General features: G+C 36.7%; 3 protein-coding genes and 1 pseudogene across 3 annotated transcripts; 3 read left to right on the top strand and 1 right to left on the bottom strand.

Moving 5' to 3' along the window:
* Nucleotides 1-6005: 6005 nt before the first annotated feature.
* LOC107630395 (DNA repair protein recA homolog 3, mitochondrial) lies at nt 6006-10752 on the top strand. The gene is made up of 8 exons (XM_016333503.3): nt 6006-6367; nt 6492-6546; nt 7290-7507; nt 7768-7855; nt 8382-8554; nt 8760-8906; nt 9536-9670; nt 10103-10752. Exons 1-8 carry the CDS (start codon nt 6269-6271, stop codon nt 10466-10468), a joined length of 1281 nt encoding a protein of 426 aa, XP_016188989.1. The 5' UTR covers nt 6006-6268; the 3' UTR covers nt 10469-10752.
* Nucleotides 10753-57205: 46453 nt separating this feature from the next.
* LOC107634413 (uncharacterized) lies at nt 57206-59199 on the bottom strand. The gene is made up of 2 exons (XM_016337923.3): nt 58667-59199; nt 57206-58481 (listed from the first exon to the last, which is right to left on the bottom strand). The coding sequence occupies exons 1-2, from the start codon at nt 58886-58888 to the stop codon at nt 57249-57251; spliced, it is 1455 nt and encodes a 484-aa protein (XP_016193409.1). The 5' UTR covers nt 58889-59199; the 3' UTR covers nt 57206-57248.
* Nucleotides 59200-61153: 1954 nt separating this feature from the next.
* Nucleotides 61154-61802, top strand: LOC148570512 (ylmG homolog protein 1-1, chloroplastic-like; annotated as a pseudogene).
* Nucleotides 61803-64543: 2741 nt separating this feature from the next.
* On the top strand, nt 64544-65773 carry LOC110269456 (uncharacterized). The gene has a single exon (XM_021117286.1). It carries the CDS (start codon nt 64544-64546, stop codon nt 65771-65773), a length of 1230 nt encoding a protein of 409 aa, XP_020972945.1.
* Nucleotides 65774-72089: the final 6316 nt, after the last annotated feature.

Raw genomic sequence — 72089 nt, 5'->3', positions numbered from 1 at the left:
ATTTTGATCTCTAGCTTCTTAAAAGCTTCTAAGAATTTGGCAAATTGCCTATCCTTTTCTGCTTTCTGGAGTCTTTGAGGGTATGGTAACTTAGCTTTGTACTCATCAATCTTGATTGATGAAGGCCGAGTACCTTGTGTATTGGAAGGGGGGTTACTAGCTTGCTTAGGAGGGTTGTTATCAGTATGTGACTGGCTTCCCTTGCATGGGCGTTCAATGCCCATATTGCTGCCCCTTTCCTGGTGTTCAACGCCAGGAATACTATTCCCTTTTGGGCGTTCAACGCCCTTGTTGTTTTCCTCAATTGGGCATTCAACACCAGGGATGGATACCCCTTCTTGGCGTTGAACGCCAATGACATTCCTCTTTGGGCATTCAATGCCCTCAGAGACGTCTTGGACATCAGTCTGATATTCCTCTGTTAGCTTTTCTTTCTTGTTGTACTGAGGTTGGGTGTTTAAGAATTTTTCACTCCTCAATTGAATAGCCTGGTATTCCTCTGTTATCTGCTTAGATAACTGCTGCCTTGTTTGACTTAGCTGGGCTTCTGCATTCCTATTAGAAGCCTGAGTTTCTTGCAAAGCCTCTTGCAATTCTAGTAGTTACTGGGCAAGGGCGTGTAGTTGCTGAGTTAATGGACCATCCTGTTCTGGAGGGTTAGGTTTAGGAGAAACTGCCTTAACCTCTCCTTTTATAGAGGTCTCAGCGGATGAATACAGATGCTGATTAGTGGCAACTGTCTCAATAAGCTCTTGAGCCTCTCTAATGGTCCTTCTCATGTGTATGGAACCCCAGCAGAGTGGTCCAAAGATATTCTAGCCATGTCTGAAAGTCCATAGTAGAAGATGTCTAACTGTACCCATTCTGAAAACATTTTAGTGGGACATTTTCTTAGCATCCTCCTATACCTCTCCCAGGCATCATAAAGAGATTCACTGTCTCCTTGTTTGAAGCCTTGGATGTCTAGTCTCAGCTGGGTCATCTTTCTTGGAGGGAGGTATTGATTTAAAAACTTGTCTACTAACTGTTTCCAAGTTTTCAAGCTAGTTTTAGGTTGGTCATCCAACCACCTCTTTGCTTGGTCCTTTACAGCAAAAGGAAAGAGCAGTAGTCTGTAGACATCTTGGTCTACTCCCTCATTGTGTACTGTGTCGGCAATCTTTAAGATATTTGCCTGGAATGCTGTAGGTTCTTCCTGAGAAAGCCCAGAATACTGGTAGTTTTGCTACACTAGAGTAATAAGTTGAGGGTTGAGTTCAAAGCTACTTGCTCTGATGTGAGGTATGCTAATACTTCTTCCATAGAAGTCAGCAGTGGGATTTGTATAAGATCCTAGAGTTCTTCTGAACTCTTCATTCCCATTTGGGTGCTTGATAAAGAAAGGTAGAAGAAGAGAAAGAAGAATGAAGATAGAAGGAATAGAAGAAGAAATAGAAGTAGAGAGGATGAACAAGAATTAAAATATTTTTGTTTTTATTTTATTTATTAATTATTTTCAAAAATAAAGTTAATAATTTAAAAAGAATTGAAAATTTAATTATGAAATTTGAAAATAGAAGAGAGAGAAGAAGAATAGAATTTTCGAAAATAAGAAGAGAAGAGTTAGTTAGAAAGTTTTGAAAAAGAAAAGAGAGAAGATAAGTATTTAATTAAGAAAAGATTTGAAAATAAGAAAAGATAGAAGATATTTGAATTTAAAATTTGAAATTTGAAAATTAAATTTTAAAATTTGAATTTTGAAATTGAAATTTGATTTTTGAAATTTGAATTTTAAATTTTAAAATTTTAAATTTTGAATTTTGAAAAAGTCAACAAGATAATATAAAGATTTGATTTTTTTTTATTTTTAAAACTAAGATAAGATAAGATAAAAAATTTTGAAATTAAAATCTGAATTTTTAATTATGATTTTCAAAAATATGATTAAAATAAATAGAAAAGATATATTTTTTATTTTTGAATTTAATAAGGAGAGAGAAAAACAAGTAAAAGACACAAAATTTAAAATTTTTAGATCTAAGACACCCTATTATGCGAAAATTTAAAGAAAAAAAAAACACCAAGAGACACCAAACTTAAAAATTTTTAAGATCAAAACAACAAGAAACACAAGAACACTTTGAAGATTAACAAGAACATTAAGAACAAGACTCAAGAAATTTAAAGAACACAAGAAGGAAAGGAGGGAGAGAGGACTGTGCTGTGGTGCAGTCCGGATCGCCGCTGCTGGGAGAGGCTGGGAGGGGTGGGTTCAGCGCTCAACTGGGAGAGGTTGGGAGAGGTGGATTCAGCGCTCAGCTGGGAGGGGATGGGAGGGCTGGGTTCGGCTATGTGCTAGGAGGGGTTCCTTTGAGTTTGAACACGTTAGGTTAGGCTGTTAAGGTTAGGGAAATCTGATTTAGGGGTGGGCCGGTGGGGTAACGGAATTGGGCTAATGGGATAATGGGGTAATGGGATAATGGGTTTTTTAGGTGATTGGTTCGGTTCGGTTTGGTTAAGGTTTTCAGTGTCAGAACCGAAAACCAAACCGAACCGCAGGAAAAACAGCAAAATATAATTTTTTCGATTTATTCGGTTTTCGGTTTATTCAGTTTTCAATTTGTTTGGTTCGGTTCATCGGTTTTGTTCGGTCTGGATCGGTTTTGAACACCCCTAAGAATATGTAAAGAACACCAAACTTAAACTTTTTAAAAAACCAAACATAAATTTTCGAAAAATTAAAAGAAAAACAGAAGAAGACACCAAACTTAAAAATTGACACAAAATTTAACCAAAGAAAATATTTTTGAAAAATTTTTAGAAAGAAAGACTCGAAGTTTTTGAAAATTTTAACCAAGAACATAAAAAAAAAGACTCAAACCAAAAACAAAAATTAAACAAAGAAAAGAAAAATATTTTTTTTGAAAAAGTTTTTAATTAAAATTTTTTTCGAAAATAAAAAAATAAAATAAAATACTCTTGCAAAAATCAGAGACAATACCTGATCTAGGGAATAAGATAATCCGTCAGTTTGTCCAAACTCGAACAATCCCCGGCAACGGCACTAAAAAACTTAGTGCACGAATCCCCACACCTTCGTACAGCTGTACTAGCAAGTGCACTGGGTCGTCCAAGTAATACCTGAGCGAGTCAGGATCGATTCCACAAGGATTGTGGTTTGAAGCAAGCTATGGTTACCTTGCAGGTCTTAGTCAGGTGGAATCAAGAAGTCATTGGTTTGAAGTTGTAAGTGGAATAATGTATAAATTAGTTTTTATATTAAATGGAATCAGTAATAGGAATATAGTTGAGGATTGGAGTTGCTTAGCCTTTCTGAATTAACTCTGGTATTACTGTCTCCTTTGCTTGTAAGTGATTTCTTCTATGGCAGACTGTATGTGATTGACGCTGGTTTGAGTAGCCGCCAATACTCCTCCAGATCTGAACCCCAGGGTTAGTGTGGATCTATTCTGATTGAGGGTGAAGCTCGTACAGTCCATTCTCCTTAATGATCCTACTCAAAACGCCACAGACAAGGTCGGATCTTCTGGATCAGAGAATGCTACACCTTTGGGTTCTAGCCTCTACCACAGAGACCCTAATCTCCCCGTAAATCGGCTGAACTGGTGTCTCGAGAAGTCCCTAACGAAGTCGTGGATTAGCCGTCTGAGAGATGTATAATCAAGCTGGTGGTTCAATGCTTTCCATTGAAATATTTGCACGAACCCAAGTAGACACGGGTGGTTGTCAGGCACGCGGTCCTAGTATGATGAACAGAGCTGATTGTCACTGGTCATCCTATTCACCATGTTGAAGAACGAATATACATCTTAGAATTAATCACACACGGATCAAAGAGAAACAGTAATAATTTTATTAATTCATAGGACTCAGCAGGGCTCCTCCCCTTAACTTAGGAGGTTTAGAAACTCATACCGAAAGGAAATACAATGGTATATGGTGTAAAGTGGCTGAAGATCCTTAACAAAGAGTGATCTTCTACTATAAATACTAAACTAATGACTAGTAAGGGTAAAACAGTCTTTTTAGTACTAAAATCTACTTCCGGGGCCCACTTGGTGAGTGTTTAGGCTGAGCTTTGATGAGATCCACGTGCTAGAAGGCCTCTAGAGCGTTGAACGCTGGCTAGGGGGTCCTCTTTGGGCGTTTGGACGCTGGTCTCTTCTCCTTGGGCGTTGGACGCCTAAAAGGGGGCAGGAGGCTGGCGTTAGATGCCAGTTTTGGACCTTCTAATCTGAAGCAAAGTATAAACTATTACACATTGCTGGAAAGCTCTGGAAGTCAGCTTTCTATATCCATTAAAAACGTGCCATTTGGACTTCTTTAGCTCTAGAAAAGCTCTTCCGAATGCAAGGAGGTCAGATCCGAACAGCATCTGCATTGTTTTCTTTGTCTCTGAATCAAACTTTTGCTCCAGCTCCTCAATTTCAGTCAGAAAATACCTGAAATTATACAAAAACACAGAAACTCATAGTAGAATACAAAAAATGTGAATTTAACACTAAAACCTATAAAAACTTAATAAAAACTAAACAAAACATACTAAAAACTATATGAAAATGATGCCAAAAAGCGTATAAAATATCCGCTCATCAGATAACATACATAAGCACGTTGGAGAGCAGATGAATTAAAATCTTAAGGAAAGAATAAGTGTAATGAGACATATATGAGTATATATAAATATCTACTAGTCTCGGCCTACGAAGATTAAGCCGGCTAGAGTTATACATAACCTATCTCTCCAAGAATACATCATAAGCCTCTATAGGCAAGTCTTTAAAATAAATACATCATATACATTTTTTCAAAAGAAGGAGAGATTCTAAAACCAAAACAGGAACAAAAGTCTTCTTCGCCATCTCTCAGATAAGACTCCCGCTCACTGAGGAGCGCTGGAACCTCCACCTGAAAAACAAAAATAATATATGGGTGAGAACCCAAACCATCGGGTTCTCAGTAGGGTAAAAGTGCCAAATCGATGAAATATAAGGAATCTTAATCTTCCACATCTCATTTGATCCAAGCCTAGGGTTCCCATTAAACCAGAAAATGGCAACTTACCTAAGGATTCTAAAGTATCCATTTATTCTCAACTTTTCACAAACCTCCAATCATCACATTAGGAACAACCCTTAGCGTCACCACCGCCAGTATAAGAAATTTTTTAGTTGTTCAAACACACAAAACAATATAAAGAATACACAAATAGAGAGAACAGATAAAGCAATTAGCTTAAGTAGTATATAGATACAATTATTTAATAAGACAAACTAAATACAAGATGCACACTCAATCACACACAAATACAAATGATGCATGTGTGCCCTATGGCCAATGAAGATGATAAAGGTTAGGGTTTGGCTCTCACCTTTCTCTTCACTCCATCTCAACTGCTCTCTCACCAAATAGGAAGGGGTTGCTGAATTGCTAAAGGGTTTGGGGGTATATATGTGTGGGCTTGGCCTAACGTAGGCCCGTTTGTGAATTTTGGTTTATTTGGCCGAACCTTGGGTCAAAACTTTTAAGATAAGTGTTCGGGTTCTATTCTAAATATTTTTTTTATTATTTTCATATTTTCAATTTTTTTCACTCGTAGTACCGGATAGATTTAAGTCGGTACCAAAAATTTTAACGCTAGTACGCGTTTTCCCCAAAATAGTTATATTTTCGCGCTCAATTTAATTTTCACAATTTAAATTTTACCGTTAAATTTTTAAATTATAAATTCTAATATTTTTAAATATTTCGGGCGTCTTAATCCCAATTAACGTAGCTTTAATTAATCAATTTACTAGTTAATTTTTTTGGGTCTTACAATATTAGTATGGTGATCATGGTAATTTCATCGCGACACTAATGTGATAAAAGTTGCGAAATTATACATGTATAGCCCAAGTGAGAGATTGTTAAGAAATTATTAATATCCTAATCTATTTATCACTTTTTAATTTGGTCAGGGTTGTTTATCACTTTTAAAATCTAACGTTGGTCAGGCCCAATGTGTTTTTTTAAGTGGGTTTCCCATTTTCGACCCTTTTCAGAGTTAAGGACACACTGGTGGGAACTGAGAACTTGAAAATGGAGGGAAAATTAAACCCTAAAATCACAGCAAAATGACAAAAAAGTGTTCATGCACTACACCAGTTATAAAATCAGAAATCATAATCACACTCCATTTTCCTTAAACCCCCCTTTCATGTCACGTTTCTGATTTCTTCATCCAAAGAAAGAAAGAAACATTCCGTTTGTTTGTGCTTCTGTTTCTATGGCAAGGCTGCTCCGTAACACTTCACTTATCAGACGCTCTTTCTTACAACCCGATACAGTGGATGCATTTCTTGTTTCTGAAGAAGCTCTTGCTTATGTATGTTCTGCGGAAACTTTTTTTTTTTCCTTTTTTTTTTCTCCACACATTTTTGGTTATGTGTTGGTGGTCTTAAATGAATGGTTAGTGGTTCATTTGCCCTTTTGTTTGCTCTTACTTGCAGAGACTTAAACGAGGAATTTTCGGCATGTCTCAATCTTTGAGCTTTTCAAGTAAAGGTGCTTGTCTCAACCATTTATTCGTCTTCCTTTCTTTCTCTAATCATTTGAAAAGAGAAAATGAAAATTTGGTGTCATTAAGTTTACACTGCAGTGAAAGTTTGAAAGCCTAAATTTTCTTTCAGCTAGTCCTCATTTTAAAATGATAAAAAATGGAGGATTGTTAAAGTGGAGGATTGCTTTAGTTTTGTATGCGACAAAAATGTAACTTTAAAATTTAACAAGAAATTTTTATTACAATGCCATTCGACCAGCAATGTTCTATTGAAATAAATGTATGTCATTAGATAGGTGGGCAAGAGGGATCTAAGCATTAATGGACTCGGTCATTTAGTGCAGATATGATACATGATAGGGTATAATTGCATTGTTTGATCCATGTAGCCAACCTTACCTGTAAAATAAGGCTTTGTGTTTTGTTGTTGTTGTTGTTGTTGAAATGGGATTATCAATGCTCTGATGTCTATTCATTGTGTTTTCCACTAGGATCTTGACATTTGTCCTTGTTGTACTATTGTCTGAACCCATTAAGGAACTTGGAAAAACATAATTTCTACTTATTTGAATGATTATTGTATGTTTGAGTCATAGTAAGCAGTCATTGGCTTAAGCTAGGAGATTCTGCTTTTGCTTTCTCTGTGGTTTGTCAATTTTTTTCCCAGCATTTGGGTTTTTCTTATAGTTTGCGCAGCTTCTAAGCTGTTTTACTTCTTTTTTTTGTTGGAAAAAAAATGTACCGGTAGGTAGAAGGCGCTCTAAGTCAGATGGAAGTGACTCTTGTGAAGAGAACATGTCTAAGAAAGATTTGGCCTTACAACATGCCATGGATCAGATCACTTCTGCTTTTGGAAAGGGATCTATCATGTGGCTTGGTCGTACTATCTCACCAAAAGATGTACCTGTGGTCTCAACCGGTTCATTTGCTCTAGATATAGCGCTCGGTGTTGGTGGTCTTCCAAAGGTGCTGTTGGATCCTTTTGGCTTGTATATTGCCACTAAATATTTCATCTGAACTGTTGGAAAAAAAATGTGTCTATTTTGTACATTATCACTTGCTAAACTTCATGACTGATTTATTTGGTTTGACACTTCATACATTGCAAAAAATTGAAATGTTTCTGGTTAATTTATACAGCTAGGTAGAGAGATAGATAAATAAATGCCATTGGCTCCATCTTGTACTAGTATGCTTCTTATCTTATGTAACTTTAATATCTGCAGGGACGTGTTGTGGAAATATTTGGACCTGAGGCTTCTGGGAAAACAACTCTTGCTTTACATGTGATTGCTGAGGCACAGAAGCTAGGAGGTGATATTTATATGATGCTTTCACTGTGATGATTGTAATATCTTTTGCATTTGATTTTGTTAGATCTAGGACTAATAGTAATAGTATTGTAGTTTGTTATTTGATTGTAATAGTACTAGTAGTGTAATTGGTTATGGCAGTCACAATTGCTCTAATACTTTCTGCCTTTATTTGTCTGTGGCTGAGGCAATACGCTGGGTGCTTTCTAATTTTTTTAATCATATTTTATTTGATGAATGGTAATTCCTTTTCCAGAAGAGTTTTCTGAGTGATGTTATTTGGAAGTGGGAATTTGTTGTTTGAGTTCTATAAAAAGGTTTTGCATTTTATCAACCTTTGTGTTCTGTCTCCCAACTAATTTTCTTTAAAATTTGAATTTATGATGACAATGATCTTTTGGGACTATTATAGTTTTTTGGGCTTATATATATTCCCATTACTATGATTAGTTTGTTAAGACTTCAGAGTATGTGTTAGGAATTTTGTGGTTGGTTTATGCTGATGTAAACTGGTTTATTTCATGCAGGGTATTGTGCCTTTGTTGATGCTGAGCATGCACTTGATAAGTCACTTGCAGAGTCTATTGGTGTTAATACCGAGAACTTGCTTTTATCACAACCAGATTGTGGTGAACAGGCACTTAGTCTTGTAGATACCCTAATTCGGAGTGGTTCACTTGATGTAATTGTTGTCGATAGTGTAAGTTCATCGAAGCCTGAAAAGGTGCTGTCCTGGAGTTGGCTTGTTTTTCCATAATAGACATTGGGCCTAATTTTAGAAATTCTCAAAGAAAAATCCTTTTTCTTTTCAATTCTAGTTTGATTATATCATTGACATCTTGTTTCATTGGATTGATATCATTACATGCTGAGTCAATGAATAGTTTTGATGTTTCCATTTATAGGTGGCTGCCCTTGTTCCTAAAGGTGAACTTGATGGTGAGATGGGTGATGCTCACATGGCCATGCAGGCTAGGTTGATGAGCCAGGCACTTCGGAAGTTGTGCCACTCCTTGTCACTCTCACAGTGTATATTGATTTTTATAAACCAGGTATCAGCTATAGTTGTTGATTTCACTGTCACCAATGTTCCTATGGGCTATGGCCGATTGTGAATATTATTTATTTTATCTTGAGCTGTTTAGCTGTTGTAGGAGTCTGTCCGAAATCTGTTAGTTTCATATTGGTCTACGAATATATCTTTTTCTTGACTTAATGAACCAAAAGTTGTTCACTTCTCATGTAATGTTTGGGCTTCGGCTTTGTTATTGTTGTTTTCAGCCATCTGCATGTCTGCTTTTGATTCATTATGATTATGATGATTTCAGAGTTCTGCTACTGTAACTAATTAATAGGTTTTATCTGATCTACTAGATGTGTCGATATTAAACTTTCCCCCTCACTATCTCTGGTGAAAGTGTTCTCTTGTATTTATTTTCATTACCTGGCTACGAAGGGAATGTGCGTTATGTTTGCCAGGCCTTAATTATTGGTTTTGGTTGAAACTGCTGTTTGATCCTAGGGAATTTTATGGATGTGGATGTGTTCCTCTTTTACTTGTTGCTTAAATGTTGCATAAGAATATTTGTATCTTTCCTTTTCGCCATCATCTGTTCAAATTAATTGAGGGAAGTGTTTATCTCTAAAGTATGGGATCGTGTGTGTGTGTCTGCTTCTCCAGGTGAGGTCAAAGCTTTCAACTTTTGGGGGGTTTGGTGGGCCGACTGAAGTTACTTGCGGCGGTAATGCACTGAAATTCTATGCTTCTGTTCGGCTAAATATCAAAAGAGTAGGGCTTGTGAAGAAAGGTGAAGAGGTACAAATCATCCTTAATTCTTCACTTGTTTTCTGCTGTAGTGTTTGCCATGCCTGTTCTGATATTGTGGTATCAAATAAGCATGAAGGTTAAATATGTGAACTATTTACTAAACTTACTGTTTTCTTTTGAACAAATGAGTTAATTTCTACCTTATGAACTTAAGTCACATTGGATGAATTTGTTTATGCTTTTGAGTTTTGACACAAAAGAGGTACTCTTTTCAGTTATTTTGAATTACTAATAAATTTTTTTAATGTTGTTCATCTGTATTTCTGAATAAGGTAAAAGAATTAAATAATTAGTTTTGCTACTTTTTCTTCCCCGAAATAAGTAAGGAGTTGCTTCTCCCACAAGCAAAAGTAGAATTTGGAGGGAATTTAATTCTTAAATATGGTAACCACTTAACCATTATGTTAATTTTGTATGCAGACTTTAGGGAGCCAGGTTCAAGTTAAAATTGTTAAGAACAAGCTTGCGCCTCCATTTAAAACAGCGCAGTTCGAACTCGAGTTTGGGAAGGGTATTTGTAAAGAATCCGAGATTATAGAACTTAGCCTAAAACACAAGCTAATCTCAAAGAATGGTGCATATTTCGGGTATAATGGCCAGAATTTCCATGGCAAGGATGCCCTGAAGAGGTTCCTGGCTGAAAGTGATAACACACAAGAATTAACAGCGAAGCTCCGCGAGAAGCTACTTGACACCGAGAAAGAATCAGTCACGGAGTCACAGGAGGTGAATCGAGAGTCTCCGGATTCTAGTGACAATGAAACTGCTGTTGCTTTAGAAGCATGATTATTTTAATGATCATGAAGTATGAGGCATTCCAATTTTTTCCCTGCTTGAAGCTGAACTCTGGTGATTTGTGTATGCTGTAGATTTTATGAAACTATGATCACAGAAAAGGGGGCTTTATTCAAATGAAGGAGGCCTATAAAAGCAATGGATCCTTCATTGCGTTTTGTAGATTGGAAATTTTGTTCAATATTATGCGACACATGTAATGATTTGTCTCAAGGCTAGTATGAATTATTAAGTCATTGCTGATATATAAGGTTATCAATCTACAATTTGTATAATGGTGTTGGTGCACATGCTTCTCATCTGATAACTATTTTGGCGCTTGTTCTTCCTCTAGTTTCATATTTGGCAGTAATATGAACAAGATTGGGCTGTTACTATATTCCATTATATGCATAAAAATCTGTATCATGAATCTATGATTAGTAGTAGCAACTTATTTTTTATTTACTATGCTAATAGTTAAATTTTAATCACTATACTGCAGCATTATGCCAATATACATGATGAAATGCTCGAGTTCCATCTGATACATTATTATTTAATTGATTTCTTTAAAAAACTTAAATTATTAATTAAAATAATATGAATCCCTTTATTGTATTCTAATGTCTTTCAACCATGTCGTTTTCGTTCGATGCCAAAATTTAAACTCTTTCTTTGAGGTAGTGAGTTCAAATATACCTGGATCAATATTCAATTTTTGCTATTATTTAAGCATGATCCAGCAGATTCAGGCTCCTACCAAGAGGGAGGCCATCCATGTTCACATTGACAAACATGAATTTTTGAATTTGCTGTTTGCTCCCCTTCTATGTTCATACATACATTGGGTGTTGGGGAGTTGAGATCCAGGAGGTTGCTGTCGCTTACTACTTTTAGGGATAAGGATTGTTTTAGTTCCTAACGTTTAGAGTTAAAATCAAAACTGTCCCTAACGTAGTTTTCTATTTAAAATTATCCTCAATGTTTTATTTGATATTAAAATTGTCCATTCTAATTTTTTTCGAACATTAATGCCCTTTCGTTTGATACCGGTAGTTATGATAATAAAAAAAAGCATTACAAAAATATAAGTAATGAAAAAAAAAAAGGTAAAGTCATGTGAAATCCACTATTGCAAAATCTACCATCGTGAATCTCTTGGAGAGAGAACTCCATGGCTTCCCAAAGCTCAACCTCTTCTTGAAGCCGATCTTCCTCTCATAGCAGACTGCTTCTTTGCTCCCATGGTGAGAGGCTGGTGTTGCGAACTTCAGGGACAAAGAAGAACCCTGGTAGCAGATTTTGGGACTGTGTCTATTTTGAAGTTTGTTGTTTTCTTTTCAAGTTAAGTACTTTTTTCGTTCCTAAGGTCTTGGGTCAAAATCAAAATCATCTCTAACTTTTTTTTTCTTATTAAAATTATCCTCAACGTTACAAAACGTTATAAAATCATCCTTTTGTCCATAAACAATTTTTTTTGACGATTTTGCCCTTAAAAAACCCTTCCCCTCACCACTAACCCCCAATCCCTCTCTCTCTCTCTCTCTCTCTCTCTCTCTCTCTCTCTCTCTCTCTCTCTCTCTCTCTCTCTCTCTCTCTCTCTCTCTCTCTCTCTCTCTCTCTCTCTCTCTCTCTCTCCTAACCACAAAATAAATCAACAATCCAGCAACAGCAACAATCACAAAATAAATCAACAATCCAACAACAGCAACAATCACAAAATTAGCAACAACATAAATTAAAAAAATTAAAAAGGAAAGAAAATCAAAATCACAGTGTCTTCTCCTTTCATTTTCTGCCTCTGCCATTTACTCCTCATCCTCAACACTCCTCCCACCTCCATCACACCACTACCTTGACCCTTTCTTTTCTTACTGTAACAAAATTATCACAAGTTTAACCTTAACTCTATCCAAAATCCATAACAACAACAAAGACAAAGAGAAAGTAAATCAAAGAAAAATGATATAGAAGAAAGAAAATTAGAAAAAATAAAAGAATAAAGAATAAATTAAAATCCAAGAAATCAAGTAAAAGGAAGAAAAAATGGAGCAGAGATTTGGTTGAAATTCAGGAAATAACAAACTGTTATTTTGATCAAGTTAACAACATCTTTTTCTCTTCCACAGGCAACACATTAGCCAAAATCCTTTTATTTTTTCCTTTGTTGGCATCCCCCTTTCTGTTTGCAACAGCCTCCTCTCCGTCGTTCCTTCATTTCTCAATCCTATAACCTTCTTCTCAAGAAGAACTTCCAATTTGTCATTCAATTCTGCTGTGGAACTCTCTTCGACGACTATCGCATCTTTGGGCATAATGAAGACTGGATCGGCTTTATCGTCGACGTCTATCTCCTCCACCGCGTCGTTTGCAGTGCCGCCACCATCTGTTGTGGCTCCTCCTCCAACAGCAGTAATAACCGCCTATGGTTCAAGCTCTTGAAGAAGCTTCTACTGGATGAAGTCTCTTTATTTAGTGATTCTTTAATGTGTGTGATTCAATCTATATTTCTGTGATAATGGTGATGGTGATGGTGATGGTGATGGTGATGAGAAGATGAGCGGGGTTAATGGTGAGGGAGAGTAAGAGTTTGGGACAAAGAGAGAGAGAAAGAGGTTCGGTGATGATGATGAAGGGGGATTAGCGATGAGGGAGAGTAGGAGCTTGGGAGAAAGAGAGAGAGAGAGAAAGAGGATCGGTGACGATAAAGAAGAGGGTTGGGGGTTAGTGGTGAGGGGAAGGGTTTTTTTAAGGGCAAAATCGTTAAAAAAATATTGTTTATGGATAAAAGGATGATTTTATAATATTTTGTAACGTTGAGGATGATTTTAATAAGAAAAAAAGGTCGGGGACGATTTTGATTTTGGCCCAAGATCTTAGGGACGAAAAAAGTACTTAACCTTTTTTCTTTTCAATTGAGTCGTTTCTCGTTTGTGTGATGGAATGAAGAGTGAACACAGTGGGTATATGTAGGTTCAACAAGGGTGCAACTTCTTTCGTTAGGCAGATCTAGAGACAGAAGTGGAACATTCAGAAATTGCAAGAATATGGAGAAAGGTTTTCTCGCTGAAATCAAGAACGAAAGTGGCAGAATGAAAGCTGAAGGTCGTTGTTGTGTTAGGGTTTTTCGGGTGGGTTGGGTTTGTGTATTTGCTGTTGCAGAATTTTTCTAAAGTAAGGCAACCATGTGTAATTCCATTGAATCTTATCTGAACAGTGTGTTGGAGTATTGGTGCACGAATTGTAAATCACACTTTTCACAACTCGTACCACTAACAAGCAAGTGCATTGGATCGTCCAAGTAATACCTTACGTGAGTAAGGGTCGATCCCATGGAGATTGTCGGCTTGAAGCAAGCTATGGTTATTTTGTAATTCTTAGTCAGAAAATTAATAATAAAATGGTTGGGCTTACGAGAAGTAATTAACAAAAAATAAATAATACTTGTTATGCAGTAATGGAGAACAGATTGAGGTTTTGGAGATGCTCTGTCTTCTGAATCTCTGCTTTCCTACTGTCTTCTTCTTCACGCACGCATGTCTCCTTCCATGGCAAGCTATATGTTGGTGGATCACCGTTGTCAATGGCTACCATCCATCCTCTCAGTGAAAATGGTCCAAATGCACTGTCACCGCACGGCTAATCATCTGTCGGTTCTCACTCATGTTGGAATAGAATCCATTGATTCTTTTGCATCTGTCACTACGCCCAACACTCGTGAGTTTGAAGCTCGTCACAGTCATCCCTTCCCAGATCCTACTCAGAATACCACAGACAAAGTTTAGACTTTTCGGATCTCAGGAATGGCCACCAATAATTCTAGCCTATACCACGAAGACTCTGATCATGAACCAGGAGGCTAGGAGATACACACTCAAGCTAGTGCAGATAGAATGGAGGTGGTTGTCAGGCACGCGTTCATAGGTGAAAATGATGATGAGTGTCACGGATCATCACATTCATCAGGGTGAAGTGCGAGTGAATATCTTAGAATAGAAACAAGCGTGATTGAATGAAAAACAGTAGTAATTGCACTAATTCATCGAAACACAGCAGAGCTCCTCACCCCCAATCATGGAGTTTAGAGACTCATGCCGTAGAGATAAAATGTAAAACGTAAAAATGTCATGAGATGCATAGTAAGTCTCTAAAAGTTGTTTTTATACTAAACTAGTAGCTAAGGTTACAGAAAATAAGTAACTAAGTGCAGATAGTGCAGAAATCCACTTCTGGGGCCCACTTGGTGTGTGCTTGGGCTGAGCATTGAGCTTTACACGTGTAGAGGCTTCTCTTAGAGTTAAACGCCAGGTTGCATCCTGTTTGTGGCATTTAACTCTGGTTTGTAACCTGTTTCTGGCGTTTAACTTCAGAATAGGGCAGGAAATTGGCGTTTGAACGCTAGTTTGCGTCTCCAAAACTCGGGCAAAGTATGGACTATTATATATTGTTGGAAAACTCTGGATGTCTACTTTTCAACGCAATTGAGAGCGTGCCAATTGAGTTTCTGTAGCTCCAGAAAATCTATTTTGAGTGCAGGGATGTCAGAATCCAACAGCATCTGCAGTCCTTTTTCAGCCTCTGAATCCGATTTTTGCTCAGGTCCCTCAATTTCAGCCAGAAAATACCTGAAATCACAGAAAAACACACAAACTCATAGTAAAGTCCAGAAATATAAATTTTGCATAAAAACTAATAAAAACATAGTAAAAACTAACTAAATCATACTAAAAACTACCTAAAAATAATGCCAAAAAACGTATAAATTATCCGCTCATCAAGTATGCTATTTTTTTTAAGTTGTTGTGGGTGAATTGTCTCAGGGTTTATTATTTAGGTGGGTACCCTAATTCAATTTTTTTGAATCTGTTTTAAGTATGTATGAATGACAATTATGTAACAATGGTTGGTTTCTGAAATGAGAGTAGAATTTCAGTTCGGCAATTAGATGGGTTTTGATAGATGAGAATTTGCACCAGTTTGGATTTTTCCACTTAAGATAACTTCTGTTGCAAGTATAGACCAAACCGGCAACCAACTCCCACCATCAAATTTTAATTCTCAAGATGTCACATTTCAAAATAAAATAATTGGGAGTTTTAAGTCTCCCGAGTTGTCTTCCCTAAAAGTTGCAATGAAATGCTCAATTATTGGCTATGGGGGATTTGGAGGTTTTGATTATAAGAGGCAAGAAATTAAAATGACAAGTAATTAAATGGAAAGCAAGTAAAAGCAATGAAAATGGAAATTAAATGGCAAAAGAGCTCTTGGCAAGAATTGGGGAATTAAGGGTTCCTATCCTAGTTATGGACCACAAACATGGTAATTGTGTAGAATTAATCCCAATTAGTCAATCCTAATGATGAGCGGATAATTTATACGCTTTTTGACATTGTTTTTAGTATGTTTTTAGTAGGATCTAGTTACTTTTAGGGATGTTTTTAATAGATTTTGTGTTAAATTCACATTTCTGGACTTTACTATGAGTTTGTGTGTTTTTCTGTGATTTCAGGTATTTTCTGGCTGAAATTGAGGGACTTGAGCAGAAATCAGATTCAGAGGTTGAAAAAGGACTGCTGATGCTGTTGGATTCTGACCTCCTTGCACTCAAAGTGGATTTTCTGGAGCTACAGAACTCGAAATGGCGCGCTTCCAATTGCGTTGGAAAGTAGACATCCAGGGCTTTCCAGCAATATATAATAGTCCATACTTTGGCCAAGAATTGACGACGTAAACTGGCGTTCAACGCCAGCTTTCTACCCAAATCTGGCGTCCAGCGCCAGAAAAGGAGCCAAAACCAGAGTTGAACGCCCAAACTGGCACAAAAGCTGGCGTTCAACTCCAGAAAGGACCTCTACACGTGTAACACTCAAGCCCAAGCCCAAGCACACACCAAGTGGGCCCCGGAAGTGGATTTATGCATCAATTACTTACTCATGTAAACCCTAGTGACTAGTTTATTATAAATAGGACCTCTTACTATTGTATTTGACATCTTTGGACGCCTGGTTCTTAGATCAGAGGGGCTGGCCATCTCGGCCATGCCTGGACCTTCACTTATGTATTTTTAACGGTAGAGTTTCTACACTCCATAGATTAAGGTGTAGAGCTCTGCTGTTCCTCAAAGATTAATGCAAAGTACTACTGTTTTCTATTCAATTCTTCTTATTTCGCTTCTAAGATATCCATTCGCACCCAAGAACGTGATGAAGGTGATGATTATGTGTGACGCTCATCATCCTTCTCCCTTATGAACGCGTGCCTGACAAACACTTCCGTTCTACATGAATTAAGCTAGAATGAGTATCTCTTAGATCTCCTAACCAGAATCTTCGTGGCGTAAGCTAGAATGATGGCGGCATTCAAGAGAATCCGGAAAGTCTAAACCTTGTCCGTGGTATTCCGAGTAGGATTCAATGATTGAATGACTGTGACGAGCTCCTAACTCGCGATTGCAGGGCGTTAGTGACAGACGCAAAAGGATAGTAAATTCTATTCCAGCATGATCGAGAACCGACAGATGAATAGCCGTGCCGTGACAGGGTGCGTGAGCATATTATTCACTGAGAGGATAAGATGAAGCCATTGACAACGGTGATGCCTCCAGACGATTAGCCGTGCCGTGACAGGGCATTGGATCATTTTCCCGAGAGATGACCGAAAGTAGCCATTGACAGTGGTGATGTATCACATAAAGCCAGCCATGGAAAGGAGTAAGACTGATTGGATGAAGATAGCAAGAAAGCAGAGGTTCAGAGGAACGAAAAGCATCTCCATTCGCTTGTCTGAAATCCCTGCCAATGAATCTACATAAGTATCTCTATCCCTTTTATTGTTTATTTTAATCTAATAAAATATCATGTTTAAATCCGCCTGACTGAGATTTGCAAGGTGACCATAGCTTGCTTCAAGCCAACAATCTCTGTGGGATCGACCCTTACTCACGTAAGGTTTATTACTTGGACGACCCAGTATACTTGCTGGTTAGTTGAACGGAGTTGTGTCCACACATAGTAAAGAGCCATAATAATGATTCCATACAATAACAAAGAGTACTACATAAATGTGATCACAATTTCGTCCACCAAGTTTTTGGCGCCGTTGCCGGGGATTGTTTGAGTTTGGACAACTGACGGCTCATCTTGTTGCTCAGATTAGGTAATTTTCTTTTTATTTTATTTTCTTTTCAAAAATTTTTTCGAAAATATTTCTAAAATTTTCTCATCTGTTTTCGAAAAAAATTAAAAATGTTTTCAAAAATAAATTATTCTATGGCTTCAAAATTTTTAAGAATGAATTCTAGTGTTTCATGAAATATGTTGAATCATATCTGGCTGTAAAGCCATACCCAAACTACTTTGGGATTGGTATTCAACTAATCACTTCAGCCCATGTAATTATATGTTGCATCCTGGCTGGCTGTAAAGCCATGTCTAAATTTATTTGGACTGAGGCAGCAATTTGTTATCAAGAGCAAGCTAGTTGGAGTTAATCCACCTGCTATTGTTTCTGATTTACATACTAAAGCTTGGCTGGCTATTAAGCCATGCCTGACCCTTTGATTGGAGCTTTAGAGCATAAGATTCCTGGAATTCATATTAAAAATTTTGAATCCTTATTTTTCTTTTTTCTAAATAATTTTCAAAAAATATAAGTTAAAAATCCAAAAAAAATTGAAAATCATAAAAATAAAAAATATTTTCTGTTTCTTGTTTGAGTCTTGAGTCATATTATAAGTTTGGTGTCACATGCATATGCATCTAGCATTTTTCGAAAATATCATGCATTCATAGTGTTCTTCATGATCTTCAAGTTGTTCTTGGTAAGTCTTCTTGTTTGATCTTGATGATTTTTTGTTTTGTGTCTTTTCATGTTTTTCATATGCATTCTTGAATTCTTAGTGTCTAAGCATTAAAGAATTCTAAGTTTGGTGTCTTGCATGTTTTCTTTGCATTAAAAATTTTTCAAAAAAAGTGTTCTTGGTGTTCATCTTGACATTCATAGCATTCTTGCATGCATCACATGTTTTGATTTAAAAATTTCATGCATTGCATTTTTTTTTGTGTTTTTCTCTTACATCATAAAAATTTCAAAAATCAAAAAAAATATCTTTCCCTTTTTCTCTCATCAAATTCGAAAATTTGGATTGACTTTTTCAAAAATTTTTAAAAATCAAAGTTGTTGCCAATGAGTCAAATCAAATTTTCAATTTGAAAATCTTATCTTTTTCAAAATCTTTTTCAAAAATCAAATCTTTTTCAAAATTATTAGCTATTTTCGAAAATTTCAAAAATCTTTTTCTAATTTTTATATAAAATTTTCGAAAATAACTAATCAATTAATGTTTTGATTCAAAAATTTGAAGTTTGTTACTTGCTTGTTAAGAAAGATTCAAACTTTAAGTTCTAGAATCATATCTTGTGATTTCTTATGAACCAAGTCATTAATTGAGATTTTAAAAAATCAAATCTTTTTCAAAACTAATTTCAATCATATCTTTTCAAAAATATCTTCTTATCTTATCTTTTTCAAAAATATCTTCTCAAAATATCTTTTCTAACTTCCTAACTTCTTATCTTTTCAAAGTTTGTTTCAACTAACTAACTAACTTTTTGTTTGTTTCTTAACTTTTTCAAAACTACCTAACTAACTCTCTCTCTCTCTAATTTTCGAAAATATCTCTCCCTTTTTCAAAAATTTCTTTTTAATTAACTAAATATTTTTATTTTTTCTTTTTGAATTCAAAAATTTTCGAAAAATACTAACTAATTTTCAAAAACCAATTTTCAAAAATCACTAACTCTCTTTTTCAAAATAATTTTCGAAAATTATTCCTCCCCCATCTCATTCTATTTATTCATTCATGTCCTAACATCTCATCTCACATTCCAATCCTCATAGTTGTGTTTCTTCCTTTACATCACATCCTTTATCTCCCCCTCTTCTTCTACTTACAAAGGGATCCCTATACTGTGGTATAAAGGATCTCTATCATTATTATCATTTTTCTGGCCATTCTTCCTTGTCATATGAGCAGGAGCAAGGATAATAACATTCTTGTGGAAGCAGATCCAGAACCTGAAAGAACTCTGAAGAGAAAATTAAGAGAAGCTAAAATACAACAATCCAGAGATAACCTTTCAGAAATTTTCGAACAGGCAGAGGAGATGGCAGCCGAAAATAATAATAATGCAAGGAGGATGCTTGGTGACTTTACTGCACCTAATTCCAATTTACATGGAAGAAGCATCTCCATTCCTGCCATTGGAGCAAACAACTTTGAGCTGAAACCTCAATTAGTTTCTCTGATGCAGCAGAACTGCAAGTTTCATGGACTTCCATCTGAAGATCCTTTTCAGTTCTTGACTGAATTCTTGCAGATATGTGATACTGTTAAGACTAATGGAATAGATCCTGAAGTGTACAGGCTCATGCTTTTCCCTTTTGCTGTAAGAGACAGAGCTAGATTATGGTTGGATTCTCAACCCAAAGACAGCCTGAACTCTTGGGATAAGCTGGTCACGGCTTTCTTAGCCAAGTACTTTCCTCCTCAAAAGCTGAGCAAGCTTAGAGCGGATGTTCAAACCTTCAGACAGAAAGAAGGTGAATCTCTCTATGAAGCTTGGGAAAGATACAAACAGTTGACCAAAAAGTGTCCTTCTGACATGCTTTCAGAATGGACCATCCTGGATATATTCTATGATGGTCTGTCTGAGTTATCTAAGATGTCATTGGACACCTCTGCAGGTGGATCCATTCACCTAAAGAAAACGCCTGCAGAAGCTCAAGAACTCATTGACATGGTTGCTAATAACCAGTTCATGTACACTTCTGAAAGGAATCCTGTGAGTAATGGGACGCCTACGAAGAAGGGAGTTCTTGAGGTTGATACTCTGAATGCCATATTGGCTCAGAATAAAATATTGACTCAGCAAGTCAATATGATCTCTCAGAGTCTGCATGGAATGCAAGCTGCATCCAACAGTACTCAAGAGGCTTCTCCTGAAGAAGAAGCTTATGATCCTGAGAACCTTGCAATAGCAGAGGTAAATTACTTAGGTGAACCTTATGGAAACACCTATAACTCAACATGGAGAAATCATCCAAATTTCTCATGGAAGGATCAAAAGCCCCAACAAGGCTTTAATAATGGTGGAAGAAACAGGTTTAGCAATAGCAAGCCTTTTCCATCATCAACTCAGCAACAGACAGAGAACTCTGAACAAAATGCTTCTAATTTAGCAAATCTAGTCTCTGATCTATCTAAGGCCACTGTAAGTTTCATGAATGAAACAAGGTCTTCCATTAGAAATTTGGAAGCACAAGTGGGCCAGCTGAGTAAAAGGATCACTGAAATCCCTCCTAGTACTCTCCCAAGCAATACAGAAGAGAATCCAAAAGGAGAGTGCAAGGCCATTGACATAAGCGCCATGGCCGAACCTGTGAGGAGAGGAGAGGACGTGAATCCCAAGGAGGAAGACCTCCTGGGACGTCCAGTGATCAATAAGGAGCTTCCCTCTGAGGAACCAAAGGAATCTGAGACTCATCTAGAGATCATAGAGATTCCATTGAACCTCCTTATGCCCTTCATGAGCTCTGATGAGTATTCCTCTTCTGAAGAGAATGAGGATGTCACTGAAGAGCAAACTGCCAAGTTTCTTGGTGCAATCATGAAGCTGAATGCCAAATTGTTTGGCATTGATGCTTGGGAAGTTGAACTTCCCTTGTTCATCAATGAACTAAGTGATCTGGATCAACTGACATTGCCTCAGAAGAGACAGGATCCTGGAAAGTTCATAATACCCTGTACCATAGGCACCATGATCTTTAAGGCTCTGTGTGACCTTGGTTCAGGAATAAACCTCATGCCCCTCTCTGTAATAGAGAAACTGGGAATCTATGGGGTGCAAGCTGCTAAAATCTCATTAGAGATGGCAGACAGCTCTAGAAAACAGGCTTATGGACAAGTAGAGGACGTGTTAGTAAAGGTTGAAGGCCTTTACATCCCTGCTGATTTCATAGTCCTGGATACTGGAAAGGAAGAGGATGAATCCATCATCCTAGGAAGACCTTTCCTGGCCACAGCAAGAGCTGTGATTGATGTTGACAGAGGTGAAATATTCCTTCAATGGAATGAGAACTCCCTTGTATTCAAAACTCAAGGATCTCCCTCTGCAACCATAGAGAGAAAGCATGAAAAGCTTCTCTCAAAGCAGAGTCAACCAGAGCCCCCACAGTCAAACTCTAAGTTTGGTGTTGGGAGGCCACAACCAAACTCTAAGTTTGGTGTTGAACTCCCATATCCAAACTCTAAGTTTGGTGTTGGAGAGTCTCAACAAAGCTCTGCACATCTGTGAGGCTCCATGAGAGCCCACTGTCAAGCTATTGACATTAAAGAAGCACTTGTTGGGAGGCAACCCAATGTTTATCTAATTCTTATTTTTATTTTTTTCATAGGTTCATGATCATGTGGAGTCACAAAATAAATATAAAAATTGAAAACGGAATCAAAAACAGCAGAAGAAAAATCACACCCAGGAGGAGCATCTGTCTGGCGTTCAAACGCCAGAACAGAGCATAGTTCTGGCGCTGAACGCCCAGAATGGGAGCATCCTGGCGCTGAACGCCCAGAACAAGCATGGTTCTGGCGTTCAACGCCAGAAATGGCAGCAAAGGGGCGTTGAACGCCCAAAATGGGCACCAACCTGGCGCTGAACGCCCAGAGTTGTGTGCAAGGGCATTTTACATGCCTAAATTGGTGCAGGGATATAAATGCCTTGACACCTCAGGATCTGTGGACCCCACAGGATCATCTCAGGATCTGTGGACACCACAGGATCCCCACCTACCTCATCATCTCCCTTTCCATTCATGATCATCCCTTCTTTTTTTTCCATTTACCACTCACATCCATACACCCACTACCTTCAAAAATTCAACATCTCCCTCCCACCCAATCCCACCCATATGGCCGAATACACACTCCCATCCATCTCCTCCATATCTTCTTCTTATTCTTCAGTCTTTCTTCTTTTGCTCGAGGGCGAGCAACATTCTAAGTTTGGTGTGGTAAAAAGCATAGCTTTTTTGTTTTTTTTCCATAACCATTGATGGCACCTAAGGCCAGAGAAGCCTCTAGAAAGAAGGAAAGGGAAGACAAAAGATTCCATCAAGGATCTATAGCTCAGTGGTAGAACATTTGACTGCAAATCAAGAGATCCCTGAGATACCTCAGAGGATACATTTTCTTCCACACAATTATTGGAAGCAACTAAGGGTGGAACATCAAGAGCACTCCATCATCCTTCATGAAATCAGAGAAGATCTAAAAGCAATGAAGGAGGAGCAGCAAAGACAAGAAAGAGACATAGAAGAGCTCAAGGACATCACCAAGGTGGACTCATTCCTTGTTCTTACTTTCTCTATTTTTTCGTTTTCTATGTGCTTATCTGTGTTTGTGTCTTCATTACATGATCATTAGTAGTTAGTAACTCTGTCTTAAAGATATGAATGTCCTATGAATCCATCACCTCTCTTAAATGAAAAATGTTTTAATTCAAAAGAACAAGAAGTACATGAGTTTCGAATTTATCTTTGAACTTAGTTTAATTATATTGATGTGGTGACAATGCTTTTTGTTTTCTGAATGTATGCTTGAACAGTGCATATGTCTTTTGAAGTTGTTGTTTAAGAATGTTAAATATGTTGGCTCTTGAAAGAATGATGACCAGGAGACATGTTATTTGATAATCTGAAAAATCATAAAAATGATTCTTGAAGCAAGAAAAAGCAGCAAAGAACAAAGCTTGCAGAAAAAAAAAATAGGCGAAAAAAAAAATATAGAAAGAAAAAAAAAAGCAAGCAGAAAAAGCCAATAACCCTTAAAACCAAAAGGCAAGGGCAAATAAAAAGGATCCCAAGGCTTTGAGCATCAGTGGATAGGAGGACCTAAAGGAATAAAATCCTGGTCTAAGCGGCTAAACCAAGCTGTCCCTAACCATGTGCTTGTGGCGTGTAGGTGTCAAGTGAAAACTTGAGACTGAGCGGTTAAAGTCAAGGTCCAAAGCAAAAAAAGAGTGTGCTTAAGAACCCTGGACACCTCTAATTGGGGACTTTAGCAAAGCTGAGTCACAATCTGAAAAGGTTCACCCAATTATGTGTCTGTGGCATTTATGTATCCGGTGGTAATACTGGAAAACAAAATGCTTAGGGCCACGGCCAAGACTCATAAAGAAGCTGTGTTCAAGAATCATCATACTGAACTAAGAGAGTCAATAACACTATTCGAAATCTGAAGTTCCTATAGATGCCAATCATTCTGAACCTCAATGGATAAAGTGAGATGCCAAAACTATTCAAGAGGCAAAAAGCTATAAGTCCCGCTCATATGATTAAAGCTCTGTTTCATTGATAGTTTGGAATTTATAGTATATTCTATTCTTTTTATCCTATTTTGATTTTCAGTTGCTTGGGGACAAGCAACAATTTAAGTTTGGTGTTGTGATGAGCGGATAATTTATACGCTTTTTGACATTGTTTTTAGTATGTTTTTAGTAGGATCTAGTTACTTTTAGGGATGTTTTTAATAGATTTTGTGTTAAATTCACATTTCTAGACTTTACTATGAGTTTGTGTGTTTTTCTGTGATTTCAGGTATTTTCTGGCTGAAATTGAGGGACTTGAGCAGAAATCAGATTCAGAGGTTGAAAAAGGACTGCTGATGCTGTTGGATTCTGACCTCCCTGCACTCAAAGTGGATTTTCTGGAGCTACAGAACTCGAAATGGCGCGCTTCCAATTGCGTTGAAAAGTAGACATCCAGGGCTTTCCAGCAATATATAATAGTACATACTTTGGCCAAGAATTGACGACGTAAACTGGCGTTCAACGCCAGCTTTCTACCCAAATCTGGCGTCCAGCGCCAGAAAAGGAGCCAAAACCAGAGTTGAACGCCCAAACTGGAACAAAAGCTGGTGTTCAACTCCAAAAAGGACCTCTACACGTGTAACACTCAAGCCCAAGCCCAAGCACACACCAAGTGGGCCCCGGAAGTGGATTTATGCATCAATTACTTACTCATGTAAACCCTAGTGACTAGTTTATTATAAATAGGACCTCTTACTATTGTATTTGACATCTTTGGACGCCTGGTTCTTAGATCAGAGGGGCTGGCCATCTCGGCCATGCCTGGACCTTCACTTATGTATTTTTAACGATAGAGTTTCTACACTCCATAGATTAAGGTGTAAAGCTCTGCTGTTCCTCAAAGATTAATGCAAAGTACTACTGTTTTCTATTCAATTCTTCTTATTTCGCTTCTAAGATATCCATTCGCACCCAAGAACGTGATGAAGGTGATGATTATGTGTGACGCTCATCATCCTTCTCCCTTATGAACGCGTGCCTGACAAACACTTCCGTTCTACATGAATTAAGCTAGAATGAGTATCTCTTAGATCTCCTAACCAGAATCTTCGTGGCGTAAGCTAGAATGATGGCGGCATTCAAGAGAATCCGGAAAGTCTAAACCTTGTCCGTGGTATTCCGAGTAGGATTCAATGATTGAATGACTGTGACGAGCTCCTAACTCGCGATTGCAGGGCGTTAGTGACAGACGCAAAAGGATAGTAAATCCTATTCCAGCATGATCGAGAACCGACAGATGAATAGCCGTGTCGTGACAGGGTGCGTGAGCATATTATTCACTGAGAGGATAAGATGAAGCCATTGACAACGGTGATGCCTCCAGACGATTAGCCGTGCCGTGACAGGGCATTGGATCATTTTCCCGAGAGATGACCGAAAGTAGCCATTGACAGTGGTGATGTATCACATAAAGCCAGCCATGGAAAGGAGTAAGACTGATTGGATGAAGATAGCAAGAAAGCAGAGGTTCAGAGGAACGAAAAGCATCTCCATTCGCTTGTCTGAAATCCCTGCCAATGAATCTACATAAGTATCTCTATCCCTTTTATTGTTTATTTTAATCTAATAAAATATCATGTTTAAATCCGCCTGACTGAGATTTGCAAGGTGACCATAGCTTGCTTCAAGCCAACAATCTCTGTGGGATCGACCCTTACTCACGTAAGGTTTATTACTTGGACGACCCAGTACACTTGCTGGTTAGTTGAACGGAGTTGTGTCCACACATAGTAAAGAGCCATAATAATGATTCCATACAATAACAAAGAGTACTACATAAATGTGATCACAATTTCGTCCACCACCTAACATCGAGAATTAGTCAAAATGGTATAATTGATTTCAATCCACAAGTCCTAGCCAACTCTATTAATGGAAGGCTTAGAGTTAGTGGAAACCAAATCAATTAACAATCCTAACACAATGTAGAATGGACATCCACAACTCAAGTTCACCTAATTATCCAATTTTTCAACCAAGAGTGTGAAAAATTAGGCAAAAAATCAACCAAGTATTTTATCAAACACTTGGAAGACATAAAAAGAAAGCATGATAAAATAACAAGAAATAATAAATTCTACAACTACGAAGCAAGGAAAGTAAGAATAACAACTTAATTAAGCAATAAAGGAACATAAAACATAAATTGCATTAAACAAAAATCAAAATAACAAGAGTGCTTATAAACATAAAAGTAACCAAAATGAGAAATTAACAAGATAAACTAAGAAAATTAAGACAATAGAATAAAGAAAGGTAGAAGAAACTAGATGAAAACAATAATTAAAAAGAGAAATTACAAAGAAATTAAGCTAAGAATCCTAATTTCTAGAGAGAAGGGAGAGATTCTCTCTCTAGAAAATGACCTACATGATACTAAACTATACCTAATTGCTCCCTCCCCCCTTTCACATGGAATGATGGCCCTTTGATATAGTACTCAATCAGCTTCAGAAAGTCCTAAAACTGGACTCTAGAGGCCCAGAAATTGCCCCCAGCGATTTGCATTAATAAGGTCACGTGTTGGGACTTGTGCGTACGGACAGACGTGTGCGTACGCACACATGCTGATTTTCTTCTTGTGCGTATGCACAGGATATTGCGCGTACGCACACATGGCTGTGTACTCCTCCTTTGATTTCTTCAAGTTTTCTCCCTATTGCATGCTTCTCCTCCACTCTCATCAAACCATTCCAACCTATTATACCTGAAATCACTCATCAAGGCATCGAATAGGATGAAAGTGGGATAAAATTGGTTAAATTAAGCACGAAATAGCATGTTTTCACAATTAAGCTCAATTTAGGGAGAGAACACAAAAGTATGCTATTTGGATGAATAAATGTGGGTTTATATGATGAAATCTACTCAAATCAATCCAAAATTTATCGTCAAATATGGATTCATCAATTCCTCCACACTTAAACAGTAGCATGTCCTCATGCTAATCACAATCAAAGGAGAAGGATAAAAAGGGCAAGCAATTTATTCAATGCAACTACTTACATGCATGCAACTATACTAAATGATATCTATCTATATCTATATTATGGTTTATACCAAAATAAACCATTAGGGCCAAAACAAGGAATTAATACAATATGATCCACATCCAAAGATTTGATTTGAAGTTTTCAAAATTAATTTCAACAACTTGCAAGAAGACACAAGGTAAGAGAAGGAATCATAGAATTGAGCGATCAAAACCCTCACCAGATGTGTATACACTCTAGTCACTCAGTGTTTAGGACTTAATCACTCAATTCTCCTTTAATCATGTTTTTCAAAGATTTTCAAGTCATCTAACAATCAACTAATATTTGATGAATAAATGAAAATATCATGAGGTCTTTGGAGGGTTGTAATGGGGCTAGGGTAAGGGTAGGATTAATATGGTTAAGTGTAGATTGGATCTTTGATTAGCTCAAGTATCCCACTTAATCCTATATCAACCTATTTATACCAAAGAAAAATAACCTAACTTCCCATTTATTTCTTTTCTAATATTCACTCATGCATTTTCTTTCCGATTCACACACATATGCATCCTTTATTTACATTCTTATTATCATACATTCCTTTTTCTTTTTTTCTTTTTCTCTTTTCTCTTTTTTTTAATAAACAAAGTATGTACATCAAAATCTTTTCTTTTATCATCAAAAAGAGATGCATATGTTTTAAGTAATAGACGCATGAGTGTTTACCCATTTTTCTAAATTTTCTCAATGAATACCCAAAGAAAACTAACTACCAATGTTTTTCCACAAATTTCCCCACACTTGAATAACACACACTCCTCCCAAGCTAATCAAAGATACAATTAATGGACATTAATGGTTTTTCACTTAGGGCAAAATATGTGCTTAAAATTAGAACAAAAAGGGGATTAAAAGGCTAAAAATTGGGTTACAATGGTAAATGTAAGGGTTGACCATATATGTTAGTGAGTTTAATTTCAGCAATAGTCTCAATCATACTAAATGCATTCAAAACATCAAATATAGGACATAAAGATTCAAGCAAATCTAAGATTACAATCATAAAGGAGTATAACACACAAGAATAAAATTTGTGGTTGAAAATGTGCAACCACACAATTAAAGCTCAATTCTCACTAGGTGTTTTGTTCTAGCTCTTTTCTATGTTCCATAAAATTACTTTAAACAAGTTCAAAAACAAGTTTTCAAATCTAATCAATGGAACGCCCTAAAAGAGATTTCTTGAAAATTCCTTATTGTTTTACCAAACTTATTTCCTATACTAGGCAACATGCAAATATTTATACTATAAAACTATAAACAAGCTAAGATATAAATAAATATTCACATAAACATAACTATTAAAAACTAAAACATAGTGCAAAGTGTTGAGAAAGAGAAATTTATGCTCCAAAATTGCAGATTTCCCCCCACACTTAAATGTTGCACGGTCCTCCGTGCACACACTCAATCTGGGAGTGAAGAACTGAGGCTCCACCTTCAACTGGTGGGCATTGGGACTCGGGCTACTGTAGAAAGCAAACAAACATGAATTGAGGAAGAGTTCGTATGAGTGAGGTATGATAAAAGACAATGTATGTTTTCTAAGTGTGCACGGTTTAGAAAACACACATTGGCCGGGTAAAAACAGCAACCAAAAAATCAAAAAAAAAATATGTGTTCCTCAATTAAATAGCCTAGATTGCAAGTAAAGCATAAGTAAGAGTAAGAGTATAGACAAACCTAGGTAACCGCAACTAAATTGAATTGAGTTTTGAGATATTGGATATTGAAATTGTACAAGTGAAAGCACAAGATGAATAAAAAATGGCACAATCAACCACAACCAATCTAATGATGAAAGGAAAACTACTTATTCATCGCAAAACATAATGAAATAATCACATGATAAAGGTACTTGTTGCAAAAAGTGATAAACTTGATAAGAATCAAGGTAAGTCACTCAAACAAATACAAAGTATTGAAAACAAACAAGTGCCTTGTTATGTGATTATATTGATATAAAAATCACGATGAACAAGAAATTCGATTCAATTCACTAAAGTAAAAGTGCACAATTCATGGTTAAGGTGCCAAACAAGGATATAATTTAATGCATATGGTAGCTACAACATATAAATCAAACACAAAATTCATTTAGGCAATCAAACAAAGACTTAATGCTTAGTGCACATAGTCATAAAAAAAAAACCAAAATTTGAGCATGAAACAACCCAATCAACGTCAATCAAACACTTGCGATTTATTTAATTAACAACAACTAAACTAAATCTAATAAAATTACTAAAATAAAAATGAAATACAATGAAAATAACTAGAACGACTAGAAAAGAGGGCAAAAGTAAGAGAAGAGAGGGGCGGAGGGAGTGGAAGTGCGTTAGGGCTCAATTCAAAGTGCAATGAAAATTTTGCCCAAAACAACACTTGTGCGTACGCACAGAAACGTGTGCGTACGCACACAGGGGAAAAAGGAAGGGTGTGTGCTCGCACAAGGCGTGCGAACACTCTGAACAGAGAGGGGATTAAGAGGTGTGCGTGTGCGCACGCACAGTGGACTTTTTTTTTACTTTGGGAAAGGATCATGTGTGTGTGCGCACAAGGTTCCGTGCGCGCACACAGGAACAAAATTAGGCAGGGGTTCATACGCACAGAGCGTGCCAGCGCTCCCAACAGAATGCGTGTAAGGGAATGTGCGTACGCACAAGGCGTGCGAGTGCTCCCATCAGAGGGCATACAGACTGGTGTGAGTACGCACAGGCGGGTACGTACGCACAGGATGCATAATTTTGTTGTTGTGTGCATGCGCACAAGGGTGTGTGATGAGTCCATATTTTCTGATATATTTTGGCTTGATTTGAATGGATTCTAGCATATGAACTCACACTTAAGCACCAAAATGGCATACCTTTGTGTTTGATCCCTAATTTGAACTTGAATGTGAGAACATACAATTTTGTGCTTTAATAGAGCAAATTTAATCCCACCTTTATGTCATTCAATGCCGTGATATGGTTTGTGAGTGATTTCAGGCCTTGAAGGCAAGAATGGATGGGCAAAAGTGGAAGAAAGCATGCACAAGGGAGAAAACATGAAGAAAACAAGGAAAAGCACACACAGCGAAGTGTGCGTGCGCACAGCTCTGCGTGCGCGCGCACAAGCAAGAATTTCCATGTGTGCGTACGCACAGGTCAATTTTCAGCCGCGTGTGCGGACGCACACGTCTATGCGTCCGCACAGGGTCCCAACACGTGATTTCATTAATGATGCACGTGCTTCGTAATTTCTGAGGGCTCTTGGCCCATTTTGGAAGGCTGAATTGCTGAACGGAAGTGCTATATAAGGGGAGAATCAACACTTATGAAGGGGGGAGGCTCACTTAGATATTTTTAGGGAGTAATTAGGAGTAGGAGTAGGAGTAGTGTACCATTGCTCTCTTAGGGTTTATGAAACTTCCATTGTAGCATTTTATAGCAAGCTTTGATATTTCATTTTGCTTCCTTAATTGTAAGTACTCTCAATTTTCTTTTAATTAAAGCACTTTCATTTCCTTTGGTTCAAACACTTTATTTATAATTGCAATTTTGAGTTCTTGAAGTTTTGATTGATGAATTTAATGTTTCTTGCTTTCTTTATGCTTGTTTGGATGTTTATTGTTGATATTATTGATAGTTGGTTATAGTTTGTTATTTCGCCTTGCAATTTTCAATGTTTTACTTTTATGCATACAAGGTGTTTGTGAAAATGTCAACTCTAGATTTTGAGTAGATTTTCCCACCTTGGCTTGTGGTTTGAGTTCTTAGGATACTAGAGTCATAATGTCCGATATTTAGTGGTAATTCTTGAGTAGTTAGTTGATTCTTGTTTCCATTGATGCTAGCTTTTTATCAACTAGTTTGGTAAGTTAGCTAGGACTTATGGATTAAGGTCAATTATGCTTGCTTGACTTACTCCTCGATGGTTGGGGTTGACTAGGCGAGATTGACTCATCATAATTACCATAGTTGTGGTTATGGCGATGATAGGATTCCTTGGATACTCATTCCCAAGTCAAGGTTCTTTATTGCATTTATAGCATTTTCACTAGTTTTGATCCTATTTACCTTTGCTTGCATTAATTACAATTTTGTTCATTCCTTAGTTCTTTGATTTCTTGGTTTCTTTAATCTTTCATTCCTTTCTTGAAAACCCCCTTTGTCCTCTTCACAACCGAAAGAAGTAACATTTCATTTGCATTTCTAGGGAGAACGACCCGAGGTTTAATTACTCTCGGTTATATGTTTTGTTTTGAATTTATTATTTGAATTGGGAATTAATTGTTGGTTTATACTATACTTTCAACTATGAAATTCTATTTTTTGTGGAAATCTAGATCGACGACAAATTCTCACTTATCAAATTTGTCGCCGTTGCCGGGGAATGCAAACGATGTTATATCTTTTGGTTGTTGTGAATATGTTAATAGTGTAAATAGTACTTTTTGGGTGTTTGTTTGCTTTTGTTAGTAGATTTTTGTTTATATTTTCTTGATGACTTTTTCACACCATCACCACAATGCACCCCAATGGAACCCAAACACTCACCTTCATAGTCACCATTCTTACACACCATTCCCCCACTACATACAAAACCAAAATCCTTACCCTCATGAGTTTGATTGTCGACTTTCATCACCTCAATCCTCATCTTCTTACATGGATCAAGCCACACAAGAAGTACTTTTCATACTCATTCAAGAACAACAAGAGTTCCGGAAGAAGTAAGAGCAAGTTATATCTACCTTAGCAAAAGCTTTGGGTCATTTAGCTTCATTGCGTTCATGCCACAAGCAAGAAATTCTAGTGGATGAATGTGGGGGACAAAGTGAAAAGTGTGGAGCGAAAGAATTGCAAAATCAAGAATAAGATGTCAAGTCACAACATGAAGCACAAGAGGAGATAAGTGAAGAGTGGGTAGGAATTGATCAAGAGGATTCCATCATTCAAGTTTTTTTGTCCGGCTTGGGTAATCCCTTCTATGACCTTCATGAACCTCTATCATTAGATTTGGAAGGAGATGTTGATGTGGATTTTACACAACCTCCAATATTTGACTTGAGTAATGATGAAGAAGATTCAAAAGAGGTTGAGGAAGATTTTATTCACCAAGAAGTGAAGATAGTTGTGCAAGAACGAAGTGAGCGGGCAAAGAATTCTCCAACAAGTTTTCTAGCTCCACATCAATATGCCGTTCTAGAAACGGATGGTCAACTTTGAACCTTTCTTGGAGTAGTGGATGGTGAAAAGAAGAATGTTGATTGGCTAAAGAATGGGAAGTTCATCAAAGGAGCCAATCCAACATTTGGAGCTCAATTTTGGTGCGAGAGTCACTTTAGTGGATTCCGGGGAATGCACAAGCATGTCAGTGGTGATAGAGGAATTCAAATATGGGATCCGGGCATATGTTTCAAGAATCAATACTTAAGGATCCTAGTTGCTAGCTTGAACTCTCTTAAGAGTTTGGTGCAATCTAATTGGGACTCCGGAGGTCGAATCAATAGCAAACTTGGTTGGAGATTCAAGTAGGGGTGGAAGCATAAGCTGGCCTAGCAAGGATCTCCTCACCAAGTCCAACTTAGGACTATAAACCAAAGTGTTAGGTGGGAGACACCCCACCATGGTAATATCTTTCTAACCCTCTCTCTTTTAGCTTTTGTTTCATGAATAATTGGTTAGTTTGCTTGGTTGGTTGGTTTTATTTTGATGTTTGTTGAGCAATTTTGGTAAAATAATGTGTTTTGGGGAGTTTTGTGATGTTTTGGGACTTGAAAACCTGTTTGGGATGTCAAGGTTGATGCCTTAGAGCCAAAATTTTTATTGCAGGAACAGAGACCTGTGCATCTGCACAGCCTTGTGCGTGCGCACAGATCCCCTATTTTCCCATTTCTGTGCATCCGCATAGTATCGTGTGCACGCACGACCTTCAAAGCTCCCTCTGGTCGCAGCACACGCACGGCTTGTGCGTGTGCACGCCACCTTTCTTTTTCCTTTTATGTGACCGCACACCATGCGTGCGGCCGCACACGTCACTTTTCTCTTAAAAAAAAAGGGGGCCCTTGTGCGAGCGCATCACTCTATGCGTCCACACAGGTTGACCAACACCCCCTGGTCGCAGCGCACGCACAAGCTGCGTGTATGCACCCAAACCTTTTCCCTCTTCTGTGCGTCCGCACACCCCGTGTGCGCCCGCACAGGCTGCGTTCCACCTTCTGCTCGCAGCGCCCACACGACCCTGTGCGCGCGCATACCCCTTCTTTCTCCCCTATGTGCATCCGCACACGACCTTGTGTGTCCGCACAGGTCGCTTTTTGAACGTTAATTCGAAAAAGGGGGTACACTCGCGCTTCAGTTCCAAACCCCCCCCCCAAACCTTTCTTCTTCTTCTATCAAAACCTAACCCCTCCCGTTCCCACCGCGACCTCCCTCCGCCGGCGACGACCATATTGCCGCCGCCGACACTCTCTCTCTCTCTTCCCTTCTCTCTTCTTTTCTCTCCCTCCTACATTTCCCCCTTATCTCCCTTTCCCTGTCTCTGTACTCCACGCCAGCGCTACTAGCATAGGCCGCGCCTCTCTGTCCGGTGAGCAACCACCTGCAGCGGCAGTTCCCTGTGCTGCTGCGCCCCTCTCTGCCTCGCCCTCACCTTCCTTCATCCCTTCACCCTCTGCATTACAGGTTCAAGCCCTATTTTCCCCTGCCCTGTTTCATTTCTTTTCTGCTTCTTTTTATTGCTTCTTTTTAATTCTACTTTTAGTTTCTGCTTTAGTTCATAGGTGGTTTTACGTTAAATTATTTCTAGTTTTCTGGATTGAATGTGGATGTTGATGCTGGCTGAGTATTTTGGATTGTTTTCTGGACTGGATGATGTGTTGTTCTTACTGGAACTGTGAATGCTGCTTGCTAATTTCTGCACATGACATGCTTGATTAAATACCTGAATGGAATTTTTGATTCAATTTCTAGGACTGATCATCATAAATTTTGAATTTTCTTCCATTTAGCATTGTCAATTGCTGATTGTGCAATTTTCTGTTCATTCTAAATGCTGCCTTAAATGAGCTAGCTTATGCATTTTGTATTTAGGCCTAAACACCACTTTGAACCTGCAATATACATCTTTGTCTCTTCTGTTGGTGTTCATTGTTCCTGTGCCTACTACACTTCACCTAATGCATTGCTAGCCGGGCACTTACTTGATCATTTTGCTGTGATTTTATCTTGTTTTGCTGATTTTGTTTTTTGAAACCAAATTTGAGTGAAATTTACAGCTTTAATCAGTCTATTTGATATTTGTAAGTGCAAAGCATGCTGAATTAATGCATTATGTGTTGACTACCATTGCTTTTTGCGCCAACATCAAACTCATGTTAAACTTGAAATTCTGAAACCTATTTAGTGACATTGGTAGCAGCACATACATTACTTTCTATGTGAATTGATCAAATGTTTATTCAGGTATTTTTAACATTAATAACCATACACATAGCAACTTGTTCCTTTATGTTTTTGAGCAATGCAACCTTGTTTTTCAATCAAGCATTGTTTTGGACAGAAAGCTATGTATATGTGGTCAATTCTTATCCTTTTAATATGAATAGGTACGTGCTTTGACTGCGACCTTGATTATTGCTCTTTATGCCAAGTTTTGCACACTTTCCAATTCCTAATGCAAAAGTGCAATAATCGATGTCTTCCACCTCAATTCACATACATCATACACCTAAGTCCTTTGTATGCTTTAATTGTTGTTTACTCATTGATTTGTCACTTAGGTTGCTTGATTTGGGAAAATGCATTTTTTTTTAACATTCTATTGTTTTACACGTGTTTTCCCTGATTGAGTATTTGTTTATCTGACTGACTCTCATTTGAATTGTTTGATTATATCCTTCTTCTTTCTGTGATTTTATCTGTTTCCTAAGTTGTATTCTATTTTTGTCTTTTCAGGATGGCCCGCAAGGGAAAGAAGAAAGCCAATCCTTTGGCTCGTCCTCCTCCCGTGCCTCCCAGTGACCTTCCAGACACTTTCATTAATTTCGAGGCCCAAAAACAATATAAGAAGCTAGAAAAGCGCACCTTTCATTATGAGAGGAAGCTAAACCTGCCTGAGAAATATGTGGATGCGATACTTGACAGAATAAATTTTTATCATTGGGGATTCGTAAAATCCGACCCGGTAGAAGTAAATGAACACTAAGTCAAGGAATTTTATGCCAATCTCCTTAAGAGGGATGCCCAAACTATTTTTCTAAGAGGTGTCACCTTGGACACCTCTAATACTGCTTTAGAGGCCCTCTTAGATATTTCGCATATTCCTCCTGCTAGGGACGCTTACACTCAAATAATGACGGACGTGACCACGGGCAAAATTTCTTTGGATACAGTCCTGAAAAAGATTGGCCAGCCTGAGGCTACATGGGAATACAGCAAGGGAGAGCAGCATGTACCCTTGAGCATTGCGTGAACAGACCTCAACCCAGAGGCAAGGATCTGGCAGCAGATCATTGCCGATTACATCCTTCCGAGCACGCATGCCACACATATCAGAATCCGTGTGGCAGTGTTACTATGGGCTATTCTGGAGGGCAAGAAGATCTCTGTTCTTCCCCTTATTAGAGAGTCAATCATGAAGGTGAACCAACAGCTGAAATTCAACGTTCTCTATCCATCATTGATCACCGGATTAGCAGCCTTATCTGGTGTAGAGAGACGCCCAACAGACCGGACGTCTGTCTACATCAGTAAGCAGCTGTATCTGCCATACGGAGATTATAACGGGCCGCCTCAGAAGAAGAGGAAGACAACTGAGCCTTCATCAGCCATAGCAGAGCCTTCAGCACCTCCCACAGCTCCTGTACCCACACCCCGACCTCAGACACCATATGAGTTGTGTCGGGACATCCTTCAGGCTGTGCACCACTATGAGCGCCGCAACGCTCGCTGTTTCCAGTGGATAGTGGCAAAGTTTGAAGGTCGAGACCCTGGGCTACCTCCTCCAGATACACTAGAGCCAAAGGCCGAGGAGCCTGCATCTGAGGAGCCAGCAGCTGAAGCTGGCCAGGTAGTCGAGCACCCAGACCAGAGACCGGCGGAGCCTACGGTTGAGGAGGTAGCACCTGAGGAGCAGACAGTTGAGGAGCATAGAGTCGAGGAGCAGCGACCTGAGAAGCCGACAGCTGTAGCCGAGCCGAGAGCTGAGACAGCTGACCAAGAAGTTGCCCTGCCAGCAGCACAGACCACCACACAGCCATCCAGCGCCCTCATTGTCTACCAGCGCCATCACCACCCACCACCGCTAGGCGGTGGAACTTCACATGATTGACTCCCCCGATTGATTCCTTTGAGCACTGAGGACAATGCATGATCTAAGTGTGGGGGAGGATCTTCTATTTTTGGGTGTAAACATTCTCTCCTGAACACTTCTATTTAGTTTATTTTGAGTTTTATTATGCTTTTTGTGGATATTTATAGTACTTTGACTTATGCACTGCTGTTTAGTACTTTTAGTATATATATTAGTTGCTTCTAGTTATCTCTAGTATTGCACTCCCATTTTGGTATATATATACATATTGCATCCTTATATTGCTGATATATAGTATAGATATGGATTGTGATTGGATGATGTGAATAGCTTATGCCTAGTTTATCTTGATCCTAATTGTTCATGTTACTTTTTGCTTGTTGAAAATTAGGAAAAGAACTAGGAAAGTTTGAAAAAATTTTGCATCCATCACATCATACATACATATAGGAATAAAATTTTGGTGAAAAACACACGGATTTCCAAGAATTTTGTCAAGGGCATGCTATTGAATTGATTGAGAAATTTGTTTTCAAACTTGCTTGAATAATTTCCTTTTGGAACATAGAAGAGTAAAGAACAAATACCTTGTGAGTTTTTGGGCTGTATTGAGTGGTTACACATTTTAACCACCAATTTTGTTTATTGTGTGTTATATCTCTTCTATGATTGTGATCTTGGTTTTGCTTGATTCTTTATTTCCAATGTTTGATGTTTTGAATTGCATTTAGCATGATTGAGGCCATCATTGCATAACTCACTCACCCATATGGACTTACCCTTGCATCTACATTTGTTAACCCTTTTTGAGCTTGTTAAACCCTTTTGTTCTAATTATAACCATATCAAAACCCTAAGCGGAAGACCATGATTTACCTTGGATTACATCCTTGATTGGCTTAGATTGAAGAAGTATGTTTCATTTAAGTGTGGGGAAAATCTTTGAAAAATATTGGTAGTGAATGAAAATGATTGTTTGAGGGCATGCATTGAATGAAATATTTTGGAAAATGGGTGCATTCATGTGTGAACTATAGAACCATATACATTTATATTGATTGAAAAAAAAATCATCATGAAAAGGGGATGAAAGTTACCCCCAAAGAAAAGAGAAATGAATAAGAAATGCATATGTGATATGAATGATAAATCATACATGGGTGTTTGTGAAAAAGAAATGATGGAAGGTTAGGATTGCATTTGGTTTGATTTGATTGATATAGGTTGATGTGGATAACTTAAACTAATCAAGGATTCAACCATTTTAGTCCACTTATCCATATCTATCCCACCTTTACCCTAACCCCATTACAACCCCAATAAGTCCTCATGATAATTGCATTCATGCATTACGTGTTGTTGATTGTTAGATGAAAAGTAAATCCTTGAAAGCATGATTAGAGGAGATTTGAGTGAATTGATCCTAAACACCGAGTGATTAGAGTGTATACACACCTAGTGAGGGTTCAATTACTCAATTCTATGTTTCCATTTTTCTTATCATGCATTCTTGCAAGTTGCTTCACTTTGATGAGTTGAATCAATTCTCTAGATTTTGGATGCATTGGATTGTTTTCTTGCTTAGCCCTATTTGTCCATACTTGCTTGGGGACTTGATTGTTTGATTTCACCAATTTCATATAGATACAATAGATAGATATATACGTATAGATAGTATTACACACTTGCAAGCATATAGATAGTTGCATTTAATAAGTTGATTATTCCTTTGATCATTCTCCTTGTTAGTTTAGCATGAGGACATGCTATTGTTTAAGTGTGGGGGAGTTGATGAGTCCATATTTTTCGATATATTTTGGCTTGATTTGAATGGATTCTAGCATATGAACTCACACTTAAGCACCAAAATGGCATACCTTTGTGTTTGATCCCTAATTTGAACTTGAATGTGAGAACATGCAATTTTGTGCTTTAATAGAGCAAATTTAATCCCACCTTTATGTCATTCGATGCCATGCTATGGTTTGTGAGTGATTTCAGGCCTTGAAGGCAAGAATGGATGGGCAAAAGTGGAAGAAAGCATGCACAAGGGAGAAAACATGAAGAAAATAAGGAAAAACACACACAGCGAAGTGTGCGTGCGCACAGCCCTGCGTGTGCGCGCACAAGCAAGAATTTTCATGTGTGCGTACGCACAGGTCAATTTTCAGCCGCGTGTGTAGACGCACACGTCTGTGCGTCCGCACAGGTCCCAACACGTGATTTCATTAATGATGTACGTGCTTCGTGATTTCTGAGGGCTCTTGGCCCATTTTGGAAGGCTAAATTGCTGAATGGAAGTGCTATAAAAGGGGAGAATCAACACTTATGAAGGGGGGATCACTTAGATAGTTTTAGGGAGTAATTAGGAGTAGGAGTAGGAGTAGTGTAGCATAGCTCTCTTAGGATTTATGCAACTTCTATTGTAGCATTTTATATCAAGCTTTGATCTTTTATTTTGCTTCCTTAATTGTAAGTACTCTCAATTTCCTTTTAATTAAAGCACTTTCATTTCCTTTGGTTCAAGCACTTTATTTATAATTGCAATTTTGAATTCTTGAAGTTTTGATTGATGAATTTAATGTTTCTTGCTTTCTTTATACTTGTTTGGATGTTTATTGTTGATATTGTTGATAGTTGGTTATAGTTTGTTATTTCGCCTTGCAATTTTCAATGTTTTACTTTTATGCATACAAGGTGTTTGTAAAAATTCCAACTCTAGATTTTGAGTAGATTTTTCCACCTTGGCTTGTGGTTTGAGTTCTTAGGATACTAGAGCCATAATGTCCGACATTTAGTGGTAATTCTTGGGTAGTTAGTTGATTCTTGTTTCCATTGATGCTAGCTTTTTATCAACTAGTTTGGTAAGTTAGCTAGGACTTATGGATTACGGTCAATTATGCGTGCTTGACTTACTCTTTGATGGTTGGGGTTGACTAGGCAAGATTGACTCATCATAATTACCATAGTTGTGGTTATAGCGATGATAGGATTCCTTGGATACTCATTCCCAAGTCAAGGCTCTTTATTGCATTTATAGCATTTTCACTAGTTTTGATCTTATTTACCTTTGCTTGCATTAATTACAATTTTGTTCATTCCTTAGTTCTTTGATTTCTTAGTTTTTTAACCTTTCATTCCTTACTTGAAAACCCCCTTTGTCCTCTTCACAACCGAAAGAAGTAACATTTCATTTGCATTCCTAGGGAGAACGACCCGAGGTTTAATTACTCTCAGTTATATGTTTTGTTTTGAATTTATTATTTGATTTGGGAATTAATTGTTGGTTTAGACTATACTTTCAACGATGGAATTCTATTTTTTGTGTGGAAATCTAGATCGAAGACAAATTCTCACTTATCAGTGTGCGCACGCACATGCCCTATTTTTTCCAAAAAAAAATTCTTCAAAATCTAAGGCTTTAAGCCTTAACTCAACAAAATCTCAACTCCAAAACATTTAAAAACCATAAATTCACGATCCATACAGAAATTAACCTAACAAATCTCAAAATTAAACTAATTATAAGCTAACTAAAATAAGCAAAATGCAATAAAGTCAAATTATAAACAAAAAAAGAAGGTAAGAACAATATTACCATGGTGGGGTGTCTCCCACCTAGCACTTCTATTTAGAGTCCTTAAGTTAGACTTTATTGAGAAGCTCTCATCAAGGAGGCTTGTGTTTCAAACCTCCTTGAAGTCCCACCCAAGCTTGTATTCTCCAAGGCTTTTGAGATTCCAAAGCTTGTGCACCCAAATCTTGTTGTGAATTCCTTTCATTCCATCTAGGTAACAAGCATTTGAAATTCCCAATTCCTATAACACAATAGCAAAAAACTCATAATGCAATGGGTGAGAATTCATAGGATAAAAAGAAAATAAAAACCAAAGGTAATAAGAACAAATAAAATGAACTCCTAAAACTAGCAAAAACAAGCAATCAATAAAAATAACTATTCACATATTCACATATTAAAGATAGCCAACAATATAACACCATTGCAACTCCCCGACAATAGTGCCAAAAATTTGATAGATGAGAATTTGCACCGGTTTGGATTTTTCCATTTAAGATAACTTCTGTTGCAAGTATAGACCAAACCGGCAACCAACTCCCACCATCAAATTTTAATTCTCAAGATGTCACAATTTAAAACAAAATAACCGGGAGTTTTAAGTCTCCCGGGTCGTCTTCCCTAGGAGTTGCAATGAAATGCTCAATTATTGGCTATGGGGGATTTGGGAGTTTTGATTATAAGAGGCAAGAAATTAAAATGACAAGTAATTAAATGGAAAGCAAGTAAAATCAATGAAAATAGAAATTAAATGGCAAAAAGAGCTTTGGGCAAGAATTGGAAAATTAAAGGTTCCTATCCTAGTTATGGACCACAAACATGGTAATTGTGTAGAATTAATCCCAATTAGTCAATCCTAACATCGAGAATTAGTCAAAAGGGCATAATTGATCTCAATCCACAAGTCCTAGCCAACTCTATTAATGGAAGGCTTAGAGTTAGTGGAAATCAAATCAATTAACAATCCTAACACAATGTAGAATGGACATCCACAACTCAAGTTCACCTAATTATCCAATTTTTCAACCAAGAGTGTGAAAAACTAGGCAAAAATCCAACCAAGTATTTTATCAAATACTTGGAAGGCATAAAAATAAAAGATGATAAAATAATAAGAAATAATAAATTCTACAACTACCAAGCAAGAAAAGTAAGAATAACAACTTAATTAAGCAATAAAGGAATATAAAACATAAATTGCATTAAATGGAAATAAAAATAACAAGAGTGCTTATAAACATAAAAAGTAACCAAAATGAGAAATTAACAAGATAAACTAAGGAAATTAAGACAATAGAATAAAAAAAAGGTAAGAAACTAGATGAAAACAAGAATTAAAAAGAGAAATTACAAAGAAATTAAGCTAATAAGAACCCTAATTTCTAGAGAGACGGGGGAGCTTCTCCTCTAGAAAATGACCTACATGATACTAAACTATACCTAATTCCCCCCTCCCCTCACATGGAATGATGGCCCTCTGATATAGCACTCAATCAGCTTCAGAAAGTCCCAAAACTGGGCTCTAGAGGCCCAAAAATCGCTCCCAGCGATTTGCATTAATGAGGTCACGTACTGGGACTTGTGCGTACGCACAGACGTGTGCATACACACACATGGCTGTGTGCTCCTCCTTTGATTTCTTCATGTTTTCTCCCTATTGCATGATTCTCCTCTACTCTCATCAAGCCATTCCAACCTATTATACCTGAAATCACTCATCAAAACCATCAAGGCATCGAATGAGATGAAAGTGGGATAAAATTGGTTAAATTAAGCACGAAATAATATGTTTTCATAATTAAGCTCAATTTAGGGAGATGCATGGAGGTCAGAATCTGACAGCATCTATACTCCGTTCTTTGTCTCTGAATCAGACTTTGCCAAAACTAGCCAATTTCAGCCAGAAATTACTTGAAATCATAAGAAAACAAAAAAAATTCAAAGTAGAATCCAAAAATGTGAATTTTGCACTAAAACCTACTAAAATAAACTAAAATTCAACAAAACATAACTAAAACACTATAAAAATGACATCAAAAAGCGTATAAAATATCCGCTCATCAGCGCATCACCTCACGTCCAGTTGAGAAGACCTGGACAGCTAGCAGAAGCTTCCAGGCAGATGGGCCCAAGTGATGGGGCCCACCCGAGTTCAGAGTATCAATGGAGAGGGACCTACCCCTCTCTAGAGGTACGTAATCTTTTTAACCCTAATTAGCTGCCTCATTGTACGGACACTAACTTTAGCATCGGAGTATCCTTGCAGGTGGCCCCACGCACTGACCCACCGACGATTCGGACGGTTATCCTCCTCAAGAAGCTCGCATCCAGGTCCAGATCCTCCATCTCACAGTTGCTCCAATTTCATCACCACCTGAACCGTCATTCACCCGAGCAATTGAATAATTATGTATATAGTAACAAGATATGAATGGTTGTATGCTAACTTGTAACCTGTATGACAATGTGTGTATGTGTGTGTGTGTGTGTGCAAATAGTATGTATGATGTATATTATCTCTATCTCTGATGTTTGTGCTATTTTATCATACTTATTTAATTATTTCAATTTTTCTGAAAATTTAATCACGCGCTAATACAATTACAGGCTTAATAATAAATATTTCGTTAATTTTTGGGCAAGCAAGTTAGTGATGCTTGATTTTTAGTATGATCATGACGTACTGAAAATCGGGTTGTTACAATTTGATATCAGAGCAGTTTGTTCCTATAAAAGCCTGGGAAAATGGACTAAATCATGCTTCATTGCATACTCTGAGTTGTGTCCCATGCATATAGGATATCCTTGTGATATATATTGCATGAGTGTTGCTGTATATCCATTTCAAAAATTATTCACACTTTATCTGAGATGTTAAGACTGATCACCTTAATATTGAATATAGGGTGTAAACAGGATCTTGATGGCTGCACAGGGATGAAGACATGGTAGGCGTGGTGCGAACCCTATAGATGATCCGATGAGGGATGAAAATGCTTTTATAGCTGCAGTAAACACCATGGTTAAGGCTGTGTATGAAATGACAACTGTTACAACGTGAGGAATTGACCGTTTAGGATAGAGGAATGGAGATTGTAATGGAAGACGTAATGGTGAGCACAGTGGAGACTGTAATGGTAATGAACGTGTTGGAAATTACGATAACCCTATGACGCTGGCAACTTTTCTAAAAGTAAATCCCCAAGTTTAGAGGAATGTTGGTGGCTATTAAAGTTGATAACTGGTTCCGTGGTATTGAAAAGTCGCTGTGAGCGTAACATGTGCTAGAAGGACAACATGTGGAGTTTGCAACCTATATGCTCGAGGGAGAAGCTGAATACATGTGGCATGGAGTGTATAGTTTGTTGAGACAGGAGGTGGAAGTGATTGTCTGGGATACTTTTAAGGAGAAATTTTACAAAAAGTATTTTTCTATATCGGTTCGTGATGCTAAAGAGATGCAATCGATGCAGTTAAAACAAGGAAATATGTCAGTGGCAGAGTATTCCCAAAAATTTGAGGATCTGTGCCGATTCTCTAAGATCTGTCTGGAAAATCCAGATGATTTTGAAGAATGAAAGTGTTTGAAGTATGAATGAGGACTTCGCAATGAGCTAATGCATTCGTTAGTACCATTGAAAATACGAAATTTTGCGGAGCTTGTCAATAAAAGTCAACTGGTGGAAGACTGTGAAAATAAGATAGCAGCATGAAGGATGAGTCATCCAAGCTCACCACTAAGAAACTTTAATAATTTCCATAGACATGCGGTACAGCAAAAGGTTAATTTTAAGGCACCGAGAGTACCTATGCAAGAAAATCAACAAGTTAGAAAATTTTCTATGCGCTCTACTGCAGGAAAGACAGAACGCTGGTAAGCAACCTCAGCAGATTCGGGAAGGCCTGACGTGTAAGTAGTGTGGAAAGGATCACACTGGTAGGCCTTGTTATTTTGGAATGAAAGTCTGCTACAACTGTGGTGAACCGGGACAAATAGTGAGTAATTGTCTAAAGAAGTCGGTACAAGGAGTAGCTAGACTGCAACAGCCAGAAAAAGTATTTACAATAATTGCTGAAGATGCTGTATTCAGATTTTGGGACCCAAGGTCAGTGTTGTGTCAAGACTCATTTCCTAACTGCACCTTATGATTCTGGTACATTTCATTCTTTTATTTCTTTAATTGGTGTGCGTGAATTAGGATTAGATTTCTCAAAGTTGAATTTTGATTTGCTTGTTCATGCATCCACATCCCAACATGTTCTGACTAGTCTAGTGTGTCGACAAGTAGAGTTTGATATAGGCAGTAGAACCATGCTTTTCTTGACTATTTTGAGAAAATTGCTATTATTTGTCTAATAATTTGCATACTAGATCTGTGTCATCCCATTCTTTTTACTTAAAATTTTGTGAGAGTTATTTATAACGGGAATGAGTGTGAGGGGTATGTTTTGTTATCGGCTAGCTCAAGTGGCAGCGAACAAAATTTGGAATGGATCCGAACAGTGAAGGAACTTCCTAACATTTTTCCTGAAGACATACTAGAGTTTTCTCCTCGGCGAGAGATAAAGTTGGGTATTAATTTGATACCTAGAGTTGAACCGATCTCGATGGCACTTTATCAGATGTCACCATTGGAACTAGCAGAACTAAAGACGCTATTAGATGATCTACTTGAGGAAAAGTTTTATTCATCCAAGTGTGTCACCATGGGGAGCTCTTTAGGAAGCATTTGGAACAGAGCTGCACATGAGTATAATGTATCATTCTCAAACAGATGGACAATTAGAGCAGACAATCCAAATCTTGGAAGATATGTTGAGATCTTACTTAAAAAAACTGGAACAAGTATTTACCTTTGATTGAGTTCGTCTACAACAACATCTTTTAGCAATTGAAATGGCACCATATAAAGCACATTACGGACAAAGGTGTCAATCGCCATTAAGTTGGTATGATGGAGGGAAGGCTAGTATATTGGGACCAGACTTGGTACAGGAACAACTGAGCAGATTAAGAAGATTCATGGGAGGATTCAACCAACTCAAAGCCAATAGAAGAGCTATGGTGATAATAGAAGTAAAATTTTAGAGTTTAATGATAGTGACCATGTTTTTCTGAGAGTAACCCCTATCGCAGGAATAGGTCGAGCTCCTAGAACCAAAAAAAAAATTTAATCCTTGATATATAGGACCTTTTCAAATACTCAAAAGATTCGGTCCAATAGTTTACTAGATATTTGTTCTCCCTTTTTTGTCAAATCTTCATAATGTCTTCTATATCTCGCAACTAAAGAGGTATAATCCCGACGAAAGCTATATTTTGTAACCAAAAATGATGCAATTTCGAAGTAACTTGATACATCTTGCCAAACCGGTTTGAAAATTAGTCATGAGCGACAAGCATCTACAAGGCAAAATAGTTTCTTTAGTCAAAGTAGCTTAGAGACGAGATGAGGAAACAGAACACACCTGAGAACTAGCAGATTAGATAAGGGCCGATTATTCGCACCTGTTTACAGGTAAAGGAAATTTTGAGGACAAATTTTTTTTTAGGAGGGTAGAATGTAACACCCCGAATTTTTATACCAACACGATGTTTTTTTGAAAATTGTTATTTTCAACAATCAATTTTAGTTCGATGAGTCAATTCCGAGTTTCATAGTAAAATAAATGATAATATAATTTTATTATTATGTTATTAATTTATTTTACATGCTATAGTTATAATAGAGCCTAGATAATAATATTGCTATTATTATCAAGTCCGATATTTGCTAATATAAATAATTATCGGTATTTCTTGATGAATTTAGAGTTGCTAATGCTTCATTAGATATCTTTTATCTTTAAGTTACTAATGTTATTTATGTTAGTAACTCATATATATTTAACCCTATATATATTATCACTTGTATTTTAATATATTCAGTTTTCATAATTATTCGTTTAAGATATTTATAACTTGAATCGTTGATTCAGCAGCTCCAGAACTTGACAACTAGCCACTAAATCATTATTAATTATTGTCATTACCTTAGTTCTATTCACTTTGCCCGAAGCCATTAAGGGAACAAAAGAAAGAAATGAAATGTGGCTTATATGCATGTATACATATATATAATCATGACACATGCCTCTTTCATTTATTAACTATAAGAGCTAATGATACTTTATCACCACAAATTCTCATTCATCACCATAAGTCTTAATCATCTTCCTTTTTCCTCATGCATCACCGAATTGAACATGAAAAAAGAGAGAGAGAGAGACCGAGAGTGTTCCTTGAGAGAACTGTGACCTCCTATGAGTTTTCAGCTTAAATTTCTTGTGATCTGTAACTTTAATAAAAAATATAATCTAATTAAAGTGTTTGTATCTTTCTTCTTTACATGTTGACGTTACTTTTGTTTGATAAAAGTTGACGGTGACGTAGCTCCCCTTCCTCTTGAGTTTAGCCAATTGAACTTTTAGGAAGCACAGACGATTACAGCTCGGTCAAAAAAATTTTCTATAATTTTTGTTGTTTTGATTTTGTACGAAGTAGGGTTTTGATAATTTCTTACCAGTTAAATATGTATTGGATAAGTGAATTGATATTGTGATTAATTGTTGATTTATTTTAATTTAATTTATGTTGAATTTTTGTGATATATTGTATTTGTTATAAGCTTGAGGTTCGATCGGTTTAAGTGCAGCTAAGAATCAAATTATTTTGATGAATCCAGAGCTAGGATTATTTTGAAAATCAAGTAAAATTTTGTGTGATTAAAAGGCCGAGAGATTAAATTATAAGCTGTGAAGAATCGGCAACCGTAAAACTCGGAAGCGGATTTAAAGTTATATATATATATATATATTTTCAAATTGATTATAAAAAGATGTTTTTGGGCTTAAAGAAATGTATTTGTTATCATGATAATATTATTAATTTAAGAATAAAATGTGTTTTGATGAAAATTGAGGTTGATTTTATAAATAAATAAGTTTAGAGGTATTTTGAGTAAAAAATAATTATTTGGAGATGAGCGGGTATTTTTATAAAAATTCAGAATTATTTTTGTAAATATTAATAAACAAAGAGCTAATTAGTAGTTTTGTAACAATGTTAAGTTAAAAGTAAAATAATTGAAAAGTCTGAGTTTAAAACATAATTAATAAAAGTTTAGAAATAAAGCTTAAAAGAGTTAAGTCTTCAAAGAAGTTATATATACTATTTATTACTTAAATTATTTTATTTGTATTATAGAAAATAATTTTTATTGGTATTAAGTTATTAAGAATATTATTTAGTAAAGATATTATTATCGATATTATTGATTGTAAGATAATTTGAATTGTTAAGGATAAATAAGTAAAAGACTGAAGAAAAAGAGAAGATGAATCGGCACGTGTGATTATGGGAAGGTCACGACTCACGAGAGAGTGACGATAGTATGGTTCTGGTGCCAAAGGATAAATGTTAACAAGCCATGAATTTTGTATGTGAATGATTATGCGGGGATGCCCGTAAATATGAAATGGCTTTCAAGAAAAAGGGTCACATGCTTCAACTGGAGAATCAGCGCTTACAAGTACTTGCAGAGGTCATGTTCGACATACTTCAGCTGAAGAATCAGCGCTTGCAAGAAGTAAAAACTTGCAAAGGTTATGTCGCTGGAATGCCTTATCCGACTAGCGAATTGGATTGCGTCGAGTGCGGGTCAAAACCGAAAAATGAGCTCATTACTTGCGATAGGCTTAGACATGCATCATCCTTACTGCACATTTGCGTTTTACTTGATAATGTGATATTGTTTGTGATTGTCTCCTTGTGTTTGTACATTTCTTAGTTGTATTCTGAATTGTTGTGATGGGCTATTTCTATGTGATTCTTGTATTTTTTACTGTGAATTAATTGAACTATGATAATACTGACTTAACTAATACTCCCGACCCTACTAAGAGCCCGTTTGAGAAGTAGCAGAAGCTACTTTTTCTGACTTTTAAATTATAAAAAGTCACAGTACGCGTGTTTGGTACTATTTTAAAAAAAACTTTTAACTTCCCGAAAAGTTAATTCATACCTTTTTGAAGAAGTAGAAATATATGACTTCTCCTCCTCGATAAGTCATTCTATCATTTCTGTAAAAAAAAATGACCTCAAAACAAAAAAAAATAGCTTTTTGAGAAAGTAAAAATATATGACTTCTCCTTCTCGATAAGTCATTCTATCATTTTCGTAAAAAAAATGACCTCAAAACAAAAAAAAATTTATTTTCATTCTTGACTTTGTAAAAAAATACTAGAAATACTGCCCCTCCCCCACCATTTTTACCTAAGGTTCCATCTACTAGAAACATTGGCCTTCCACCATCATTTTCACATAATGATTTATCTATTGAAAATATTGACTCTCCACCACCATTTTAAAATAATGATCTGAACCACTTATTGTATATATTTTTTCCAATTTTTTTTATCATTTTATCACTCTATTTTTATTATTAAATTTATATTTAACATTGTGTGTGGTATAAAATCTCAGTTTTAATTTTATTTTTTTTTCATGTGATTTTATTTTTACGTAGCTGCTATTACTTTTATAGTTAGTTATAGCAAGTTCTTGACCCCAATAAAAGAGGAGGGAATTCTAATAGAAGTAAAAAAAATAAAAAAGAGCAACAAAATATACATTGACACACATTTCACATTTATTTTTTATTTTATCTACCATATCATACACAATAAAACAGCAAACACTAACTACACAATAATTTCTTTGGATCAAGATTATTGTGAATTAAAATTTTATTACTATTTACCACATACAAAAACACCGTTATGGGTGAAGAAGAAGTAGAATAACCAGTTTCTACCTAAAAAATAGAACTAATAAGAGAGCAAATAAAGAATTAATTGCCTAAACAATTGTAATCTTAGTGATTAGGTTATAGAAAATCAACATTCAATATTGAAAAGTATTTGTTATCATTATTGTTTTAATATCCATTTTTTGTGAAAAAAATTGTATTTTTTAGTTATTTATCCAAACGCTACAACTTTAAAATAAATACTTCTATAACTAAAAATCCAAACACAAAATAACTTATTTATAAGCTGCTATTAATAAAAGTTCTTATACTCTTTTTCCAAAAGAGCTTATTTAAGTTGTTTACCCAAACTGGGCCTAAGAATCCCCCAGTTCTTACCCCTTCCTTCTTTCTCCATCAGATAGAGACGGGCATTCTGTTTTATGAGATGAACCCTCCCTACATATGTGAGGATCTTGTACAGCATAGGTTTTATATAGTAGATGCAGAGATTAGGACCCATATGTATGCTCTACACAACCACCTTTTCCGTCATCCGATTAACACTCCTTCTTTAACCCTGATATGCCTTATGAGTTCTTGTTACATTGGCTTCATCCTGATGCTCTGTTTCACCCGTTTCATGTACCTCATCAACATCCTGATCAGCCTGAGGATCAGGTAGTCCTTTAGCCTGAGCCTATGGAGGAGCATGTACTAGAACCTATACCTGAATGGGATATTCCTGTAGAGCATATCACAGTGTTTTCGTCTAAGCCGTTATTTGAGGAGCTGCATACCACCTCCATTAGTAGACCGACGAGTGTGGGCCAGAGCACTAGTACGAGTGCCAGGACCCCTCCTGAAATTATTGAGATTTCTGATGATGAAGACGAGGATCGTGAGGAGCGTTCAGATGTGATTGAGATTTTCTATGACGACGACAGCTGATGCTTGGGAGGTGAGGATGTGGCTTTTGGGAGTTTCTTTTGTGTTAGTCTAGCTTTTGTGTTTAGTCTCTCACTTTGATTTGAGTCACTGAGAGAGTAAGATGTATATAGTTGACTAGGCTAGTTTTTGGGCTCCAATTTAGGGGCCTCATATATGGATTAGGGTCCGGAGTGTTGATGATGTATATAGTAACAAAATGTGAAGGATTGTATGCTAACTTGTGACATATATATAGGAGAGTTCTTTAGTGACTTTAGTTTTGGTGACTAAGGATAGCATAAATTTGACTTACAAGTAAAATATTGACACATGACAAGAAAATCAAATCTAACACTAAAATGATTCTCTTTTTCTCATATAATTTTTTATAATTATTTTTATCAAAATAATTTTAAAAAAATAACACCAAAATAATTTTTTTAATTATACTTATAATTATTATTTTATTATTATTTTTATTTTTAAAAATAATTTATTATAATTATTTTTATGATTGTTTTTATTAAAATAATTTTTTATAATTATTTTAATTTTTTAATTATTTATTATTATTATTATTTTTAATAATTTCTAAAAATAAAATCAAAATTATTTTTTAATTATTTTTACCAAAATAATTTTTTTATAATTATTTTTTTTGTAATTTCGAGAAACTACCACGAAAATGAAATTTTCTCTCTCTTATAATTTCTTATGATTATTTTTATCGAGTAAACTACCATTTTTACCCACGAAAATTGAAAACGCTGACATATCTACTCATAAAAGAAGAAAATTACCATTTGTACCCATGAAATATGGATTCTGCACAACAAAATTATGCAAACACTAAAAAATCACCTAAAATTCCTAATTACCCTTATCTTCACCGCCGCTTTTCTAATCTTAAACTCCACCACCACCCAAACTCTTCTTCACCACCACTCTCATCCCCAACTACCACCACCACAACCAGCTCGCTGCCCTTCTCTCCACCGTCGTCCCCTCCGACGACAATACTCCCACTCCCTCCTCCTCCACCACCTCCGTCTCATAGGTCGCGCTCCCAGACCCTTCCCCTCACCTCGCCGCCATCGCTTCCCTCCACCGCACCATCCTCTACCCTCACAACTCTCTCCTCATTACTCGCTCCGCTCACTTCCTCTTCCAAAGTCTCTCCCAACTCCTCTCTGACAAGTAAGTTAAACCCTAATCCCCACTTTTCAATTTTCAGTTTTCAAAATTTTTTCCAATTTTCTGATAAAAATTTCATCTTTTGTCGTTCTTTGTTTAGGTTGTATGAGGTTAGGCAAGCAGCTGTTGTAGCATATGGTGCACTATGTGCAGTGATCTGTTCGATTTATGTGACATCAAACAGGCGACAGAATCATGTTATATTTGGTGGTTTGGTTGACCGTTTCATAGGTTGGGCGTTGCCCTTGTTAAAGCAATGTCAACGCCATTGATGGGACGAAGGAATTGGCACTGAAAGATTTGCGTGAGTTTCTTAATGTTGGGAATATTGGTGGAGCTGAGAGATATGCTTTGCCAATTCTCAAAGCTTGTCAGGTGCTGCTTGAGGATGAGAGAGCATCATTGAGCTTATTGCATAGGCTTGTTGGGATTATTACTTTGATATCATTAAAGTTCTTGAGGTGCTTTCAGCCTCATTTTCCTGATATTGTTGATTTGCTTCTCGGTTGGGCGCTGGTGCTAGACCTTGCTGATTCGGATAGGAAGGTCTAATCGTGGGTTCCGACGATGCCACCAGAGAGAACAATAGCACGTAATAGAGAGAGGAGAAAAGGGAGAGGCTGACTCTCTGGAACAGATTTTGGTATGGGAAGGGGTGAAAAGAAAAAGGGGAGAAGACGATGGTACTAGTGGTGGAGACTGGAGAGAAGGGTAGTTTAGGAATTTCATTTAGTTTTTTAGGATTTGGATAATTTTGCTTGCAAAAACCATTTTTTATGGGTACAAATGATAATTTTTGTCTTCGATGGGTAGATATGTCAGCGTCTTCAAATTTTGTGGGTAGAAATGATAGTTTACTCATTTTTATCAAAAGTTTTTTATAATTATTTTTGTAAAATAATTTAAAAAAACTGACACCAAAATGATTCTCTCTATCATAATTTTTTGTAATTACTTTTATCAAAATAACTTTTTATGCTTTCCACTTGTCCAATATTAACGAAGGTTGTGATTTCACAAATTTGTTTCCATAATTTATCATTTTCAATATAAGATTGGAAATGTTTAGACAAATTTGTGAAATCACGACCTTCGTCAAGATTGGACAAGTGGGAAGCATAAGAAATTATTTTGATAAAAATAATTATAAAAATTTATAAGAGAGAGAGAGAATCATTTTGGTGTTAGTTTCTTGAAATTATTTTATAAAAATAATTATAAAAAATTATTTTGATAAAAATAATCATAAGAAATTATAAGAGAGAGAATTATTTTAGTGTTAGTTTTTTAAATTGCAAAAAAATCATTATAAAAAAATCATTTTGGTAAAAATAATAATAAAAATAATTATAAAAAATTATTTTTTAAAAATAAAAATAATTAAAAAATAATTTTGATTTTATTTTTAGAAATTATTAAAAATAATAATAATAAATAATTAAAAATAAAAATAATTATAAAAAATTATTTTAATAAAAATAATCATAAAAATAATAATAAAATAATAATTATAAATATAATTAAAAAATTATTTTGGCATTATTTTTTTGAAATTATTTTTATAAAAATAATTATAAAAATTTATAAGAGAGAATCATTTTGGTATTAGATTTGATTTTCTTGTCATGTGTCAATGTTTTACTTATAAGTCAAATTTATGCCACCCTTAGTCACTAAAACTAAAACCACTAAAGAACTCCCAATATATATATATATATATATATATATATATATATATATATAGGTTTATGCTACGTGTACACCAAAATCAGTCACCAAAGTCAGCTATCAGTATAAAATACATGTTGAAATACAAATACACATTGAAAATAAATTAAACCACCCATATATTTATACACAAATACATTAGTGACTGATTTTAATGACTGATTTTGGTGTACAAATAGCATTTCTATCTCTGGTGTTTGTATTATTTTATCGTACTTATTTAATTATTTTAATTTTTCTAGAAATTCGATCGTGCGCTAACACGATTACAGATTTAATAATAAATATTTAGTTAATTTTTGGAAAAGTAAGTTAATGACGTTTGATTTTCAGTATAATCATAATGTACTGAAAATTAGGTCGTTACATAGACGATGGACATAAGTTGCTTTGCCCATGGATCGACAATGACTGCCGTGAAACACTGGCACGATTTCCTCCTACAGCTCCTCTAGTGTTAGTTGACAATTTTAGAGAACTTTGTTATTCTCTTTTGCGGCACTCAGCTCTTCCACGTGTTTCATTTTCAGCTATAGAACACATGCAAAGTCGACTATTGAAAGACTTTCTAGGACAATCATTATTTCTTGATTTTGGAAATAGATCTGCAAGAAATTTTGACATAGAAGTTATAGCAGTCAAGAAGAACGAAAATTCTATTTCTAGGTAATAACAAGTTTACTTCTGTGTTCTAGAGACTTAACGATAAATGCATTGGATGAATGATCTTTATTTATGTTAACAAATTTCAAATGTCTCATTTATTCTCTTGAAAACATCTTTGTGTATGTTGGCACTTCTTTTCATTCCTACCTTTTTAGTGTAATTTATTAGTGTTTATTTGTAGACTCAAAAGCATACAAGTTTATGTGGTTGGAATCTTCGCCCTGTGCCTTATGTAGGTGATTGCAAGGATACAATGGAGAAATCTATTAAAAAATACAATTATTCTGGATCCTTCTTCGACAACAATTTTGAAACGAATAACTCAAAAGACTCTAATAGAGAACAATTTTGTGGAGCTACTGTTGGATTGTGGACATTCAGCACAGTTCCTTAAATCACTTTGATATTTAATGCCGTTGCCAAGGATTGAACCAAGGTGACGCGGGAATATTCATCCGTATTTTACCACTTTGATACTACTTTATTCAATTTAATGAATCTGATAAAAATATACATAAAATGTGAACATCTAGATGATAAAGCGTTGAACACTACATGCTTCTTTTTTTTACTAAAAATAAGGAGACTTGAACTCTTAACCTTTTTTTTTTTCTCAAAGATAAATATTATTTTATTAATATAAAATAAAAGTATTTTCATAAGGAAGTACAAAAGAATTGGGTATTTCCATTTATCACCAACTGTGACAGAAAGACTAAGAGCTTAAAGAAGAGTAAAGTAAGAGTAAAAAAAATTAGCAGCATCTATCAGGTATGGCTCACGAGTTCATGTACTAAATTGCTGGCTTCTTTCACTATCTCTAGTGTCGGGCTTATTACCTTCTAAAAAATACACCGATTCCTCGCTTTCCAAGTGTCCCAACACAGCGCCGCTATGAGGAGGGTCTTTTGTCTACCGTCGAATTGAGCCGCTGCCCAGGATAAGACTCGTTGCCACCAATTGAAAAAGGTCTCTTCTTCTCTCATCCATAGGTCAGGGGTTATTAAGCTTAGGCTCCATATTATTGAAGACAGGGGGCATTGGAACAAAGCATGAGAAATTGATTCAGCCTTCAACATGCATCTTGGACAAGTGGCAGGAGTGGATGCGAACCGACTGTGAACTTGTTGCAACATCGGAAGCTTTTCATGAAGACTTTTCCATAGAAAAATCTTAATTTTATGTGGTAATTTCAACTGCCAAATACTATTCCAGACTCTGTTGTGTATGTTCTAGGGCCTCAATGAAGTAGGAGAATGAAAGAATTCATAAGCAATTTTGTATCCTGACCCAACTTCATATATACCGGATTTTGTCCAGCACCAATTAACTTCATCCTTCTCCTCTGTTGGTTTGATTGAAAAAATTTTATTGCATATATCAACTGAAAAAATCAACTCAATCAGATTTCTATTCCAACTTCTACCAGGATTTAGTAACGCACTAACGTAATACACTTGTAGATTTGGCAGGATTGTAAGTGCATTTTGAGGGATATTAAGGGGCACTGGTGGTGGGAGCCAGGGGTCATGGAAGATGCGAACATTAGTGCCAGAGCCTATTTTCCATAACAAACCTTTCTCGATCACCTTGCGCCCTTCAAGAACACTTCTCCAGCCTTACGACGGTACACTTCCTATCTCTGCATGTAGGAAATCTATATATCTAAAATATTTAGCTTTGAGCATTCTTGATAGAGTAGAATATAAAAAGATTATGTCATTTGAACTATAACTTGTTGGCAACACTACATGCTTAATTACATAATAAAAATTTAGTAATTAAGTTAATCTTTTAATATATTTTCAAAATGCATGTTTGTTTGTTGCTTCTCCTCTAAAGTCTGATCCTGACAAGTGACAAGTGACAACTGCATCTTCTTCATTTTCACTGCCTTCCAACAGAAATAATTAAAAATATTGTGCATCTCATCTTACCAAAATATGACTAGTCCAAATAAAAATTTGTTGGATTTTTTTTTCTATCGTGTAATATATAAAAAAAAAATTAATTTCTAAAACTAATTAAAAGGACATTATTTTTTCGGATTCACTTCTTTTTTTTTTTTTACCAAAGATAGGAGACTCGAACCCGCAACCTCTTAATTGAGTATGGAAAGACTATGCCATTTGAGTTATTACTCATTGGCTCGGATTCACTTCTTTGTTTTGAGTTTTCGTAAAGTTTTTATGATGCACACAAAATTTGCCCATTGCATCGATAAACTTGGTTATTTACAAAATTTGCTTATGTTATGGTACGATTTAGATGGTACTAATTTTTTTCAATTAATCTAATTTTTTTCAAATAATTTAAAATAAAAATTTTAGTTTAAAATTTAAATAGATATAATTTAAATTAATAATTTAATATAATTTGAGAAATATCTCGTATTGTTATACTCATATAATTAATTATGTTTATTCGACTTTGAAAAAAAATTAACTTTTTGAAAATAATTTACTCGTATTATTTATTCTAATTTAAAAATAATACGAGTATGTTTATTTAAAATTTAAAAATTTTAAATAAACCTATTTATATTAATTTTAAAATTATCTATACTTCTATACTGTGTATAATGAAAATACAAGAAGATTTAGTATTTTAGTATCCAATTTTCTTTTCCTAAAATACCCTTTGTTGTTCATAATTTATAAAAAATATTATTCCCAAAATTTAAACCTATAACCTTTTGTTCATTTATAAACCAGTTACCATATCTACTAATTCAATTTTTATTATTTTTATACATTTATAATTTATAAGTTATAATTTATAATCTATAATATATATAATGGGAATATAAGAATATTTGGTGTCTAATTTTCTTTTTCTAAAATTCACTTCGTTGTATATAATTTAAGAAAACGTTATTTTTAATATTTGAACCTGTGACTTTTTGTTCATTTATAAACCACTTACTATGTCAACTAATTCAATTTTATTACTTGAGTAAAGTATTGTTTTTGTTCCAATCTTTGGGGTAAATTTTAAAGTTATCCTTAATGTTTAAATCGTTCTATTTAAGTCCGTAACGTTTCAAAATTAGTTCAATGTTGTCCTATCATTAGGGATCCGTTAACAGAATTGACAGCAGGACAAAATTGAGATGATTTTGAAACGTTAGAGACTTAAATAGGACAAAAACGTTAGGGACAAAAATAAGATATAAAAATAAATTTTAATTTTATTCTTTAATAATATCAATTTTTTATGGTACATAGTTATTCAATTATTTTTTAATCACATCTAAGTAAATTACACTTAATCACATTACTTTCATTCTAAATAAATTTATTTTTTTTTATAATTTTACTCTTAAAAATTTTTACTTATCATGAAAGATTTTTATAATTTACTTTTACTCATCATTTCTATAATTCTAAATAAAATTTTTTATAACTTATTTTTATTACTCATAATTTTTTTACTCATAATTTTTACCACATGCAGAAAAAAATACTCATATTCTTCATAATGTTGTATCACCACACACTCTCCTTTATATTAAAAATAAAAAGCATCAAATAATCAAGTGCGTTTATTTTTATAAATTAAATTAAATTATTAATTTAAATTATATCTATTTAAATTTTAAATTAAAAATTTTATATTTACAATTTTAAATTATTTGAATAAAATTGGATTAATTAAAAAAATAAAAATATACTAATACCATCCAAATCGTAAGCAAGTTCGTTGAACTCATAGACCAACTTTATGTAAATAGGCAAGTCCGCTATTTTAATAGACGAATTTTGTGTGCATTGCAGAAGTTCTCTCTCTATTAAACAAAGCTTATGAAAAGACAAAATAAAAAAAAAAAGTAGATTCTGGAAAATAATGTCCTTTTAAGTTGTTTTGAAAATTAAAGTCTTTTTTATTATACATTTTATGAAAGTGAAAAATCCAAATTCTGTATGCTTAAAACTCCAATTGAGCAGGGAAGTCAAATAAAAAATAATAATAATTATACACATATGCTAAATTAGAGATAATAAATAATGTATGTACATAAATCCGAAAATCATAAGTTACTAGTCTAGGCATGAATGACATTGGTCAGAATGAATAGTTAATATTGTTTACTTCTCTAGAGTAATAGTAACACATGTGGTGGTATCAGTTTTCTCTGAAATTAGCCTAAAATGACAAATTCCACAGCAGCACAGTAAGAACTACATTTACACTAAGAATCAACCATACATCATTGAATACAAAACTTGAAATTCCAAAAGAGGTTTCTACAAAGGAATCCTCATCGTAACTCCCTTCACTCATCTCAAAATTCTCAACTGTTGAAACTCCCTCAGAATTAGTTATTTCCTGTAAACAAGGTTTCACACTATAAGGCACTGGTGTCACTTGTTTGGCAACGTAGCACAAGTTTTCATTATTGTTCCAAGCAGCAAACCGCCTTCCCAATTTCCCATAAAACTCTTGTGAGAATTCAAGTCTCCCTGTCAAGTTGTTTCCATTGACATGAAGAGCTTTAAGACATGGCAGGTTCTCAAGATTCCTAGAGAGACTTCCATTAAGGTTGTTGTTGCTAAGGTCAAGAAACCTTAGCCTTTTCATTTCTGTTATGGACTCTGGCACACTACCTTCCAAACCCATGTTGGAAAGGTCCAAAGTCTCAACTTTTGTGAAACTTCTCCACTTTGTTCCCAAGAGATCACCCCCTATTGGATTGTTAGACAAGACCATATCTTTTAAGGAAACAAGTTCTTTGATTGTCTCAGCCAAACCACCAATAAGTTTGTTATGACTCACATCAAGTAATGTGAGATGCTTTAGCCTTCCAAGCTCCATTGGCAACAACCCTTCAAGCACATTGTTGCTCAAATCAAGCTTTAGAAGTGAACTCCAAGATCCAACTATTGGTGGTAGTGAACCTGAAAGATTGTTCCTGCTTGCATCAAATATCAAAAGCTCAGAAAAGCGTCCATAAGTGATTGGAACCTCACCAACCAAGTTGTTTCCAGCAAGGACTAGTTGTCTCAACTTAACCAAATTGCCGATACTTCGTGGCAATTCACCTGTGAGACTATTTTCCAGCAAAACAAGAGATTGAAGGCTTCTAAGGCTTCCAATTGTGGATGGAATGGTGCCAACAAGACCAGGGTTTGATCTGAGTATCAAAGATTCCAAACTTTCTGAGAACTTCTCCCAACCTGAAATTGGGAGTGTAACTGGATTTTTGTTAGGTGAAAGAAAGCAACTGGTTAATGAGAGAACTTTGAGGTGCTTGAGCTTGAATAGTTGTTCTGGGAATTTAGCATCATTGCTGCATATGAGAGAGTTGTCAAAAACTTGTCCAAGGTTCACAACAGTTACATACCAGAATCCATCATCATATAGTTCACATGAAACTCCCTGCAAATTTATTCATGAAATCAAAAAAAGAAACTATAAAGAATGCAATGATAGCAGGTAAAAGTAACATTTTGACATTCAACACAGTTTACTAAACACTGTTATTACTGTTCCATTAAAGTTTTGACTTCTGAAAAACAAAAAGAAGAAACAGTAGAAACATTGTTGTGTTCAGAATTTCAAACCTGTATTGGAGTCCAGCCACAAGGATCTGGATAAAGGTCTGAACCATTCCACCATTTTCCTACAAAACCCTGAATCACATTGTAGATGACTTGCTTCTCTTTCTCATCCATTGGTGACAATGAAGAAGAGTCTTGCCCCTCACAAACACAAAAAAGCAAAACCATGAGGAACATAAAACAAACAGCTTGTGTGCACTTCCTTGATATAATCCTAATAGCCATAAATATCACCCAATCAAACAATCAAGTCAGAAAAATTTAGCTCAGGAAATTGTGAATTTTATCAGAATAAGTATAGCAACTATGTGTTAATAGTAACACTTGTACTCAAAAGGACGGAAATGGAGGCAAAGGTAATAACAAGAGTGGTTCTGAAAATTTGAGTATAAAATGGTTAAAAAACATTCATGGGGTAGAGAGGTAAATTGACCAATAGGGTTGTGGCGAAGAAGTTCAACAGTTCAGGCTAATGCATGTGCATGCGCATTTTCATGTGCCTTTTCTTTTCTTTAGTTATTATTGTTCAACTTGTTATTGACCATAATAATTTCTCTAATATTTAATTCCCACATGGTTATAGTTTGAATGGGGGAAGGGCCTTAAATGAATGAGGGAGAAGCAGAGGAAGATTGATCCAATTATTAAAGCAAAGCTTCAAAAACTTTTGAGAATAAACCGGATAATCTAAAGATTTTTAATTTAAAAAACAAATATAGTATTTAATTTAGAAAGAATATAACTTGCAGTAGTAGAGCATTCAAATTTTCAATACTTGTTTGAAGGGATAAATGTAGGGTGTTCATAGACCGGATCCAATTCACATATCTGCTACGTTTATTCGAAAATTATGAATATCGATCCCATCCGTAAGACTATCAGATCGGATCCGATCCGCATACTAATAAGATCGGATTCCGGATTTTATGTAGATATTCGCGGATTCACAAAAATAAATAAATAAATAAGTAAATATTTTTTTATATTTGATTTTAACTAATAATTATCATTATTTTTTTATTATTTAAAAAAAGTATGTTTAATATTATTTTAAAAGTAAACAACTAAACATGTTTAAAAGAGTGAAAAAAAACAATTTTATTGATATTTTTTAATAAAAATAAGTTTTTAAAAATATTTTTATGTTTTGCGAATATATCCGAAATCCGATTCACACACCGATCGGATCCAAACTTAAAAATCGCGAATATCGAATCTTATTTGATGATTTTAATGCAGATCGAATCGATATTTTAATCATATCAAATCTAATCTGATTCGTTCACTCCTTAATAAATAAACTGCCCATTCTCGACTAACCCAAGTTAGTTTAAGAAAAAACACTTAATCAAAATATATATAAAATCTAGACATTATTCTAGATCCAACACCTCATTTTTCAACTTCAATATCAGTTCTTTAAAATGTTCTTTGTTGAAAGTTGGTGGTCACATTCAGTAGTTACGCATGTATATTTATTCTGCATTAAAAAAAAGTCAGGAAGACAATAAATTTTTTTTGGTAAAAAGATGTTATCATTATTATTACTAATGTGTCAATCCTTATTTTTATATATGTTATTGAAAAAGTGTAAAATAGTAATTTAGTCATTAAGATAGTTAGTAAGTTCTTTAATTTAATAGTTAATTGTTTCCTATTCAAATTTAAGGAATACTTTTTTCACTTAAAAAAAATCGAAATACAAATATTCATTATATATAATATAAATTATTATTATTATTATTATTATTATATAAAAAAATTAACCATCGTCATTATATATTCTACAGTTGTAAAATAATTGATAAGAAAAAAAATTCATAAATTGCTAGTTATTTATATATAATATTTGTAAAACTAAAATTAAATCTTGTCAAATCTATTATATTTTTGTTATTAATTTTACAATTAAAATACACCATATATTTTTCCTTTACTTCATTACAATTGAAATTAAATCTTTTCCTTTAAAATTAAATAGTTCTCTTTTTCTTTTTCCTTTTCTCTAACTCTCTCATTTATTTACTCACTTTATCTCTTTCATATATCATTATTAATGATTAATTACAAATTCGACAATATAAAATGTATAACATAAAATTTTCTAATTACAATTAAAATTAAATTGAAATTGAAATATAACTATATTATATTACTAATTTAATAACTAAAATGTGTCACATGACACACTTTCTTTAAAATTGAGATGAAATATTTTCTTTCAAAATTAATAAACCTTCTTCTTCCATCGTCTTATCTACGTCTCTCCCATTCTTTATTTCTCTTTACCCTTTCTATTCTATATATAACCTTAGAGTACTAATTACACAAATCAATCTCTAAGGATTTTAAAAGCGGACATTTTAGTCCCAAAAAAAAATTAATACACACAAATCAGTCTTCAACCTTTTTTTTCTGTCAATCATAACAGTTCCCAGTCTATTTTTTGACGTGACTCACTAACAGAAAATCCTAAGTTGGCACATAAACATGTACATGTGGCAGTTGAGTGTCCACGTATTCGAGAAGGACAAAACAGTCCTTGGCCTTGTAATCAAAACAGTGTCATAAGATGGCAATCCCCTAATCCCTAATTCACAAATTGCGATGCTGTTCTCCCCAACAACAATGGTTTCCAAGACTAACATGCTCTAACTTACACACCCACTCCTGCGTCTTCTCCTTTCAATCTAATACTGACACAGACACACACAACCCTTACTCTCTCTCTCTCTCTCTCTCTCTCTCTCTTACTCCTCTTCACCGCAACTTCAATCCCCCAATTGTCACCGCCACATCCACACAAAGCAACGTCGAGGGAGCACACATTTTCTAGAAGGTTCCACCCGCACTCTCACCACCGTCTTTGGGATGGCCCAACTCACCCTCAAAACCTTCTGCCATCAGCTTCTTCCGATATGTCTATGTCTTCGGTGGGGCTTTTATTCATCGCATCGCTGTAGGATCGGACAGGGCTCACAAGTTCCTGAACACGCCACTGACATTGGTGGCGGCAGGGCTGGAAAAGTGACAGGATATATATAATGGAGTTCTGATGGTTAGAGTTCTACTGAGTTAGTTTCCAAATATCCTGTGAGAGAGACAACCACTGTCCGTCATCAGAAACCTGTGGCGGTGATTGGAGGAATGCCGAGATACTCGTCGACAGGGGCGGATACACGGAGAAGCCAGGAGACGTCGCCAGCAAAATTCTTGAGCTGTGACAACATCTTGCGAAACGCGGCGGCAGGGATGATGGTGAGACACGCTTTGATGAACTTGGAGGTTTCAATTCCTAGAGATGAAAAACTAGGGTTTTATGAGGAGCTTTAGTGATGAAGAACGAGACCTCCATTAGGAACAACACCGTTTTTTATTACAAGGCCAAGGACTGTTTTGTTATTCAACTGCCACGTGTGTGAGTTTACGTGCCAACTCAACATTCTCTGTTAGTGAGTCACACTAATAGACTAGAGACCATTATGTCTGATAGAAAAAAAGGTAGAGATTGATCTGTGTATTAATTTTTCTTAAAAACTAAAATTTTCGCTTTTAAAATCCTTGGGAATTGATTTGGGTAATTAATCTTATCTTTGTAATTTATATTTTATATTATATATTACTAATTTAATATATCAAGAGATATTTTTTCATTACAATTAAAATAAAATATTTTTTCTAAAATTAATAAACTCCCCTTCTCCTTCTTCTTCTTTATTTTTATCTTTCATTCATTATCTCTCTCTATTTTTTTATTTAAAAAAAATAAAATTTATAAAATAATATCATTTAAATAAATTCATAAAATTATAAAAAATAAATTAAATTTATAATTAAATATGATTAAAGAATGATCCCATAATATTATTCATATAACAAATATATTATTATTATTATTATTATTATTATTATTATTATTATTATTATTATTATTATTATTAGTTTTTTATTTAGTTTTAAATTTTTACCGCTTATTTTTCTAATCTATATTTGCACTTCTTTTTCTTCAAATATTTATTACATATAATTTGGAGAGAATACTAATGTTGTAATTAATAATTAGAATCAAGATTCAATTATTTCAAAAAAATTAATTTTGAGTTAACTTTATAACTATTAATATAAATTTTTTTATACTAATACCTAATTATATTTATATATAAATAGAAATTAAAAAAAAATATTATTTTTAAATAATAAACATAAAAATTAATTATTTTTATATCCAACAGACTTAATATCTAATCAAATATAAAATATACACATTAAATTTTTTAAGTTTTAGATAATAAATATTAAAATTAATTATTAATAAAAAATTAAATTTTTTCATATAAAAATAACAACTAAAAAATTTGTTATTTAATTTTTTAATTTACAGAAATATTAATTTTTTAGTAGATAAAATTTTTTTTTTTTTGACAATTTTTTTATAAAAATAGTTTAATTTTATAAATCTTTTTTACTATAATTTATCATATCAGAATAAAACTGATATAATTTTAAAAAAAATTATTTTTGTAATGTTATTATGACCAAAATACTAGTAACGAAGTAAACGTGATTGGAATGGTTGTATTGAATACTAATTAGTAGATTTAGCGTTGCACGCATTATTATATGATCATTTTGCATAATTTATGAGGACATTATGAGGAAGGTACTGTTGGAATCAACGATGACAAACTAATGAACATTACTGCTCTGATTTATAAGATACAAAAAGATACCATAAATATACAGAATGATATCTAAAACGATTATATTGTGAGTGAGTTCGGTTGGAACTTTGGGGCACCATATAATTCTTATCTTTTATGCTTCTATCTCTATGTAACAATCACATGCATATATTTGAAATATCAACTTGTTCTGGTCCGGCTCAGTTGGACCTGTGTCCAAGTCCGCTGACCCGACGAGTTGGAAAGATCCGAACCAAGTAACCTAGGCGTCGTCACCCCTTCTACCTGGCACCTGATAGTTGGGGAAGGAAGCTTTTTAGAAAGTGGGTCTTTTCAATATGGGACTCGTCCTAGTACAGACTACATAGGAGGAGGGTCCTACCCCTCTCCCGGAGGTATGTCACTTAACCCTCACTTTTTCTGCCGCCTTGTACGGATTCTGACTTGAACGTCGGAGTCCCTTTTGCAGGTGGCTCTCCCCTCACCACTTCATCAGCCCGGGAGATCCTCGAGCTCCATTCCTCTCCCTTCAACGTTTGCTCGGAAGGTCCAATCACGCACGAGCGACCCGGATCCAGGTTCCCCATCACCCCCGTGTATCCAGGGCATCCGACCTGTTCAGGAACTGACCGAACATTGGCGCCGTCTATGGGACCTCTGCGTGAATGGATTTTCTTTTGGGTCCAGTGGAAGGGCAAAAGGGAAGCGAGCCGCACGTAGAGAAGAACGCTCACCGAACCAGTAGGGTGGCCTCCTTGGCTTCCTCCCGCGAACGCACGAGATCCCCCTCCCGTGGGAATGAGCTTCCCTCCCATTCCCGGGAAAGGCGTCCTTTCGGAGGAATGGGAAGTGACAACGCGAGAATAATGTAGGAGTTGTGCCACAGGGTGCAAAACCTTGAGAGGAAGCTGGCGACCAGGGAGCGCTACCAGCCCGGCCCGAGTGAACCTCGTGTCCGATCTCCTCAAAGGAGAGGGGAAACCCGAGGAAGAAGTCCACGAAGGAACCACGCCAGGCATACACTGGGTTCCCGATCCCCCCGACCCGCGTGGAGTCAGAAGGCCAAGGGAAAAGTAGGGAAATACCGAGGAGGCGATAAAACCCCATAATCTACACTCGGCCCTTAGCGACTCACGCTGAGGAGGAAGACCGAGAAGAGAGTAGGGAGAGACCGAGAAGGCGACGAAATCCCATAATCATGGGAGCAACCCCTTTTCACCACTCCATTCCTGAGGTCCAGCTGCCAAAACATTTCAACAAGCCAACGGACATGAGATACGACAGAACCCAGGACCCCCAGGAATACCTAACGGCCTTTGAGGCCAGGATGAACCTGGAGGATGTGGGTGATGAGGTGAGATGTCGCGCTTTTCCCATGACCCTGGTAGGACCGTTAATTCGATGGTTCAACGCGCTCCCTCAAAAGTCCGTGATGACTTTCACGGATATAACCCGTGGCTTTCTAGCACAATTTACCACACGCATTGCCAAAGCCAAGCACCTGATCAACCTTCCAAGGGTGACCCAAAGAAATGGGGAACCGACTAGGAAGTATCTTGATAGGTTCAACGATGAGTGCCTAGAGATTGATGGCTTGACCAACTCGGTGGCCAGCTTGTGTCTGACGAACGGGCTGTTAAATGAAGACTTCAGAAAATACCTCGCTACCAAACATGTGTGGACCATGCAGAAAATTCAGAATATGGCGAGAGAATACATCAACGACGAGGAGGTCAGCCAAGTGGTGGCGGCCAACAAATGGCAGCCCGCCCATCTTCCTAATCGCCAGCCCGGAAACGGGGAAAGGCCCAAGGAGCACTCCAAGGACGGAGGGCCGACTAAACCCTTCAAACCTTTCCCACGAGTAAGAAGAATCACAAACTATACTCCTCTGATGGCCCTGATCGTTGAGGTATACCAACAGATAGCCGACAAAGGCATCTTGTCAAAAGCCCGCCAGCTCAAGGACAGAACTGGCAGAAACAAGAATCTCTACTGTGACTACCACAAAGGTTTCGGCCATAAAACCCAAGACTGCTTTGACTTGAAGGACGCTTTGGAACAGGCAATTCGTGAAGGCAAACTGGCGGAGTTCTCACAGTTCATAAGAGAATCCAGGAGGCAAGAGCGCGACCGATCTGACGATGACAGAAGCCGTGTTGTGAAGCCAAGGCAAGAGCCTGAAGAAGACAACGACAGCAGCCTCACTGTTGTGAATCTCATAGTCGAAAGAGACATAGCATCGAGATCGAAGTCAGCAGCAAAGAAAGACGCCAAGATTCTGGCCGTATCATCAACTAACCATGGACCCTCCCTCAGGAGAACCCCAAGGATATCATTCGGAACAGAGGACCAATGGTTCCACAATATCCCGGAGAACCCGCCCATGGTAATCACGGCAAGAGTGGGAACGGGTTTGGTAAAGTGAATTCACATTGACACCGGCGCTGACTCCAACATTATGTTCCGAAACGTGTTTGACGCCCTGGGCCTCCACTTGAAAACTCATCAGTACGGGTGGTTGGCCTAGGAGATAATTTTATAAAATCTGACGGGATAGTCTCCCTCCTAGTCTCCATAGGAGGAGGTCAAGGAAAGAGGTCGCTAATGGCGGAGTTTATCGTTCTAAGGGACTCTACGACTTACAACCTTATCTTGGGGAGAAAAACAATCAACAAGTTCTGTGCGGTAATATGCACTAAGCTGCTGATCATGAAGTTTGTAGCCGATGATGGATCGGTGGGATCCCTTAGGGGAGACCTGGAAACGGTGGTCGTGTGCGACAACGCCAGCCTTTCCCTAAGGAAGAAGTCGAAGGAGGCGTCTGGGGTCTTCCTAGCCTACCTAGACGCTAGGATTGACGACAAACTGAGACCGGAGCTTGAAGGAGACTTGGAAAAGTTTAGGGTCGGGGACTCGGAGGACAAGTTCACTTTTGTGAATAAGAACCTCCCCCACAATCTGAAAGACCTTTGATAGAGATGATTCGAGCAAATGGCGACTTGTTCGCCTGGACACCTGCGACATGCCGGGGGTCGACCCTCAGCTTATGTTGCATCACCTAGCCGTGAAAGCAGATGCGAAGCCCGTAGCCCAACAGCGAAGGAAGATGTCCTAGGAGAGAGCTAATGAGGTGGCCAAGCAAACGGCCGGCTTGCTACAAGCAGGGTTCATCCGGGAACTAGACTACTCGACCTGGCTATCGAATGTAGTCCTAGTCAAGAAAGCCAACAGGAAGTGGAGGATGTGTGTAGACTACTCTGACCGCAACAAGGCATGCCCTAAGGACTCCTTCCCCCTCCCCAACATTGATGCTTTAGTGGACGCGACCGTGGGATATCATTTTCTGAGTTTCATGGACGCGTACTCTGGTTATAACCAGATACCGATGCACCAGCCGGACGAGGAGAAAACGGCGTTTGTAATGCCAGGTGGCACTTACTGCTACAAGGTAATGCCATTCGGATTGAAGAATGCGGGAGCGACTTACCAAAGGTTGATGAGCAAGGTTTTCAGTGACCTGATCAGAAAGTCGGTAGAGGTGTACGTAGATGACATTTTGGTAAAAACCGGCCAATCGGGAGACCTAGTCGATGACCTAAAGGTTGTGTTCACGTCTCTCCGGAAGCACAACATGAGGCTTAAGCCTCTAAAGTACGCCTTTGCCATGGTAGCCAGGAAGTTCCTGGGTTTCATGATAACCCAGAGGGGGATTGAAGCCAACCCTGACAAATGTGAAGCTATTTTGCGAATGACAAGCCCGGGGTGCATCAAGGATGTACAGAAGTTGGCCGGGAGGCTCACAGCCCTATCTCGTTTTCTCGGGGCATCGGCGGCCAAAGCCCTTCCATTCTTCAACCTCATGAAAAAAGGAATAGCTTTCGAATGGACCCTAGCATGTGAAGAGGCTTTCAACCACTTCAAAAGCATACTTTCGGCACCACCAATCCTTGGCAAGCCCAAGGACGGCGAGACGCTATTCTGTATTTGGCAGTAACGGACGAAGCCTTGGCGGTCGTCCTTGTCCGAGAAGAAGGAAGGGTCCAACAGCCAGTCTACTTTATAAGCAAAGCATTGCAAGGTGCAGAGTTAAAGTACAGCAAATTGGAAAATCTAGCCTATGCACTACTGACCTCGTCCCGAAGGTTGCGGCAATACTTCCAGGGACATCAAGTAATCGTCAGGACGGATCAAGCGATCTGCCAAGTCTTGCAAAAGCTCGACCTGGTAGGACGGATGATGACTTGGGCAGTCAAGCTGTCTCAATATGACCTGCATTATGAACCAGACATGCAATTAAGGCCCAGGCTATGGGCGACTTTCTAGTGGAAGTAACTGGAGACCCTCATGAGGCCCCGGGCATACGGTGGAAACTCCATGTTGATGTAGCTTCCAACCAAATGTTTTGGGGAGCAGGGATAATCCTTGAAAGCCCGACATGAATGGTGTACGAGCAGTCCATCAAGTTCGAGTTCCCGGTCTCTAACAACCAGGCGGAATATGAGGCCCTTATTGGCGGCCTGCTATTGTCAAAAGAAGTTAGGGCGACCAGAGTAGAGGTAAATAGCGACTCTCAAGTTGTCACCTCCCCAATCAATGGAACTTATCAAGCCAAGGACTCCCTGCTACAAAAATACCTGGAAAAGGTCAGGGGTTTAAGCAAGGATTTCGATGAGGTCGTAGTGCAGCATGTTCCAAGGGAAAGGAACGCACGAGCCGACCTTCTATCAAAACTAGCCAGCACAAAGCCAGGAATGGGAAACCGGTCTTTGATCCAAGGATTGGTAAAAGAGCCAACAGTCGCCCTGTGCGTGACCCGAGCAGACGTCATTCCCTTATGGATCGACCTAATTACCGACTTTTTGGAAAACGGCAAGCTTCCCGACGACTGCAAGGCCGCAAAAGCGTTAAGGAGGGAGGCGGCCAAGTATATAATAGTACAGGGCCAATTATTCAAAAGAGGACTGAACCAACCTCTATTGAAATGCCTACGCCCAGACCAGACGGACTACGTATTAAGGGAAGTCCATGAGGGGTGTTGCGGCCACCATATCGGCGGAAAGGCCTTGGCCCCAAAGCTCGTGAGGGCCAGTTACTTTTGGCCCTTGATAATGTCAGACTCCCAAGAGTTCGTCAAGAGATGCAAGAAGTGTCAAGAGAACGCTAATTTCCATAAGACCCCGGTGGCTGAGTTGAGTTTGCTAATGGCCTCCCGACCTTTCAGTCAATGGGGGATTGACCTTTTGGGACCTTTCCCGGTAGGCCCTGGACATGTTAAATACCTGATTGTGGCCATTGATTACTACACGAAGTGGGTCGAAGCGGAGCCGCTGGCCAACATCTCATCAGCAAATTGCCGTAAGTTCATGTGGAGGCAGGTAATTTCCAGATTCGGAATCCCGGAGTCCGTGATATCTGACAATGGGACGCAATTCACAGATAAGAAGTTTGGGGAGTTTCTTACGGGCCTCGGAATAAAACAGAAGTTCTCGAAAGTAGAGCACTGATGAGTCCATATTTGACGATATATTTTGGCTTGATTTGAATGGATTTCATCACATAAACTCACACTTAATCACCAAAATAGCATACCTTTGTGTTTGATCCCTAAATTGAACCTAAATATGAAAACATGCGTTTTTGTGCTTATATTAGTGATTTTAATCCCACTTTTATGCCATTGGGTGCCATGACATGTTTGTTGAGTGATTTTAGGTCCTAGAGGCAAGATTGGCAAGGCAAAAGTGGAAGGAAGTATGTACAAAGGGAGAACACATGAAGAAAATAAAGGAGAAGCACAAAGCCATGTGTGTACACACAATATCCAGCACGTACGCACAAGAAGGAAATCAGCATGCGTGCGTACGCACAATCCTCCGTGCGTACGCACAAGTGGACATTCAGCGAAGTGTGCGTACGCACAGATCCCTGCACGTGGATTCATTAATAGAACACGTGATCCGCGATTTTTGGGGGCTTTTGGCCCAATTTTGGAAGGCTTGATGCTGAATGGAAGTGCTATATGAAGGGGAAATGACCACATATGAAGACATTAGCTTACATTAGGTTTTAGTTTTAGTTTTCATTAGTTTAGGAGGCCTCCAAATATGCATTAAGAGTAGGAGTAGTGTAGAGTAGAAAATTCTCTCTTAGGGTTTTACTTCACTTTCCATTGTAGCATTTTACAGTCAAGTTTTCATCTTGGATTTTGCTTCTTTTATTGTAAGTACTCTCAATTTCTCTTTAATTACATCATCTTTACTTTCATTTTCTCTTGGTTTAAGTTACTTTGTTAATATTTCCAATTTTGGGTTTCTTGAAGTTTTGATTGATGAATTTAATATTTTATGCTTTATATATACTTGTTTGATTGTCCATTGTTGATATTGTGAATAGTTTGGATATAGTTTTCATTTTCCTTTACAATGTCTCATGTTTTGGTTATATGCCTACCAAGTGTTTATGAAAATGCCACTTGGAAATTTTGAGTAGCTTTTCACACCTTGACTTGGGAAATGAGTTCCTAGGATACTAGATCATAATGTCCGACATTTAGTGGCAATTCTTGGGTAGTTAGTTGACTCTTGTTTTCATTGACGCTAGCTTTTTACCAATTAATTTGGCAAGTTAGCTAGGACTTATGGATTAAGGTCAATTATGCTTACTTGACTTACTCCTCGATGTTAGGTGTAGACGAAGTGAGATTGACTCATCATAGTTGCCATAGTTGTGGTTATGACGATGATAGGATTCCTTGGATCCTCATTCCCAAGTCAAGGCTCTTTATGCATTTATAGCATTTTCACTAGTTTTGACCTTATTTCCCTTTTTATTTGCATTAATTCCCAATTTTGATCATCTCTTAGTTCTTTTATTTCTTAGTTCTTATAATCTTTAGTTCTATGATTGCAAAACCCCTTTTCCCCATAACCGAAAGTGTAACATTTCAATTGCATTCCTAGGGAGAACAACCCGAGGTTTTATTACTCTCGGTTATATTAGTATTTGAAAATCAAACTTTGCTTGTGGGACTTAGTTGTTGATTTGGGCTATACTTGCAATGAATAGATTCTATTTTGAGAAATTCTAGATCAACACTAATTCTCACATCAAGCACCCACAGACCAATGGCCAAATTGAAGCCGCAAACAAAGTCATCCTCCAAGGCCTCAAGAAACGGCTCGATCAGAAGAAGGGAGCGTAGACAGACGAACTTGCGTCAGTCCTATGGTCCTATAGAACAATACCACAATCCACCACTGGGGAAACTCCTTTCCGACTTATCTACGGGGTTGACGCGGTGATTCCTGTAGAGGTGGGGGAGCCGGGTCCACGGTTACTCCTAGGTGGAGTCGAGGAAGCCATAGAAAAGGACCTAGTCGACGAGACCAGGAAAATGGGCACTTGTCTAAGATGGCACTGAAGCAGAGAATAGCCCTATGTTACAACGCCAAGGTGCTAAGAAGAAGTTTTGAGCCAAATGACCTAGTCCTACGATACAACGACGTAGGCCTGCCGACCCCCGGTGAAGGGAAATTGGCGGCTAATTGAGAAGGCCCATACAGAGTAAAGGAAGCGGTCGGCAACAGGGCTTACAAGCTGGAACGTCTGGATGGGAAAGAGGTACCCCAAACATAGAACGTGGTGAATTTGACAAAGTTCTACCTTTAGAATCTAGGACGAACCCGATGGCCACCCATTTCCCCGATTCAGTAACACCCGTTTTACTTCGTGTTAAAGTGTTTTGTTAATTTTTGTCATCGCTTAACATGTTTCGATTTTTCTATTTTATTTTATTATATTTTTATCTCCATTTTTATTTGCGTTGTCAACTAACTAGTTTGGCACGATTACGGGCTCACGGGACTGATCACCCCATGGAGCCAATGATACTGTGAACGCTACACTAAACGAATACAAAAGTAAAAGCCACAACTCGAATACTTTAACATGAAAGCCACAAATCAGCTTCGCTAATTATCATCAAACAAAATGGTAAACAGTTCGCTAATTACCAACGTCGAGCAAAATAGTAAACATTTTTTACACAAACAACCAAAAAGTCCAAAACAACACATTACAAAGTAAATATACATCACTTCTTCAGGATGTCTACAATCTGCCCATCCTGAATAGTTTTGAAACCCCAAATTGTGGAGGTGTTGAAGTCGGGAGAAAGTAGCTTGATCTGGGCCTTGATTGCTTCCTCTGTCCCAGAGATCACCTCGCGTGCATTCCTCACCGTCTCCTTGTTCTTCTTCTTCAAAGCGGCAACCTCCCCCTTCGGCCCCGCGACCTCACTCTTGGCGTCCCTCGCCGACTTACCGGCCTCTTCAAGCTTGGCCTCCAAGGCAGCAATCTTAGCCTCGGCTGCAACGGTTTCACAACGAGCAGAGTTGAGCTGACTCTCCAATGTCATCTCCCGGTCGGTAAGGCGGGCCACCATTTCGTTGGAAGTTTTTAACTTCTCCTCCGAGTTGGCTAATTTCTCCTTCAAGATCCGTGACGTGACGAAAAATTGCCAATTAAAAATTTATAATAAGAATAGCATTGCAAGTACAGTTCTTAACTGACGAAAATTCCGCTTATCAATTTAAAAAGTGTTGTCACAAAATTAGAATAAAAATACTGGGAGTAGAAATCCCAGGTCATCTCCCAACGAGTTGACAAAAGAGTGCTATTTCATTAGTCAGGAATTTTCCGAGAAATTTTAAGAGTTGGAGGATAGAAAAATAAATGATTGC

Source organism: Arachis ipaensis, chromosome B3 (genome assembly GCF_059453495.1).
Source record: "Arachis ipaensis isolate K30076 ecotype BB chromosome B3, ASM5945349v1, whole genome shotgun sequence".
In the NCBI taxonomy this organism is placed as follows: domain Eukaryota; kingdom Viridiplantae; phylum Streptophyta; class Magnoliopsida; order Fabales; family Fabaceae; genus Arachis; species Arachis ipaensis.
Note: the sequence above shows the minus strand (reverse complement) of the source record. Positions and strands in the feature narration are given on the sequence as shown.

Coding starts and splice junctions, on each gene's coding strand:
- LOC107630395 (XM_016333503.3), top strand. CDS start 6,269: ATGGCAAGGCTGCTCCGTAACACTTCACTTATCAGACGCTCTTTCTTA. Junction 6,368..6,491: donor CTGAAGAAGCTCTTGCTTAT/GTATGTTCTGCG, acceptor TCTTACTTGCAG/AGACTTAAACGAGGAATTTT. Junction 6,547..7,289: donor TTTGAGCTTTTCAAGTAAAG/GTGCTTGTCTCA, acceptor ATGTACCGGTAG/GTAGAAGGCGCTCTAAGTCA.
- LOC110269456 (XM_021117286.1), top strand. CDS start 64,544: ATGGGAGCAACCCCTTTTCACCACTCCATTCCTGAGGTCCAGCTGCCA.
- LOC107634413 (XM_016337923.3), bottom strand. CDS start 58,888: ATGGCTATTAGGATTATATCAAGGAAGTGCACACAAGCTGTTTGTTTT. Junction 58,482..58,666: donor GTGGCTGGACTCCAATACAG/GTTTGAAATTCT, acceptor ATAAATTTGCAG/GGAGTTTCATGTGAACTATA.